Source organism: Meleagris gallopavo, chromosome 9 (genome assembly GCF_905368555.1).
Source record: "Meleagris gallopavo chromosome 9, MGAL_WU_HG_1.1, whole genome shotgun sequence".
NCBI classification, from domain to species: Eukaryota; Metazoa; Chordata; class Aves; order Galliformes; family Phasianidae; genus Meleagris; species Meleagris gallopavo.
The window spans coordinates 10,292,506-10,364,594 of NC_139412.1; positions in this window are offsets into that span (position 1 = coordinate 10,292,506).

The following is a 72,089-nucleotide window of genomic DNA, read 5'->3' on the forward strand; positions in this document are numbered from 1 at the left end:
TGTGTTTTTCCATTTTGTTTGAGCAATTAATTTTTAGAAAAGGAAACAAAAGAGTCATGGGTTATCGGGCTATCATAATCAGTTAAGAAAAGCATTACTACAGACACACATAAGGAAACTATTGAGAATGAATTCCAAATCTCTCTCCCTTTCCAGATACTCTACTAGTTTGTGTACATTTTCGAAGTCAAGCAACCAGCTAAGAATGTGCTGAGATCTGTCGTATTGCAGTTTCATACATTATGTGGCCACGCATGCACACTCGGTTTCTGCACAATACAGGTAATTCCCAGGGAGGTCAAAGGGAGTTATTTAGTTCAGGCCTTTGGCATATGATCAGCTTTCCAGAACGATGTCTAAAATGTAGTCTGAGATGGGACAGTCATCACATGCCATCAGTGCCACCTTGTGGTGCACAGCTTACCACACTGTCGCTGCCCGACCAAAATTCACCTTGAAAACATATTGACAAGTAAAATTATGTTGTTCAAATGTTTTCTCTTCAAAGCAACTGAGTTTACTTTAAGCATTTCAAGATTTATATCATGCTAGGAGTGTGAGAATGAAGGTACAGTATGTACAAGCCTCAGGAAAGAAATGTGTGTACAACATACTGCACAGCTTATTGACATAGGGGCATGAGCAAGGTAATATAAGGGTTAAAACATTTTTTATTTTTTACTGTCTGGATCCATAGGTGCAACCATGGGTTTAAATAGCTTGAGAAATGATGCAAAAAACTGTATTACTCTTTTTTCTGGACACCCACCAAGGAATACAGATCTCCAGAATATTTTTTCTTTTAATCAAACATGCAAGCCAGACCAAAAAAAAAATATATATATATACCCTGAAATCACATCTCCAACCTGTCCCCAAACACATGAATGTTTCCTCACCAACATTAGCTAATCACTTCTCTGCAGGACAAGCCTCTGACAGCTCCAGCCCCAGGTAGTCTGATGGACAAATTGTAGTTTGCTCCAGAGCCTTGCTTTGCTGCAATACTTGAATGGGTTTTCTGGCAGAATCTCTGCTCTCAACTGATCTCCCTGGAAAACCTCTGTAGATTAATTCATTCTTATAGGTGCATGTTTTCCATGTACCGGACCTTTCCAAAAGAGTTGGAAATCAAGCTCTTACAAAGTAGATAATCTGAACAAACCAAGGAAGCCAAATGTAATGTGTTATAAGTGGTCCATCTCTACCTTCTGCAAACTATTTACTCTTCACTCTGACTTCTAAGTTTTTATTTTTATTTCAATCACATGCTACTGTTGTATGAATTGGCCTGTAACAAGTTAAACTTGTTTGGACCCAGACTGAATGGCAGCAGAAATGCATCTACAACTTCATTATGCAAATTAGGTATGTAGTTAATTTCATGTTTTATCTTATGGTCTTGATGTCTTAAAGCAGATGGCATACAATGAAACAAAACCAAGTGAAATTTTGCAAGTCATTACTTTCAGCAACTTGCTACATGCCTTGCAATACAGCCTTGACATTCAGTCTGTCCTCACCTGATCAGATTGCATGTGCTGCCAGCCACCCCTTATCAGCAGTGAGCAGAAACTACACTCTGGCCTCAATAAACTGGCAGTTCTATTTGCAGCCAGATTAAGAGAAACAACTTCAAGTTCCATAATTCATGGAAACAGATGAGTCTCTCCTCCTAAATCATGATGTACAGAAGTGTTCCTCCTAAAGAATGTATTAAATATGCATATTTTTTGTCACTGCAAGAGAACGTGCTGTAATATGTTCTATAAAACTTACAATAGATAACAATGATTGTAATCTCCAAACAGTCTGTGCAATAACATTTCTCTTGGTTCATTCCTTTTGAGGAATTTTGTTTAGCCTGCTTTACTTTTATTATTATAAAAATCAGATACAGTATATCTATATGTCACATAGGTTTCCAGGAGAATATAAAAACTAGTTTTTATAGCTACATTGTATTTACAAGGAAAGCATTTCAGTGCTACGGGTTTTTGTTAAAAAAATATCAATACTGCTAATGATTAATCAAATGACCTAATCAAACCTGATTAGGTTACATGCAGAACTTTGTTTTTTTGCACAAAAACATCTACTTTCTCCAGCCATCCCCACCTGAACTTGATAGGCCACTTCCCAGTTAATAGTTCCAATTATCAGCCAGCCAAGCAAACACCAAGTTGATCTCCAAAGGATGGTATTTTCCATACATTGTATCAAAGCTCTCATCACCATATTCTTGGAAACTTCATCACCTTCAATGGGACTGCTCCAATTTTAATTCAGAATTATTCCAACTGGAGCATTTTTACTTTCATTCTCCATGGACACCCTGAGATGCCCTTATTTCTAATGCTTAAGATGTTGGGAACTCCAACATTTCTTTATGGACCTGTTTGGCACTGAGGTCTGGTAGGTTTTAAGCAGATTCTTACAGTAGAAACCAACCCAATGCTGAAGACAAATGTAGGTACAAGTAAATTTTATCTTACAGTTTCAAATTAGTTTATTTCAAAAATACATTATTTCATTCTCTCCCAAATTATTTTAGATCACCAAGATCAAGACAGCCTGGTTAAAAAATTTAATAGACCTGCTGCAACTTAAAATTACTTGTTTTAAATAGCCACCCACTGGCTATTTGTTCTCCCATTTCTAAAGATTCTTATTCTCATCCTCCACAAATGTATATACCCATTTTAAAATAGTTGTCTTAAAAAGCATCTTTTTTAATTATGGGAAGGCACAGTGAGTTGCATGCCACAACTGCATGCCATGTCACTGCACTGAGCTCTAGGTCCTGAATGACATGTCTGAGATACCACTCACTGTTTCTCTGCCCTAAGTTACCAAACAAGGAGCACACAGAACAGTCATACCTCTCACTGGCCCCAGCTGCAGCCGTAAGCATTGAGCCAGCTCTTCTGCCAAACAGCCGCAGTCAACCTACACTAAGTTTACTTAAGATTCCTCAAAGTATAAAATGAGTTGCACAGGGATTTGGAGAGTACGTCGTCAATTATATTCAACCTTAGCAAGATGGTCCCCATAGAATCACAAATGTCAAGTATTTCAAAGCTTAGCTTTGGCTGCATCAGGTAGAACAGTCATTTGGACAGGTTTGTTTGTCATTCTGACACCATGAAGAATATGCAGATACCTAGACAATTCTCTGTGAAGGAGAACAGCACGAAGAGAAACGTATATAGAAATACATCTATACTTCTTATATAGAGCATGTGTCATGTGTTTTTAATAAAATGCCAAGTTCAATGCTAACAGCTGTTAATAAGTGCCTTCTTCAATGTAATTTAAATATATTTCATTTCCTCTTTTAAAGTTCAGTACTACACAATCTTCTCAATTCAGAACCTATGTTCATCTCAGTATGAAATATTCATTATATGTTAACAGTATTAACAGCAAAATATTATTTCACAGCTTCCTTGAATTATTACTACACTGGGGAAATACACTGATTGATAAGAGGCAGATTCTTGTAGCATGGATAACTATCAGGTGGGTAATAAATCATATTTCCTATTCTTAGCAGAAACAGCAATCACACTGCACAACCAACATTCCCCAAATGCAGTTCAGCATTTCACAAGTGGATGTGGAAAAGCAAGAAAGAAACAAGGATGCTTCAGAGAAGCACTCCTGCCAACGGACAAAGAATTTACTTCCATTTGTCTATATGTTGCCAAATTTAATCAAAATGTCTGAAAACCAGCTGTTGCAATATTGTCTCCATTCCACAGTCCTCACAAGAGACTGCCTACAAAATACATTTTACATTTTATGGAGGCTGAAAATGTCAAAAATGCTTCTGAAAACCAGGCTTGCTGTGTTTGTTTGAGGCTGGTGGTTTTCTTTTTCTCTCCACACAATTCAAACTAAAAAAGGCTCCATTTCATAACCTGACATAATAAAAGTAACTGTGGAAGTTTATGGAATTGAAGAGATTACACTGAAGTCAAGTATCGATTACATCTATTTCCTCTAGTATTACCAGAAGGTTACTAGAAATAATATTGTTATCCAAAAACCAGGCCCATATCCTAAAATAAGCCAAAGTGACATTGCTCAAAAACGAAACTGGTGCCCAATCTATCTTTTCAATTATTCTGTGTTCTCACAGTTCATGAAATAAGTTCTTCTTTTTTTTTTTTTCCTTTTGGTGCCATTGTAAACAGCCTTTAAGTTCCCCAGAGAAATACCAAGGTGTAGAACCTTTAGTTAAAGAAAACATCTTAGCATGCCAAGAGTCACACAGCTGCTTTGGGGTCTCTTCAGCAAATGCAGATGTTTACCTTCAGTACTCACACAGGCTGTGAGTATTCTAGAGATCTACATGCAAGGCATTCAGTGAATTTGTTCTGACTGTTGTTCAAATATGCACACAACTAACAAGCACATTTTCTCAATCTGAAATTTGGTATTTAATATTTAATTTCTTTTTTTCAAAGGGTTGTATCTGAAAGCCACATCATCCCTTGAAGTCCAATGCAAAAGACTAAAATCCATCACCAGAGCTATCTGTAACAAGGTCTTACCATTACCTGAGCACCTACACACTAACAGACTACACAAACCCACGTGAAAAAAATATTTGGTAAAAAATGCCTTTACTACAACAAAGGTTTCTGTAGTCTGCACACCTCACGCACAGAAAGGTCTCTGCCTGCATCCACACATCTCTGTACAGATAACTAATTATAAGATAGGTATCTAGGTAAGCCTTGCAGCAAGTAGAGAGAAACAGGCACTTCTAAGGCAATACTTACATGATCCCATGTTAGAGAGCATTTCTGAATTAAACAAGTCACAGCCCGGCAATTTATCCTTTATAAATCTGAACTGGATAATGTTGCATCATACAAACAATCAACCCAAACTCAGAACCAAGCTTGAAATTATTACGATTACGATGAAATTATTATGATTACGATGCATCAATTCCAGTATTCTTTTATTATTTATGCAGTAGTTTCCCGCTTGCCCAAAATCTGATATCTAAGCTGATAGAATAAGGGTAAGCTAGTAGATTTCATTACCATAGTTGTGACAAACGTGTAGCTTCATTAGGAATAAGGCCATTCAAAACAAAGCTGTGTTGTTTTTAGGAACGTGTTTCCCATTGAGTGATGTTAATCAGAGTACTTTTAACAGCATTGCTGCTACCCTTGGTGCCATGTAAATTCTGAGTTACAGCTCTGAAGCTTATTAATTACATAAAAAGAAGCTGGATGTGCAAGTCACAGAAGATTCTTTTGTTCATATTAAATACATACTTTCTCTGACCAGAGCAAAAGTTAAATCATTTTGGAACCCTGCAGAAGAGACACGAACTCCCAAAGCTGGATTTATTGTATTAACATCTTAAGCACATTTTTGTTCATGCTGTAAGATGAGAGTCACAACAAATGTCCTGAAAAACTGTCCTTTGATAGATTAGGCCAGACAATACACTCCCAAAATACCACACGAAGGTCAGAGACCAAGTCCTACTCTGCACCATTTAAGTCATGCTTACTCTCATCATTAGTATAGTTTATTGTGCAAGAAAAAAATAGCATATTAGATAATTTACGTGATGTTAAGGACAGTATGTTGTTGTCAATTTATCCCATTCCACCCATTACACTGGAAACTGTGACTGAAACACATGAATATTGTTATCTGTGTTGTCTCTGTAAGTAAAACAAATCCTAAGTGTAAGAATACGTTGTATTAGCTCCTCATAAAGAAAGTGATCAAAATTCATACCATCCTTATTACCTGTTGTTTTCATATACAAGGTCACTGAAAGCTGATAACACAGAAATGCAAACCTTAATGATATTTTAAACTTCTAGCCTACCCTACCTACCACGTAATCAGGCATTTAATACAAATTCAAAGCTAAGGAATCGAGAAAATGCTATTGATTTGCCATAATTTCTTTTCTGTACAATATGACCTTGCAGATTTCCTACTTCTAGAGTCCCCTTGAAATAGTCCCCTTTTTGTCAAGTGACAAAAAGGACTATCATATTCATACTGATCTGAACAGTACAGTACTTTGGTATTAACCATAAGAAAGGCACAACAAAACACTTCAAATTCCAGAACATATACCCACTACTTGAGGTAAAAACAGAATAAACAGAGAGAAGTCATGGTGGCCTTCAATACTTATAAGTAACTTATAAGCAAGAGGGGGACTAACTTCTTATATTGTCTGATAGTGATAAGACAAGGGGGAAACAGCCTAAATTAAAAGAGGAGAGAGTTATGTAGTTTGTTGGGGGAAAATTTTTCACTCAGTGAATAAGGCACTGGCACTGCTCCCCAGAGAAGTGTGGATGTCTCATCCCTGGAGGTGCTCAAGGCTGGATGGGGCCCTGAGCAGCCTGAGCTGCTGCCTAATCTGTGGTTGGCAGCCCTGCCTACAGCAGGGGCATAGGAATGAGAGGATCTTTAAGGTGCTTTTCAACCTAAGCCATTTTATGTAAAACAGAGATGGGTGTTATCTCAATAAAAGGAGAGATGAGACACTTTGCTGAATGAGTGCAAATAAGGTTATAAGGAATTATTGACTGAGAAATCCTGATTATTTCCTGACAAAATTCTACTAGATAAAATATCATGTAATAAGTAGTAAATGGTCATTTTCTATATACCAACAAAGAGTACATGCCTGAAGATTACATGAAATTTTGACCACCACCCTTTTTTTGTTTTGGCATTTTGAGTTACTAATAAGAACTCGATTGTCAAGTATATATATGAAACTCTTAGCAGCCTTCAGAATCTTTAACTCTCCCAAAATCACATTAATAATAGAGGTTTCTCAAATATACTGATCAGCAAATGGAACTATTAATCTTGGTAGCTGTCAGCATACACTTCACCTTCGATTTAACGGTCAGAGAGAGGCCCACATGGACTTGCTTCCTAAGCAGCCTTGCTGCTATTCTACACTTAGCTACTTAGCTGTATGGAAATTATTTTTTTTTTCCTGAAAGTAATTCTTTAAAATAAAATGCCCCAAATTTTCCAATGAAATAATCTCATAGTAAGTAAATAGAGCAGAACAGCTTCAACAGTAGTGCACAACTGCTGTTCTCAGAACATAAGACTAATCATGAATTGGCTAAATTAGAATAGTGGTCAACTTGACACTATTAAGAAAAGGCATCTTCTACAAATGGACCCTCTCACAACAAGCAACGTGATCTAAGAGAAGTATTTAACAATTAAAATAACCCTGAGTAATGACTCAAATTCAGAAAAAGAAAGACTGAAGTTAAGCTAAGGAAAATTATTGTGTTTGACCAGGTTGAGAAATGGGAAAAATTGATATGCATATTTCTATATCCTACTATCAGCTTTTTTCTCTTCTGATAGTGACTGGTAAAAGTAGTAGCAGCCATGACTTCATAGGTCATTTGGCAAAGGATCATGGAGAAGATTTACTATCTGAAAGGATAAAACGTACAAACAATCTTAGAATGGAATTATTATGAGTGTACAGTTTACAGTTTTGATGCTTTTTCTCCCAGGAACACATTTTGTCTATTTCCTCAGGAATGGATCCATAGTTCTTCATTTTTCTTTTTTAATTATAATATCTATATTGATTTGACTATGCCTAATTTTAGTTGCACTAGTTAAACTGTAATATGAAAATTCTGATCAGCTTAAGCATTCTTCCATTCATAAAAGTTACATTTTATTAACTTGCTTGCTAATCACAAAAGTTCATTAAATAACACTTCAAAATAAGTTTGCAATATTTGTAGTTCAGTATTATTAACGATCTGTGCTGTAACTAATCATACTTTGTGGCACTACTCAGGCAACATAAAACCTGACATCAATGAGGACTCTGTAAACAATTCGACCACAATCATGCAAAATAACTGATTGATACGCTACTTCCCACAAAGAGCTTTCTTTGCACATATCGGACAATGAAGTTCTCTATTCTGCACAAATACCTGCAGGGGAAGAAAACAATACTCATCTGTTCTCTTAAGTCCAACTGCACTTTGGTAGAATGTGTGGAGATTGAAAGCTGGATAATTGTGGCAAAACATTCTCTAACAGTATCCAAAAATGTGTCTAGTAAGAACAACCCTAGTCACCTAAATAAAATTAATAAAACATACAGAGCACAAGATTTCAACATGAAAAAAATATATCCTTCACAGGATACTAGGACAAGTGTTGAGAAAAAACTGAACTAAAGTAAAAAATCTCAGGTACAGCAGATTACATGTGTGAAGTACAAAACATCTTTTGGAATTCTTCTTCATCCTAAATCAGAAAACTTTCCATTCAGTCTGCTCCAAGACTGTTGTTTACTCTCTTACACTCTTCTGAAATGACAGTGCCCACCTGAGGTTTTGCCTGCCCTGAGGACTCATTGATTTATTAACTCTGTACAGAATGATCATCATGGTCTTACTCATTCTGGTCACGCTGCCCTTTGCCTAAGATAGAGGAAGAACATGATTTTGGCTGCAGTTAAGCTCATTATTGTACAACCTATGACATTACGGTCAATGAATAGGCTAAGTTTCAGCTCACATGGTGTTCCTTCTAATTACTTTCTTGTAATAGTTTCAGGCTAACTTTTTAAACATTTTCCTATGTTTCAAGTACAAACACTGTGTTAGCAAGAGTAGGGGAAGGTCAAGTCATGTTAAGCTGTAGAAAATGAATTAATAATTCAGAGAAAAGCATCCAGAATTTACCCAGGTCCACGTCAAATATTCCACTAATGTTTTTAATACTCACTACAAAGCATTACTTGGATTTCACACAGTGCTTTTCAGTTAAAAGAGTTTTTTTTCCCTCTATCAACAGGGGCAAGGAGACTTTTAGAAAGGCTTTTTTCTAAAAAGTTTCTTCTTCCTCCTTGTTTCTGCAACTATCAACCTCATTGTTCTGATATGCAAAAGTCTCCTAGTTTCTAGCCAGCTCATATGAACACATTAGCTTCAGGGGCAATAATTTCTTTTCTAAGCTCTCTTTCATTCTCTGTTACCCTGAAGAAATACTACCTTGTCCTATTTAAATATATATATATAAATCATAGCAAAAAGTCTCCTTTCTCCTGAAATTCGTATGAACTCTGTATCCCTGCTTCATTTTCTATTCATCACTCCTCAGCATGAATGACTGGAACTTGCCCAGTACCCCAGATTAGATCAGTAATTTTCTGGTAATGCTCAGCTGTAACTCACTTTGTGCTTAAGGAATAGCAATAAATTAACACAGGAAACTTCACTATGTTTGTTCCAACTATAGGCTGAGTAGGAATCAGCACAGACTTACTATTCACACCCTATAATACAATTTATTTCTATGTTAATTACTTGTATCATAACAGGCAAACACTACACCCAGTTGGATAGAGACATTTCAAAATTGCAAGGGCTGCTCCAAAAGTAACGCCTCCTATTTTATTATGTCTGTACACAACATCAGAGATGAGTGTTGCTGGGACAGCAGCAGAAGATGAACCTTCCCACCAATATCCCATTACATTTTGTTGCCATGTGATAGACGGCAGCAGAGGGGCAGTCTGACATGGAAATGTGTGTGTATAAAGTTGTGTGACTGAATTCCTCCATTCAGAATAAAATTACAATCCTTGCCACTCATCAATGTTTTCTGAACATTTATGGAGCCCAAACATTGCACATGTGCTCAGTGAGGCACTGGGTGGAGTATTTTAGTAGTGCTGACAACAGTGGGTCATCTCCACTAGCACAGAACATTATGTGAGTGGCATACAGGTTTCTGTTCATCATTGGCAAAAAATGCATAGCTGATGGTGATGACTGTCTTGAAAAAACTATATTTTGTAGCTGATAATTTATATTAAATAATATTATTGCACTCTTTGTATCTGTTGTGGTTTCCATGGAAGTAAATAGGAGGTATTACTTTTTGAGAAACCTATATACTATGTACCAGTGAGACTACTATTAAGAGACTAATTGGGATGAAGTTTTTCCATCACTCACATGTGAATTATTAAAAATATTAAGAACAGAGTTTGATAAAATAAACCTTTCTTGAATTCTAGCTGTACAATGCTGACAGAATATTTTGTAATTAATTCAATAAATTTGTTGCCAAGATATAAAACACTTATTTATGAACAACTAGAACTAGAACTGCTGGGAATACATCAAAAAAAGTAAGGATAGTTGGCATATGGTACTCAGCTGATACTAAGACATTTTAAAAGGAAGTCATCTGTTTTATCTGATACTGGAAATGTAAAGTGGCAAAAACAAAGTCAAATTCCCACTCCAGGGCAGTGAGCAACTGCAACGGAATAATGCCCTCATTTTAGTAGTGCAAAAGACCTAACACCTAGCTTTGCCATGCTGCAGACCTATATCCTAATTAATAAGCAAAAAATAGTAAGAAAATGTTTGTTTGTTTTTTTCTAATAGAGGGAAAACACACCTTCATTTCAAAGTTTTGTCATCACAGAATCATAAACCTACAATTGCAGAGCTGCCATATTGTAAGCAGCATGAAATTTTATGCATGAATGAAAATTCTTTCTTTTTCTTCCAAGTATCTCACATCTTCAGTATTATTGAAGTCTAATGATACGTATTAGATTCGTCTAATAGATTCTCCTTATAACTTATGAACAATCAACTACATTACATAAGTTATAATTAGTAGTGTCAAAAATAACTGCACAGTAAAGACATCTTAATGGTTTACAGCACTTTAAGATGATCCTGGAAACAGTAGCAATAAGTGGTTTAAGTTTGGCATAAAGTTATCAGGGCTTAGCAAATTAAGGTTTCCTTGTGTAAGTCATCTTATAATTGATTTAGAGGTATGACATTGAGTATGAATAACATTTAAGAAGTCAATGTTAACACTGCAATTTGCTATTCATGTTTTCTGATGAATGACAACCCTCTTCAACTTAATGTTGATTCAGGGAAAATAAGAATGCATGCTTCTATGTAAAAGTTGCCACCAGGAATCTCTCTGACTTGATAAAAACATGAAGTCCTATAATACAGTACAAGTCTAGTACACTAGACATCATACAAATTGTACATCTGAAAATCAACATGCTTATAACACATTACTAATATGTGCCATTCTGAATAAAGATCTTTTAAAATACTACATCTGTATAATCAATGGATATACAGATGGTATATGTATATCCAGGAGCTTGGCTAATATAATTGTTATATTGGAGTAAGGAGAGAAAGTCATTCACCCTATCCTGGGCTCGTGAGATGGATTCCAGTGGAGCAGATCTCCAGAGAGACCCTTCCTGACTGGCAGTCAGCTCTTAAATGGGTCTAGGAGAGGTGCAGCCAGGCTCCACCCCTTCCTGCAGCACAGGTGAATTGCCTTCACCTGTGCTCCCGTGGCTGACTCATTGCTCGCCTCAGGTGATCTATCAGAGGTTCAGGCCATGATTCAGCAGCCCCATACAGCATCACAACAAGCAAGACAGCTGACAGCATTAAATATTATTAGTATGATAACTATCTTTAAAAGGTATTTCAGACTGTATTATTCTATAACTGAGGGTAAGAAGAAGAAGCTGAAGTTAATATTAGCAGACAATTAAATAAGATATCAATATAGCCATTTCCTGCATATTTGCTCCAGTTTATAAAGTAAAACTAAAAGCTGCATTAAGTAGCTTAAATGGAAGACCTCCTGCCTATGTGATATGTTATTCCAAGCATAAAGTGTTCATCTCAGAATTAAAACGTGGGTGGAGGATTAAAGCAAAGAGAATACAAAATAGACTCTTTCATAAATCAGAATAATGATGCAGTAATGATTCAGTGCAGTATATGATATTACTTTCTAAGTTTCAATTTTTCTTACCTTCACAAAGAGAAAATCCATAACTATTACAAAAACCATGGTTCCAATACTAATGTGGGAATTAGGGCATTTTGTTTTTATACAAAATAAATGTAAATGTGCTCCTGAATACCTGTTATGTTTTCTTTTTAAGTAACAATGAGAGAGAGGAATTAAGAGATGATGTGAAGTAGTGACACTAACTCTATGAACACGTTAGTTAGTTAGTGCTTACTAACGTGTTCATAGAGAGCACAAGAATAATTTCTCTACATCACTACAAAAGGAAGTCAAGGTCATATTAACATCAGAGTTTGAATGATTCACACACCATGAATAATTTATTTAATATGTAGTGTTTTTTCCTTACTTGTTACAAATGCACAAGCAAATTTGTTTCCACATGTCATATTTGCATTTGTCATACTGTTTTAAAGCACCATACACTGCCTATGATCTTCATAAAAGTTGGGTTTCTTAGCTTGTGGTTATTGGTCAAATAACATATGCTGTTATTCACAGCCAGATTAGATACATGCAGAAACACTCCCAGGATGAGCTCCTGTAGTTTTTAAGTTTTCTTTTGGCTAGCTCGTTTTTTTTTGAAACAAAAATTCACCTTACAAAACATTCAAGCTGTATGGGAACTGCTGAATCACGGCCTGAACCTCTGATTGATCACCTGAGGCAAGCAATGAGTCAGCCCTGGGAGCACAGGTGAAGGAATTCACCTGTGCTGCAGGAAGGGGTGGAGCCTGGCTGCACCTCTCCTAGACCCATTTAAGAGCTGACTGCCAGCAGGGAAGGATCTCTTCTGGAGATCCACTCTGCTAGAGTTTCATAAGCAAGCCCAGGATATGGGTAAGCTTTTTATCTATTCTCTTTTTGTTATTATAATCTCTCTTGCTTAACTCTCTTGTTTATTTTGTAATTATAACATCTTAATATTCATTGATTATACACAAGCTAATAAAACTCAGTATTTTATGTAGCCACCAAAGCAAATAAGAAAGAAATTGAGCACCACTAACTGGCAACAATTAAATAACAATTTAAAAAGTATAAGCTTTAAATAGGAATTAAGGAAACAATAACTTAAGGTACAGTATTAAATTCCCCAATATTCAGAAATACAGCATTATAAAGCCTACAACATATCAGTTAATTTGTCTGACTTTGACCCACCCCTCCCCTTTGCAGGTTGCACACTAGATTAAAAAAATGAGCCAAAAGCAGTTTGTTATCCAAGTCTAATAGCAAGTACACTAAATAGCCTGACCAGGTGTTAGTGAAATACTAGACAGCTAGGCAGTCACCAACTGCTTGAAAGTTTAACAAGAGCAAGCGCTAAATTCTGCACCTAGGACAGGACAGCCCTAGAAGTTAACACAGACTGAGGAACAAGAAGTTGAAGAGCAACCGTGTGGGAAAGGGCTAGGGGATTCTGTTCAACAACAACCTCAATACATGGCAACAGTTCATCCTAGCAGTCAGAAGGGCAAACCAAATCATCTGGCTTTATTAACTTCCTAACCCAAACTAGTGAGCCAGAGTAGCAACCACTTAGAATCATAAAGCCTAGAAAAGACTTCTACAATGATCTAGACTGAGAACTATAAATACAGCCTAATAAAAAACAGCAACAGTAAATATGGCTGCTTTAAACCAGCTTAGGATGACCCACAAAAGACTGAGATAAAAAGCTGATAATAAAGAAGGAATTACTTACCCCTCTCTGAAGGTTGGGGCTTTCCAAACACTCCAAAGGCTGCAATCTCCAAGTAAAGAACTTTTACCTACATCAGCCAGCCCTTAAATAAAGTTGGGGAGGAGTGAGTGAATTGCTTCCACCTGTGCTCCCAGGGCTGCATGTGTCCCTTCACCTGATGTTCAATCACTGGTTCAGGCTATAAATTAATAGCTCCTGTACATGCCTACTAAATCATGTCCCTGAGTACCACATCTCCTCCATAATTCTTGGATGTCTCCAGGGACAGTGACTCCATAACCTCCCTATGCAGCCTCTACTGCTTATTTCTTTGTATTCCTTATACATTCTAGTGAAACACAATGAGCAACATCTTTGTTGATGAGAATGGTGTGAGAAGGGGGACAGGCAAACCTACCTCTGTCAGGTTCCTGCTATATCCATGTTCCCATTTGCTGCTTCCCTCCTGTGACTGCAGCCTGCAGGGCCCTGAAGCACCTGCTGTTTTACACAGATGTCTCTTAAGTAACGCTCAGAGCTCTTGTCCAGGCAAATCAAAAATCTATGTTAAACTGTGCAATGGAGGGCAGGTCTTGTCCTTGGCGTGGGGAGAAGACAGAAAATAGCACTTTAGCAAGCAATAATTTCTCTTAAGGAATCTTCCTATTTCAGCAGCAAGCTAAGGAGGTTTTTTTTGTTTTCTTTTTTCTGAGGTAATATTATAGCCTTTCTGGCAGTCAGGTGGCAGCATTAGTTAATTAGAGCCCCTCCAGCAATGGAAGCTCTAATTTTTATCTGCTGAAGCTGCCCTGCCTGATATGAGCAGCTGTGTGGTGAGGTCCTTCCCTCACACAGCCTGTACTGGCAGCTGTGCCTGCTTTGGGGCCTACAGATGGTTAACCTGGAAGCAGACGGGCAAAGCCCAACCTGTGTTATTTTCTGGTAAAGTTCTCCCTTTGGATGAGCCTCAAAACTCTGTTAGGTGAGGCAAGATAGTGGGAAAAGCCAGGCTCCTGAAAACCAGAACAGGATGAGAGCGTGTGGTGATGAAATCGTGAAGCTTGAGTGCCTTCTGGCTGTACCTCTGCTAATGGTAAAGTTGATAAATATTTTATAAATCTGAGTTTCTCGCTTACTTTGATATAGCCGATGGTGGTGGCTTTGAGGAGATGCGAAGGTACTGTTAGTCTTGTTTCTGGAACTGCCTCTTAGGAATATGTAAGTGCTGTAAATTAATGAATCTATTTATTTACATTAGGTAGGTAAATTACTGTTGGACTGGATGATATTAAATGTCTCTTCCTGCCTTACGGATTCTACGAAATAAATTCTACAAGAGTATTAACATTATTATTTAATATTACCTAAATATTGTTAATTTGAGAACTGTGGCTAATTATTTTTGTGATTGCATTGATGAAAGGAAACCGTATGTAGAAACTTTCATCCTTTTTTTTTGTGTGTACAGTGTGCGGGTGGTCAGGCTGACTGTAGCCTGACCAAGTTCTTTACAGAAAAGCGGTGACCTGTCCAGAGAGGGTGTGGATGCCCCATCCCTGGAGGTGTTCAAGGCCAGATTAGATGGGGCCCAGGGCAGCCTGGTCTAGCATTAAATGGGGAGGTTGACGGCCCTGCATATGGCAGGAGGGTTGGAGATTTGTGATCCTTGAGGTCCCTTCCAACCCTGGCCATTCTGTGATTCTGTAGTGCTGTATCTGAATCTCAGGGATGGGGTGGGAAGTGTTTTGACTAGGTCTGGCTAATCTCTGTGCTTTTTTTATACTGTTTCTCTTACCCAGGGGATGGATTATATGTGTGATTTAACAAACCCAGAACTTGGACTAATATTCCTTAAAAAAAACTTATTTTTGGTAAAGAACTGATGCTTTTTTTTATACTTTCCCTCTGAGTTTCATCCATGTAAACTTCAGGTTTTCTATTTTTTTTAATTTGGTACCTTGAATCTAAAACTCACAGAGGCAAGTTATGGAAGTCCTCTGGCTTCTGGGACATAAAACTGAGCTGAAATTCATAACCCCTGTTTATGACTGGACAGCTGGTAGGGTTGTATTTGCGATTTCATGATGGTATTTTTTATTTGGTAAGTTTTACACATTACTCAAAACACCTTGACCATCTTTATCTTAAAACCTTAAGTGTTCTCCGTGTTCTTTTTGTTCCTATTTATAAGTGAATAAAGGAAATAATTAGCTCCAGAGTAGCTTTCCTTAAAAACAAATGCACTGTTGGAAAATATTCGGGTTTTTTTCTGGTGAATCTGAAAACATAAAAATACTTGTGATACTAATGGAAAGCTTATTATCCTTTTTATTGCTAATGGTAAATTCTATTGTGTAACTTGTTTGCTCTGAGATTTTTGGGCAATGCTGTCACTAGAAAAGAAGTACTAACAAAATGAATTGTAATGCTAAGAAAAGGAGAGATTTTCTGCCTTAAGGAAGAAAGTTTAGAATTATATATTAAAGACATGATTTAGCTTACCTGGTAATGTGAATAGCAAATATAGCATAACAAATTCAGATACGTCTGGAACATAATGTAGGTGCTCGTAGATTAATATATAACTATCAGACCTCTGACTCTCATTATGCTAAGCTGTTTTATGTGCCTTTTGATAGTGTGCGCAAATGACTGATTTTCTGTAAAATGAAATAGATTCTTACAGCTTGTAGACAGCAATTAATTTTGGAACAACACTAGATGTACTGAGATTCTGTGAGATAGATGGGTAGGTTTACAATCAATTAAAAATACTTGTCTTGATGTGTCCAATTACTTCCCAAAATAATAATAAATTCTTATTAATGTATATTAATATATACAAATATTATCTGTCAAACACTTCTGAAAAAAAACTGAATTTTTCACTGCAGTATTCTTGCTTTCTGTGTTTTAATAACAAATGGACATCTTCATCCTCCTGCATTTGCTTTTGTTTTCTTTCATACAGCGAAGAACTTTCTGGGTGTTAAATTGCACCGATTGTTCTACCTAGTTCTATTTAGGTCTGTAAAAACAGTGCCTTCCTCTAGTTATGATAGTTAATTCTCTGTAAATGGGTAAATAAAGGCAATGCGTTTATGAAAATGTCCAAATGAGAACATACAATAACAATGTTTGTCTCCTATTAGACATGACAGTGCTTGATTTTTGGTGGAACTGATGGTTTCATTACTAAATATTGTTGTAGCTCAGGCACAACTGCTGTAATGTATGTTGAGTGCCTGTATCTGCTGTACTGTTTTATACAGATCGCAGATCCAAACTCTAACCTCACATCAGTTGTGCTTAAATGGAAAACCTCACTTCACTCACTAGAAGTTTTTAGTATCATTGAAAAAAAGGTTTGAGGAAATTGACAAGTTATATCTCAAGACTGCTGTGGAAAACAATCACCAAGGACATAACAGTGTGAATGTGAGACCTCTGTCCTACAGTGATCCTCTTTGTATATTAATCAAATTCATCTCATTGCATGAGCAGCTACGATGCTGCCCCCAGTTTTTTTTCCTCATTTTTTTTGAGATGTAGTTCACATTGCTGATGGAGCCAAAGAACATTATTAGCAATACCAGGGTTTTTCAATGGAAACAAAAGCATTTTATAATGCAGTAAATAAGGCAGGCCAGAGAACACTTGCTGCTATTTATATGCTGATCATAACTAGGGATATAAAGAGAAGAAGAAGAGTTCAGGGCTGTGCCTTGCTCCTGAGGACAGCTTCTAGTGATTTAACCATCTGTGCATCTGGCTCAGAGTAGGTATGTGGTTGCAACACAGCAGTATGCAAGTACCAGGGCTATTGACTCCTCTGCCAAAGACACAGGACTTCTGGCCATGTAACAGGGAGTGTCTGATGTGGGGATGCACACGCTGATGTGTGTGACACTTTGTGGCAGCAAACGATGCCAGGAACCTTTCATATAAATCTTGTGTCTTCGGCAGCCTGTATGGGCCTCACAGGGAGAAATACAAGCTCAGATGACGTTACTTTTGGAATGATTTCTTCTGCATGCACCTGGTGAGGAAGTAGCTCTAGCTAACCATTTTAGTAATTTATTCACACAGTGGAGAGTTTAATTTGAAGGCACATGGAATCTTCTCATTTTACAGTCCCATGTGCAGTGGATGAAGGGAACCCAAAGGTAATGTTTTGGTGAAGAATTAAGTCTTTTTCAAATGGCAAAGATTCACAAAGTGACCGAGTGAGTCCTGATGTAGGTAGTGGAGCAAGCCTTACAGTTTTTCTAAAGGAGCTATCTAGTTTTTATTATGTTCAAAGATATGTATGTGGTGTGCTGCAAATTATAGTACTTTATTTTTAAGTGATTCAACTCTCCCAAACAAAAATCAGTGTATGTTATACACAATTTCCTTAAACATGCTCTTTGCAGTTATTATGTCGATTTCATATTCTTTGTGCACTTCCTTTTTTATATACTTTTGACATAACTTATTGAAGATACAGTTGTTTCTTTGAACAGAGAATATGAGAGAAGCAATAAACATGCTAAAAAGCAGCAGATTGCCTTTCATATAAGGAGCAAATATGTTAGATATCTTTCCTGATAGAAGGCTGAGGGGGTTGCCATGGAAGCCTATTCTAATCTGAGATCCACTACATCAACAAATACTTTACTTCTAAATTTTTTCTATTTCTAGATCTCATTAAAATGTGACAAAGATAGTCAGGAGTTCTGTGGTATGTTTCCAAAGACTGCCAACAGCTTCCTGTGGCACAGTCTCTAAGGGAGTTCCCAGTTAGCAATGCAGTTCTGATTTTTGCTACGGAAATCATGAAGTACTTTAGTGCCTTCTTATCACTGTCCAAACTGTATTACAAAAAGTCCCAAATTCTGTAGCCATCTCCAGGCCTCATTCATAGTATCTTCCATGTACACTGCTTTGCAGGAGATTGTATTTTTCTGATATTTTTTAAAATAAAATAAATAGATTTGAACATTTCTGAAGTTCATGGTAGTTCAAGTCAAGTGTTGAACTTTGTATCTATAAAGCTTGTTTTATTAAAAGAAGATTTTGTGCAATAGCAGAATGAATATCCTTTTGGCAATAAAAGCCAGTTTCTAGTCTTGTTATCCTACCATTTTGTGTAATACTGGCTTAAGAAATATATCAACATTAAGTAATTAATCTTTGATCCTGTGTTGGAAAAAGTGCCTGTCTTCACAAGCTCAGGATGTAGCTGAGAGCCACAGCTCTTATGCAGTCTGCTTTCAGAAAAAAGTTACTTAAGCATCACGATTCATGGTGACAGCAATATTGCAGATAATTTTCCATCAATTCATAGTATATTGCTTCTGTTATTCACTATACTACAATAGCAGCATCATTCTCACATCTGCAGCTGATTTAGGGTTTTCATTTTTTTTTTACCTGTGTTTATAGTTAGCTTATTTTTTTTTAAAGCCTTCTTGTCAAATTCCCCACAAGGAGGTCTTCTGCAGTGCTGTCAGCTCAAGAGAATAGATTTAATTGCAAGTTCTAGGGTTAGCTGTATTAAAGTGATTTTTTTTTTTTTTGCCTTATTTTGCTTGGTTTGTGTTTTTATAGTAGATGAAATGTCCACTTTCATTTTTAATAGGAAAAAAAAAAGCTCAATATTTCCAGTAGGGAAGGAATACTACTGAGAAAAGCATTTTAAGCCCTGATTTAAAATAGCTCAATTTCCTCCACTGTTTGTGGCTATGAGGAGAATTGATTTTTAAATAAGTAAATTCCAATTGAGGTGGAAAGCCTTTAACTTCATCGGAAAAGGCAGCGTGTTGGGACAAAAATGGCAGTGTTTGCCTTAGAGTTTAATTACAGAACTAAACATCAGCAAGAGGATTACTTGATTTTTACTGATTTATATAAGGTTTAATAAACCTTGTTCATTTTCACCATTTTTATATTTTTATGTACACAATATAAATAGAATAAAATTTTGACGGGCTTCCATTCGCATCTCACAGTCTGAGTGCATGAAACGAGGCTGAACCAAATAGTAGCATGTGTTGCTATCTCTGTTTAGGGCGTCAGTCAATATAATGCACTTAAAAAATGTTGACAGGAAGGTCCAAATGTGGCCCTTAGGTGTGTAGTGGCAGTCACTGTGCTGGCTGAGTTGAAATCCAGGATCATAAGCATTTTGGACAGTAAGTTTCTCCTTCTCCCGCTTTTCCTTTTTTGAAAAAAAAAAAAAAAAAGAAAAATGTTTAATTCTATATTCCTATTCAACATTTTTCATTAATAGGCTCTTTCAGATAACTACCTGAGCACTCGGGTACATCACAATACGTATGCATGTGTGGTTTACCAGTGCAAATTTGCCCAATGTGCAACAGAATTATCTTTCTAGCAGAATGGCAAAAAACACTACAACATTCAGAGTGAGGCTTTTGGATATTGCATTAGCTTGACAAAAAGTCTAGTATTCTTTCTGCTGTTGTAGGTAGGCTGCTCAGTCCAGATTCCTTACAGATATAGGAGAATTTCTGGGTAAGCAATGAGCATGTCTGATTGTGATGGAAAAACTTGGACTGTTCCACCTTTTGAATGAGCGGAACCTCGGAATAATCCCACTAATGGACGAGAATCCCCATTTCCCCACAGTAAGCTTTGAGCTGGCTGCTTCTTGTTAAGATGTGACTATTCTGACCTTCAGCACTGTTTGTGAGTTTTGTTTTTCTCAGTATCCTCTGACTGAATTTGCTTTGCTTTGTCCTTTTGCTAGACTAGAGCATTCTAGTCCTCTGTTCATAACTCAGTCTTTAGATGGCAAGCTTTAATGAGGCCCTTTAACTCATGCTGTAAATGAAGTGTAAGAGTAACAGGCATCGATTCCTTTAAAATTTTGTTTCTCTTCTTTCTTAACTTCCCTGAACAGAGCAGGACAGATAAAGCTTGTCCACCCAGGTTTTTCTTCTTTTACTACCTTATACACAGTGGCCATTGGTGTTAATCAGAGTCACTTCTTTCTTGTTTTGTTCATTTTCTATTAATATGTTGTCATTTACAAAGAGATAAATATCCTGTGAATATAAATCCATGGTTTTCTTTAGAACTTTTACATAAACAACCAAAGCTTCTCGTATCACTGCATTTCATTAAAATTTAATGCTTTGTAAAGTTCAGTGATCAATGTATCCATTTAGTAAACATGCCTTTTGCATGAGCTTCAGTCCTTTCTTTTTAGTATTCAGGTGGAGTCACTACAGAAGCATTCCTAATATGTATACATAAAGTGATCTTAAAATCTTCCCCTACCTTCTGAAATTATACTCTTTTAAATTACTAAAAGGTCCTTTTGTTGTGATGTTGTCTTTTGTCAATGGCTGTTTGTTTTTCTTTTGTTTTACTCCGTTATTTTGCCTTTTGAAGCAGTTAGAAATATTTTGTTAAAGTTGTCTCTAAAAGGAAAAAAATTCTTTTGTTTGGCCATAATTATAAATGTGATGCTTACGAAGAGCAAGCTGAATGCTTATACTGCTTAAGCATTTTTAATTAATGAAGATGCTGTTTTGCACAGCAATATTCTCATTAGTTCTATCTCTTATTCCAGACCAAACTACTTTCATACCCTGCAAGATCCATGGTCTTATCCCATGTGTGCTTTGTTACATAGGCAGCCTTCAGCTTACCTCTTAAAGGTATTATCTGGTTTATTCTAGAGTAGATACTTGCTTCAAAAAACAAAGTTCGAGGATGACATGGAAGCTGAAAATAATGTGAAACTGTCTATCTACATCTAATCCTTTTTCATGCTTTAAATTGAAGTAATATTGTGGTCTAGGATCAGACCATATTCTACACTGCTAGAATCTGCAGCATCAAAGTATTGCTCTATCACACTCTGAAGAGCTTTTTTTTTTTTTCTAGAATTGGTTTCTCATAGTTTTGGCACTACTAAAACAAGAACTGTTTCAGAACGGTTCTATTAAAATAAATATTCATTAATTAGACTACAAGGAGATTTAGTTTTTCACCTGTTGATATCCAAAAAAAATATTATATATATATCTAATGTTTATAGAAAACTATTTATAATTAATTGCAAGCTGAGTGGTGATCTCAATTTGAACCTCAACAGAAAAGCTTAAATAGAGAAAATGCAACTTCACAAAGACAATCTTGGTACACGAGGCACATAACTGAATGTGATTGGAGAATGAGAATTACCCTCATCACTTCAAGTCACTGCTTAAGCATATTACAATCAAATAAAGGGAAGCTGATGCTCTAATCTATTCACAGTGGAGGTGTTGGACTGGCAGCTTAGCACAGAGATTTAGTGTATCACATAAAGTCTGAGTGATGTTATGTGTGTATATTTTTATAAAGATATGCATACAGATATTCAAATGTGCATACGCATTTACAAACAACTGCTGTATGTGAAATTGATCAAAATGTATATTAGCACATATCCTTGTGTAATGGTGTCTGTTTTTAAGCACTGTAAACATTCAGTGTTCCAGTTCGTCATCAAGCTTCCAGTTCTTGCCATAAGAAATGGATGGAATCTGGCTGTCTGGCTTCCTGGCTCAATCACTTCAATCATAACAGAGAGAACGAGACAGGCTTGAGTGGTGGATCCATGAGAAACTCATAAGGTTGAACAAAGCCAAGTGCAAGGTCTTTTACACCTGGATGATGGCAACCCCCGCTATCAACACAAGCCTGTGAGGTAAAAGGATAGAGTATAGCCCTGTCAAAAAAGGCTAAAAGGCATGGTGGATGGCAGCCTGATGTGTGCCCTTACAGCCTGGAAAGCCAACCATATCCTGGTCTGCATGAAAGGCAGTATGGTCAGTAAGGCAAGGGAAGTGATCCTGCGCTCTACTTTGTGGTGTGAGACCTCACCTGGAGTACTGCATCCAGATGTGGAGTTTTAAGTAAAGGAGACACATGGACTCATGTTGGAGTTCATCCAGAAGAGGCCACAAAAAGGGGTAGAACACCTCCCTACAGGGTCAGGCTGAGAGAGCTGGGGCTGTGCAGGAGAAGAGAAGGCTCCAGGAATACCTGAGAGTGGATACTGAAAGGAGCTGTCAGGAAGATGGGGAGAGGCACCAGCAGGATCTGTAGTGATCGGACGGGGGTTTCAAACTAAAGGCGGGGAGGATTAGACTGGATATAAGGAGTTGTATTTATTTATTTTTCACAGTAAGAGTAGAGAGACATTGGCACAGGTTGCCCTGAGATGTGTTGGATGCCCCATCCCTGTAGATATCGAAGGTCAGGCTAGATGGAGTTCTGAGCACCTGATGGAGCTGTAGCTGTCCCTGTTCATTGCAGGGCAGTTGGACTAGAGGACATTTAATATTCCATTTAAACTCAAAAGATTCTGTGATTCTATAATGATTTAGAGTGAATATTAAACTTCAGGTAAAAATTAGAGGCTATTTTTCAACATTTGATTTTAAATAACTGTGATTTTTTTGTTCCTATTTTAAATGGACTTTTGCCTTTTAAGGAATCAAACTAGGTTTCTTCATTGGAAAAAAATCAATAGGAACGTGTTTGGATTTTTTTTGACTGGGATGAAATAATTATTTTTCCTCCAATCAGTTGTCTTGTTTCTGTTTGTGATGAGTAACAAGGCTTTTTTTAGCTTGTCTAAAACATACACTGAACAATGTATTTGCAGTTCTAATCTTGTACAGGAAATAAGCAAGCTCTTTGTTTTCATGTAAACTAAGTTGTTCTTGTGGGTTTTTTTGTCTTTCTCTACTTGAGGTACATACTGACTGGCGATGCCTGAAATGATGACTTCTTTTGTTGAGCAAGATTGCAACCTGATATTTGAGTTTCATCAGATTCCCTGTTTTGATGGTCAAGTTCTGCTAAGTTGAAGTTCTTTAAGTTAAAGAACTTCAGTATTTTTTTGGCTGAATTGCAGTCAGGCTATTAAAAGGTCCATGATTCAACATATCTTATTACACTACCATGCTCTAAAGAGAATGTGCTTTCCTATCCATACACTAAATCTACTATGAGTTTTAAGAGTCCTTCTGTCATCTTGCCTCCTGTTACATGTGATTTATGTTTTTGACTGGAGACAGTCTTTCCCGAAGGACTGTGAATCATATAGCAGCAAGGAACAAATATTTGCTGGTAAGAATATCCTCTGCAGAATGATCTATCATGTTGGTATCTCTTTAGGCTGTGCAAAGGCTGCTGCAGGTGTTTGCTTATTCTTTCTTCTTCTACACTTTTATTTAGGAGTCTGTTTCTACCAAGGTCTTGTTTTCTATCATATTTTGTTGGGTTTTTATTTAGCAGCTCAAAAGGGAGTGGGGATAACAGTGCCTGGAGTCACCTGAGAGCAAGATTTCTTTCTCCTCTGCTTTAGAGATAAGCAACACCTATATAGTTTTCTTTTATTGTTTCCCAGATCAAAATCTGTCTATCTGAAGGTAATAGAATTCCTTGCTATGTGAATGTGCTGTGACCTCTCAGGAATTTTTTTTGAAAAAGCTCATTAATGAAAAATGCTGAATAGAAATACAAAAGAAAGCTTTTTTTTTTCTTTTTTAAAGAAAGGGTGAGGCAAGTAGAAACTTACTGTCCAAACTCCTTATGATCCTGAGTTTCATCTCAGCTTTCATATTTGAATGTGCAGTAATTTCCTCTCACACCTGCCACTGCCTTTTTTATTTAAAAAAAAAAAAAAAAAAAAAAACTCTAAGTTTGAGGATCCAGATCATAGTAGTTTGCAATATACATACTGGACTAGAATCATCCCTCTGATTTACCAAACTCGGATATATTTTGCCAGTGGAGAATGCATGCCTCTCTCTGCTACTGTTATTATTTACCTCCCCAGGTTTTATATCGCGCATCCTTGCTCTAGCACGAAACAAACTTTATCACTTTTTAGAGTAATTGATGTACAGGCTGACACCTCAAAGAAACTGCTTTGCACTGAAGTCTAAGGGCTAGATTTCATTCCTAAGCATCTTGTGCCTAAGGCTAGTTGATGCCTTTAAAGCTGCGCTACCGGGGGAAACAGCAAGGAGAGGGATACCCCATGGGAGAAGACACAAGATCCTGTAAAAAAATTTATTTTTACATGTGATTCTTCAGTCACATTGTGTCACACTATCTGAGCATGCCCTTCTGTGCCAACAGACTCCTGTATCTTCAGTCTAAAGAGAAAGTATTTCTCACTTAGTGTGAAAATCATTCTTGTAAACAATGACTTGCTGTGTTTTGTTGCGTTTCATGTTGTTGTTCTCAAAGTTGGGGGATAGATTTTGTGGGTGAAAGGCTTTCTCTAGATTCCGTGTTGCTCTGCAGCCATGTATGACATTGCCATTCACAGTCTAAGTAAAAACTCTTATTATCTCTGATTGAGTTCAGGCTCATCTATGAGAAAAACATCAGGCTTGTCTGTCTCTGGGATTAGTAAAACCTGAAGTATTCTGAGATAATGAAATAGGACAGAATGAGCTCTCTATAAAATAAAATCTTAAGCACAAATGAATAAAGGTAATCAAAACTCTTAATTCTACCAGTCCCATTACCTTTTAGAACAACTGTTCTGAAAAATGCAATTAGGCGCAGCTCAGGGAGTTATTAGTCCCAGGATGTTTTTCAATATATTAGGGTTGATTAGCCTGTAGAACAAACTGTAGTCCTCATACATGTCTGTGGGCTTTGTCTTCATCTGCATTTAAAAATGTCTTAATGTTTTCTAGAACTCATTTAGAACATCTCACTATATTATATAACATAACATCTCTGGATATATCAAGATTTATGGGGTGTTCACGATTGGAAAATATAAATAACACTAGTTAGGATCCTAGAGTATACAGATGAGATGATAAGAGTTGCTTGGCGTGGTCTCTTCCAACTGTGATAAGCAGAACAGCATTGCTGACTGCAGTGTGTTACTTGTGGCCGTGGTTTGACACTGACACTGACAAAACATTGTGGTATGAGATGGGAACCACAGAGATACTAAAGAAATTAGGAACAATGCTGGCTTGCTGACAGTCAAATATCAGACAACTGACAACTCTGTAATGGCTGTCAAGCTGATCACAATCCAATGTTGTCAGATCTTTAATGCAGATTCAGCATTACTGTGTTCAAACGTCAAAAATAGCATTCTGTTCTGTCTGGGAAACTTCTGTAATGGTTAGTGGAGTTGTTTACAATATGCTCTTAGTAAGAAAGCCATAAGGTCTTATTTTCCAATAAACTTCAATATTAGCATGGCCCAAACAGTTTAGTTAATGGTATAGCTAAGAGAAGTCAGAGGTAATAAGAGCAGGCAGAAAATAGTTATGGATCTCAAAGTGTGTTGTCTAAACTAAAACTGGGAGTTCAATCATTCTTTTTTTTTTTCCTTTGATCCTCCTGCCTGTGTTCTTAGAGTGCATATGAGCGTAAGTATCTTAATATGAACCAGAATGAATACAACATATCATGATCCATTTGTGATGTTTTCAATAGTAAACTAGGGAGCTAATATGACTTTTCCACTTCCTATAATCCATTATATCCTTCTAAAAGTTCCACAGAGAAATTTTTTTTTACCATTTAGTAGAGAATTAAGCTTACTTTATATAAATATAAAGAGAAATCTTTTGAAATCTGGATTTAAGTGTTTGAAAATACACTTCTGAACAGTGTTCCACAGCTCTCCATACTGTTGCTTACAGAAGCAGATACTGAGGAGCAGAATGCAAGACCCAAGGCAAACAAGTTCACACTTATATACACAAAGATTTCAATTTTGATTTCTAATTGAACAAGTGACAGTACAGAAATAGAGGTTTCATTACTACTTTTTAAGGTGCTTGGATATTAAATTCAAATTCTACGAATAAATAGGCAAATTAATAGGTGAAGTTAGACTACAAGATACCTGATAAATAGTAATCTAGGGCTGACCTAAATCTTTGGTCTTTCAGAATTTTCTGTCTAACTTTCATACGGTGTTGTGCGGACTCATGAACCTGCTAAGGATTAGTTTGATTTGGGCTTATCTCTGTCTTCATTGAACTAAAAAAAAAAAAAAAAAAAAAAAAAGTGAAGTTTCTTTAAACATTTCAAATAGAAAACCATAAAGGAAATAGAGGGGGAAAAAATCTGAACAGTTTTATGCAGCAAGCTATAACAGATAGTCCTTGAGAGAGGACTGAATAAATAATAGTAGACTAAATCACTTTGTAAACTTGGTTCAAGAAACTTTAAAATGATAAAATAAATCTCATTCACTCACAGTTAATGTTCTTTTTTTTTTCCTCTTGCCCTTGCAGAGGATGTAAGTCATTTGTTAAGTACAGCAATACGGTTAGTCTGCAGGCTGCTTTACCTAAGCAGTCTTTGTTCTTACCTATCAGGTCTGCACTCCGGTAGGATAGATGTGCTTGACAGATTTTTGATAAACAAACGCATAATAAAATGTGGTTAGATTAAATTTTTTTCTACATACACTATTATATCGTGAAGAGCTTGGCAGGTACTTTAACTTTGCTGTGGCAGGTATATACATAATTATTCTTTATCCTCACAAATATAAAAAGAACAAAGAAAAAAAAAAAAACAGTTTGCTGGCCAGGATTGAGATTGCCTTGTCTTGTAACATGAATACAGAAATTAATTTTGGTGATACAAATTTCATCACCTAGCTATTTCTGCCTGGCACAAGTTGCCCAGACAGGTTGTAGATACTCCATCCTTGGAGATGCTCAAGGTCAGGTTGCACCGCTCTGAGATCTGATAGAGCTGTAGGTGTCCATATTCATTGCAGGGGAGTTGGAGTGATGGCTTTAAAGGTTCCTTCCAACTCAAATGATTCTATGATTCAATAATTTTAAATATCTTGAGAGTAAAATGGAGAGAGAAAGTGTTTTTTGAAGCCTCTATTGCTGCTGTTACCTCTGACTGATCTTACATTGATTGACACAGGATCTGCATCTCTCTCTACTTCTCTGATACTGTTTTCTGAGAGCTGTCACAAGAACTGAAACATTTACATTGTTATTTTCTTTAAGATTTATGCATAAATATCATTTAAAACTATATTGTAAGGACAAAACAAATCCCTAACAGACAAGAGAGACAGGAATTGCAAAGCTGCTAATTATGTTGGAGGGGAAGTTGCTGTTCTGCTAAAATGTTAGCAAGAAGAAAGTAGGAGGGAGACTAATCTGAAGAGGTGGTGGTCAGCAACAATAAGGGAAAAAACATAAAAAAAAAAAATTTTGCTGAAACAATAATTGTTTAAATACTGAATAGTTAAATCTCTGGTGAGCAAAAGCCTTGATTCAAAGTTGAGAATCTAGTGTAAGATGTCAGGAGAGGGAAGATGAATTTGATCGCTGATATCCCACAGTGGAAGCTGTATGATGAATAGGAGAAAAGTACAAGTTAAAGACTAAACGAGAAAAAAAGAAATGGGTTGTGAACGGATGGGTGGGAAAGTTTGGTAACTTGAGAAAAGAGGCAAATCTCTTAAGTTAGTGCAAGAGTTAAAAGAAGCTGGACAAAAGGTCATAGGAATCCAGTAACAAAAAATAAATAAATAAAATACACATATATTTTATATGTGTGTATATATATATTAACCAAGAAGGTTGTAAGCTTGTTTACAGAGAAGAAATTGCAAACAGTCTTTGGCCACAGTGATTCTGAGGATTCCAAAGCAAGTATGCATGAGATAAGCAGAGAGAACTAGAGGAGACTTCCAGGATAGATATTTTGTGATCCATATGTCTTAGTATTGTATAGAACGTGAGATTCAATAGCTTGATTCACGTTACTTCACTTTTGTCCTTCATTTTGGAAGCTACAGTTCCTAACTGCATTCTGTTTTTCGAATAGCTACTTTGCACAATTTCATTTTGTGATTGTTTTCCTTTCTATTGCAGAAAGAATTAGCGTTGGCTTTTTACCCAGTAACAGTGAAATCCTTAACTTAGTATAAATCAAAGCAGTTATAAATACACTGGAGGGATACAGAAGCTGCTGTTAGTAAATACGAAAATCCAGAGTTTAATTTTAAAGTAAGTTTTTGCTGGCAAATTTAACTATTAAGTATTGGAAGATTTCTTCTATTAAAAATAAATGAGAGTATCCTTTTAATAAATAAATTGCTGCTGATGTGCACTTAATCTAGTAATTACGTAGTTTGCTTTAGTTCAGAGATTTTATCTTTTATGATAAATTATCTTTATACAAGACCAAAGCTATTTCATTAACTTCCCAAAATAAGGCAATAATTAATTAGATAAATCACTTTTCCTTACTGATAAATAATCTATTTTGTGTTTTGTTGCAGTGAATTATTAGTTATGCTAGCTTCGAGCTCTCACTTCAAAAACAGCTTTTATAGGAAAAGTAATCTGGGAAACTTCTGAGCAATTGTGACCTCTTCTGGAAGCATTCAGATTGATTCCAATAGATAGCAACCACAGGAAATCATTATTGCTACTTTAGGAACTTATCTGCATGTGCTAGGAGTTGTAAAAATGGTATGTAAAAATGAGATATTGTACCTACCCTGGGGAGTTTACTTGTAAATACAGCATAAATAAAAAGTACAAAAGAAAGCAAACAGGTAATCAATGGTTGGACTAGATAGAATCTCAGTTTGCATCTTAGATTGCTTGTGCCACCTCTGAAGCAATATGAGCTATTTCTTTGAGCAACCATCGTGCTTAGGCACGTAGGTATACATGTGAAAAGGCAAGAAATCCAGAGTCATAGTTAATGTAAACAATACAGAATATAAATAATTTCTAAAACAAAAAGTGAAACAGGAGCAAAGCTTTGTTCAGCAAGGGCTTCAGTACTGAGTTTCTGCTGGAAATAATAGGACAGTCATAACTGCATGACAAAAGGAACCTTTAATGGAATTACCAAGAACTAAATCACTCATCTGCAAATTCCTTGTCATCCGTTCACAATTCCAGCCCAGAGAATCTTGAAATGCTCTTACCCTTAATGTTTGAAGTGATGCTACTCTGAGGCTCTCCTTCAGCATGAAATGTACAGTAAGTCACAAATTTGATTTATATTCTTGGAAAGAGATGTTTACATTTTATTGTCAGCTCATGCTTCATTCCAAATTGTTGACTTTTTGAAAAATGTAAATGAATTTGCCACTTTCCTTAGTGGAACATTTGCTATCCTGAGCATATGGTTCATTAAGGCTTCAGCAACTGTTTACTGCAGTTTAAAAAAAAAAAAAGTCTGTAGGAATTCTAAGTAGCAGTACAGTAAGATCTGAGCTCTTGAAGTCAGAAGGCCCTGAAGCCAAGGCCAGCTCCTTCTTTCTGGTGCATCCCTGCCTTCTTTGATGATATGTATAATGCTTCATATGTTATTTTTGAAATATATATTGCAATTGTCAAGATCCAGGCATGCTAGTTTGACTTTTATGTACAACTGTTGTATGTGATGAACACATGTTATTTGAAATTAATTGGGAACTAGTATTAGTCTATTTCTTTTTTGTATGCTCAGATCTGGTCATTATCCAAATTAAATCTCTGTTGAGGCACTGTTTAAGATAAAAGGGAAAGCTTGCACCGATTTTTGTAAGCTGATGATGTTAACCCTAGATAGATTCTAATCTACTAATAACTTTTTTAGGAGAAGGGGAAAAGAGAGGGAAAGCTCAAGAGACAGGAAGAAGATAAATCAAAAATTGCTCTGTGAACTCTGCTTATTCCTTATCCTTTTCACAAAGCGATTGGGAATTGCACTGTCATTTCTTTAAATTCCTGGAGAGTATAAAAATTTCAAAGACTTATTGAAAGTATTATTTACTGATGACAGAAATAAACTGGATATATTTCTGCCTTTCTCGGGACAATAAGCATTCAGCCAGCGTTTGTGGTGAGTTTAAGTGGAATAAAAACCAAACCACAAAATAATCACATTTTTCATTTCCAACAGAAGTTGATCAGAGAATCATAGAATTGCTTAGGTTGGAAAAGACCTTCAATATCATGAAGTCCAACTGCAACCTAACCATACCACATTAACAACCCATATGTCAATTCAACCCATCCTGAATTTTCCAGTTCTTCAGGGTGCTTTTGTGTTGTATCCTTAATAGCAATACTTCAGCAGTCTGCTCGGAGTTATTCCTGGTCCCCTCAGTACAACAATTTCATAGAATGGCCTGAGTTGAAAGGAACCTCAAAGATCACCTAGCCTCAACAGCCCTTTTATGTGCAGGGATGCCAAACACTAGACCAGGCTACCCAGATCCACATCCAGCCTGGCCTGGAATGCCTCCAGGGATGGGGCATCCACAACCTCCTTGGGCAGGTTGTTCCAGTCTGTGTGAGAAATTTCCTCCTAATACCTAACCTAAATCTCCTGTCTCCGTTTAAAGCCATTCCCCCTTGTCCTATCATTGACCACCCTCATAAACAGCTGTTCTCCCTCCTATGTATATGCTCCCATCAAGTACTGGAAGGCCACAGTGAGGTCTCCCTGGAGCCTTGTCTCCAAGCTAAACAAGCCCAGTTCCCTCAACCTTCCTTCATAGGAGAGGTGCTCCAGCCCTCTGATCATCTTAGTGGCCCTCCTCTGGATCTGCTCCAAGAGCTCCAGGTCCTTCCTGTACTGGGGGCCCCAGGCCTAGATACAGTACTCCAACAGCTGATATAAATTGGGTGGCAAAACTGTAAATAATAATGAAATTAGATTATATTCTTACTTGTTCTTTTGCAGATTCTAGGATAAATTAAATTATATATTTTTTTAAATTGATTCTTAGCGTTTCTGGGATTTAATGTTGTAAAAGTAACTTCCTTCATGTCATGGCAGAATACTTGGAGCAAAATTCACGAGCTTGCAGGCAAACGAGGGTAGTTTTTTTCATAAACATTTAGTGAAGATTGCTTTAATCCATTACTGTTACAGTTAGCTTTAAATCACTTTGGGCCAACTAGAAGTTATGGTTTGGCATAGAGCTTATTGCATGTAATTGTAGGGTTTTCCAGTGTAGAACAAATAGGATCTGTATATTCTCTTGGCTTTTCAAAAATTATTTATGATTACCATGGAGTGCATAAGAAGGACTATAACCAGAGAAGGTAGTTATGGATTGGATTACCACTGTCCACAACACATTTTCAAATGTATTTTTTATATTTTTAATGCAAGCTTGCACTTTCTTGACACAAACATAAGTTATGAAGGTATATAAAAATGGCTTTTATTCCATCCTGCTTCCTCCCCTGCCTCCCACTATTCTCTTTCAGAATATTTCTCCATCTAGAACAGATTGATTTTTTTTTTTAATAAGGCTTTTCAGGGTGTTCCTGTGGTATTTTAAAAGTCTTGGTAACTTTTTCCAGAATATATGGTAAAATGTGAACATAGATATCTCTTGGCCTGCCGTCTTTTAATCCAGTTATTTCATTTGATAATATGCAGATTTGTTTTCCTTCCTGAAGGGAAGCAATTCACACAACCATTTTACACAGTACGATGTCATTATTTTCTTCCACTGTCTCTTAGAAATAATTTGCTTTTATGAATAGAGTCCATATTTTGACACAGTATACATGATATGTAGGATGTTCTTTCTGACTGGCTGTTTCAAATACATTGTGTCTTTAGATAGCACTGCTTTTTGTGCCCCTCTTCTGTATTGTCCTCTAAATTCTGACAGAATTGACTTGCTTATGCATGTACTTGAACTGAAGGTTATCTGTGTGTATAAAAGTACTTAATTTTGAATACCCAATTATCCAATGAGAAACTAAGCCACCAAAATGACCTAATGAATGATCCTAAACACTACTTAAGGACCTTCAAGTCTGTAGGAGATACTTTTACTCAAATAGCATGTGGAATGTAGGAAGATAGGTTTGTTTCTAGGCAAACAAGTAAGTAGCTTGTAAAAAATACAATATACCAGGTTAAACTCCAATTTCATCTCATCCCACACTTTTCTAATAGCCAGGAAAGTATGATGTCATAAGAGTTACAATACACAGAGCAGGTCAGAAAACTTCTTGAGTAGTTCTTCCTTCCCTTCATCAATGGGAAGGAAGGGGACTCTGATATCTAGAAGATGTTGATGAAACTTAAAGTTTAATAGAAATTGAGGGATATTCTTTCATTAATTTATCTTCTATTAGTACATTGGTGCCCTTAGTCTTCTGTAACATTCACAATTTATTCTCAGTATGGAAAATGTTTTTAGTTACAACCTGTAGTTGTTTTAAAATCTAATGTCAAATCTAATGTAATTTTTCTGGCTAGCTGAGAAGCTCCCTGCTCACATTTTCCCCACTATTTATAGATTTCCTGGGCCACCTCTTTTCACAGCAAAGAATTTTAGGCGCTGCCTCAATCTAAGAAAAGCTTATCAATACTTACTAAGAGCAGCATGTGTCATTTCCCCAAACCCTAATGGAACTGTGCCTTGTCCGAACTGAAAATGTGTTCTCTAAAGACAATAAAAAAGAAAGTGTGTTGGTATGGATAACACTGAATTAGTGCACAACGTGACAGAGGAGACTAATGCAGTATAAACATGTAGCTTTCTAGCTGAATCTTTGGCCACTTGTAAGGACATCTTTAAGATAGTGACACTTTTCTTATAGATCACAGGTTTCAACCTCATGATTTTGCCTAACTTCTAGGTCGACTAGAATTTCTTCATTATCCAGATGCTGTGTACTCCTTGCTTCCTATTCTGAAGCATTTATCTGTAGGGAGGAGCACAATTAACATGCTAGAATTCTGAGGCAACAGAATTGATGGCTGCAGGAATTCCACCATGTAGTCAATAAAACACTCTTTCATTTGGGGGACTATGGGGGAGGCGAGGATGTTGTTTGGTTTTTTGTTGTTTTTTTTTAGATAAAAATGAATGTTGTTGTTTTTGTTGCTCTTGAATGAGATTCTCATAAAAGGAATCAGGCTGCCATCAAGATATACTAAATAATGAATCAATAGATCGGTGTTTTAATAATTAACTTCATTCCAGACTGTGTAAAATTAGTTGAAATATGGCATAAAAGGTATTCCAAACAATTATTAGTTCTTCTTACAGGTGCGCTGTTCCTTGAAACTTGAAAATCTTTTTTTTGTACCTGTTTCAGTGACAGATGACCTTTCCACAAAAAATTGGGAGATAGAAATTAAAATAATCGTTGTGATCATAATTAGATCTTTGTCAATAGATTGATTAAAAAGATTAATCAGTAAAATAAAACTTAAAAGCCTCCTCCAAACTCATTTAATAAATGTCTGTATGCCAAACTAATGAATAAGCTTCTCAATTCTGATGAGAATTCCTGGTGTTTTTAGTGAGGTGAGGGTTATCTGCTTGCTAATCTTTATTTTGTAGCCAAAGAAAGACATCACACATCATACATGTTTTACAGGGATATAAACAACAAATGTTTTACTTTGTGAAATGGCAATGAGAACTCATTCTTGTCTTTCCAAGAAAATAAATCATATCAAAAGGAAACCCATCATTTCCAAGTGTACACTGAGATAAAATCCTGATATTTTTGAAATTACGCTGGTGCTCTACTATGGGCCTGAGTGATGCCAGGCATATTCAACCTTTCTTCAAGCCTGGATTTTTTATTTATTTATTTATTTTTAAGTCTTTTAGAGTTTTTTCAGTAATTTGTTGGATCTAGCTTTTAATATGGAATTCTCCCAAATCAGAGACTTCTGATTTTACCTTGAACTTGGATGTTGAGCAGACAAGTGGCATGAAATTGATGAAACCTGGTAAAAATAATAAAATGGATGAATGGTCATGCCAGGCTTCCTTTGGAATTACTGGAGAGAAAAGAAGTCTGTCATTGAGAGGAGCTCATCTGCCACAGAGCCAAATGTGACTGTGTGCCCAACCAGTAGCTGATGTGCCTGAATTAATGGGAATCTGAGTCAGTTCATAGATAGAAAATATACTTGGAGACTTCAGGGAGGACAGTGCTTATGTTTTATTGGGACTATGAATAATTAAAACACTTGGTAACAGACCTTCTGCTTGAGTGTTTATGGCCCAAGAGGGATCACTGGTGAGATTTTGCCACAAACAGTAAAGTCATTACGGATGAGCAGCCGAAAATGTAGCTTTCTTATAAAGATATACTCTCAATTCTTGACCAGCAGTGTTCACTTAGATCTGAGAAACTACAATGTCTGTCTGGAAAATCTTAGTGAAGAGCTAAGTGTTCAAAGTGTGTACTGTGCCTGTGCCAACCTTTCTCAAAGGTAGTGGGGCAAAATATGTGAAATTGAGGTATGCAGGACAAATACTGACTGACAAACACCAGCAGTATTAAGTGCTCAACTGGTGAGAAAGGGGATGGAGGGAAATGCATTTCTCAGCTTATGGTACATTGCATGAAGCAGAAAGATAAAAATAGTAAGTTTTCAGACATAATATTTCACACAAATGCTATTGTTTCTATTTGTGTTGTATTCTTTACTATATTAGCATTCTGAGTCCTCTGCACTTTCTTTGTGGAAGAAGTGCATCCTAACTTTGGCAACCTCAATTTTCTAAGGCTAATACAAAAGGAATGCAAGAGAAAACCCTTTATTTCCTCTATTTTCTATTGCTGAAAAGCCAGTAGATGGAGCTTAAGTAACAAACTCTTTTCCCAGAGCATATTAATAATACAAAGGTACATAAGCAAATAAACCAAACATTGCCATGATAGTCTATTCCCGATAGGAAACAGAGGAGGAAGAAAATCAGTAGCTATTGAAAAGGATGAAACTTGTAGGGAAAGGAATTCTTCCTTCTAGTAGATGAGTGCACTGAAATTAACAGCAAAAAATAATAATCTTAAAATCTAGGCATCTGCAAGGTTTGTTGAGGAAAATTATAGTATTGCTTTGTTTTTAAGCTTTTCTGCATAGCTAAGAAACATACTGAGTTTGTTGGCTTTAGTTTTTTTAATGATTGTTAAAATTTTTGAAAAGTATTGACTGACTTCTCTCTCGCTGAGTGTTCCTCTGACTTACGGGTGCTGCTGGGACTGAGGAAAAATACTCAGAATATGTTTGCATTGAGCTTTCTGATGCAGTACAAGGAAATCCTAAGCCGCCTTACCTCTTCACTTACCTCAGCATGGCAATCAACTCTGCAGGAAGTAAGAGGTTAACAATAGGAAAGCATTATTTATCTCTTTTGTTCAAGGAGCTACATGAGGAAAAACTCAGATACTGAGTGATCAGCTAAGACAAGCAAATGCTCTGCTCCCAGATTTCTTCTTCATAGATGATTTGCTGTGCCAAGCTGGGGACACTCTTGCACTTGTTTCAAATATAGGTATAGCATCTTATAACTTCAGGGGTCTAAGTTGTTACCTATTACTGGCATCCTTGGGTAAAATAACTTTGGGAAAGGATTCAAAGACCTGGAAAGAGGTGAAATCATAGGAGTGATTTCAGGTGATTGTTTTAACCTGCTCAATATTTATGGGAATATTTCTGATGTGGGAAGGTTGGATTTTTACTCAAATTTTGTTAATGATTTATTTAAGACTTGATAGATTTCTAAGAAGTCTGAGTATCAAATAAGAATTTTCTAATACCAAACTCTGCTGTTAGAGCCCAATACTGATTGTAGAGCTTGCTGTAAAGCTGTCCAATGAGCATACTGTAGTTCATAATTTGATGCTTCAAGTAAAAAAATAAAAAACACTTACCAAAACAAGTGTCAGTGTTTTACAGACTTGTTGAATGTATGGTTTATTTCCAGCTCCACAAATAGGTTTATTTCACATTGCCTCTCCTAGGTATCTGGTTTGAAAGTGTTCTCCTTGCAAATGAAATCTTTTCTTTTTATGCACGCTGCAGTTGTTTTTCATCTCTATAAATAAATTTATTTTATGGCTTTTAACAGAAGTCTAGAGCCTTCAATAAAAATTTCCTTTCCTTCTCAATGGGTCAATACAGCACTTGGCTGGCTGCCTCACAGCAGATGTACAATCAATTTCCTTCAGAAAAGACTGAGACTAAATTCCAGCTTGCTCTATACCTAATAATTGGCCCAGTTTATTCCATTGTTAAAATGATTTTATTTTGCTGAGATAAAAATCTCCTTCCAGTGGTCCTAAAGTGTCATCTTGTGGTTAGTATGGGTATGATTTTAGATGATCAAAAGAAAAATGTATCTAAACAACAGATACAAAAAATCTGTAAGCTTTCCTCTGATATTAATAAGATCAATTTGGAAAGTCAAGATTATTTTAAAGATTGACTCATTGGGGTTTACTTTGGAAATAATTGATTATAGGTACTAACAAAAACTTACTAATCAGTTCATAATCCGTTTGGAAGATATTGATAGTCTTCCTGTGGTTAAATGGCTTCATATGCCATAAAAAAGTGTGGGGAAAAAAAGTCATAATAAATATTAGATCTTTGAATCTCCTCTGATTGCTATATTATGTGTTTAATTTTCAAACTTTAATGAAACACTCAGAATCAAATCAGATTGCAGAATCATCAGAATTGAAATAACTATCACACTTGTCCCAGGATAACAGTGCTCACATATAAGCTCTCTGAAATTAGCACACAGCATCTTATCTTGCTCAGATACACAGTCAATCTGATGTTCCTTTGGAGGGTATAAAAAGCCAGTCTGAGTATTTTGAGACTGAATAGCCTGCAGCATCTTGCATCAAGCAAAGGAATCCAAGTCTTCTAGAGGGATTTCCTCTGGGAGATTTGAAGGATGAGGTGAGGAGGAGCTTTAACTGCTCCAACATTTTTATCTCGACATTTAAATTATTTTATTTGTAGTAAATGTTTATTTAGAAACAGAAACAGTTTTAGCACTAAACTGTTACAGTTCTTAATTCCTTTTTTTCTGGGAAATCTAAAGTTATGTCATAATCCCAAATCAAATTTGTGCCAAACTCTAGAGTTTTCTGTTTATAATCCTTTAGATAGCAACCATCTGTTCTCTATGCTTGCATATAAATCATTTGCTGATATATATTACCTAGATCATGGGGCTTTGCTGTATATTTGAAATCCTCTTGGCAAAAAGACATTTATGCTTGCTGCAAAATTGTATGAGATCCAAAAGTATTTACAAACAAGCAATATGAAATTTCATCTCATTTCAATATGTAACAGTCAATGTGACCTCAAATGTAGCATTCTACTTCCAGGCACTTGTGTTTTTTTGTGTTGGTTTTTTTTTCTTTTTTTCTTTTTTTAAAGGCAAAGAATAAATAATTTATTCATTGGAATACAACCTAACATTTTTAGCTTTACTGTGCCTGCACCAAATGAGAGCAATCCAAGTTCAATTTTTTTTTTCTTGAGGATTTGAACAACTCCCCTTTTTCCAGTGTAGTTCTCAGGTTATGAGTATTTTGGACTTTAGGGATTATGGTAGCTTTGTGCTCACTCTCTCCTAGTGGTAATGTGCCACTTGCTCTGGTCACAATAATGGGTACAGATCTGTTTCCCACCCGCTGTGTAACCGTTCTAGATGTTAGGACGTAGAACCATTCTCTATCCCTTCAACATGGCCTTGATGCTGCTTGAAATGTTCACAAAACATAGGATGTCACAGCACGTGTCCTGATGGATGGAACACTCCCCTGCGAGTCCTAGGTTCAGCTGAGCTGTACAATTCATGTATTTGTTTACTACAAAGACTATTCTGTTGCCTTGTGTTCTCCCCTTCCGTGGTTATACAAGCACTGTATAATAATCTCTATGGAGATATCTCACATGGGCACAACTGCTTGGGAGGATAGCACAGAACAGCCTGTCTGCAGTGTCTTGTGCTATCAATACAGATCGTAATCTCATTCCTGAAGACTTGTGTCAGTGTTAGCAATGTGCCTTTGGAAAGTGGAAAAGTTCATAGTAATTTGCAGTATATTCAAAAGTAATTCTTACAGTGAGAAGATGGTTGATTCGTTCAATTACTTTATGGATTGAAGTTAGAGCAGTGGCTGAATCTGTTTGGCATATGCTGCATGAAAACATAAAGCTTTTCTGTGTCACTGGTCTTTTGTTTTAAAGTGTGCATCTCTCAAGAGGTAGGAAAACTGAAGATTCCCTGCAATTTCTAGCACCAAGGAGTTTGAAAATTCATGCAAGTTCTTGGGTGTGTCTTTAATAAAGATGCTATCCCACACTTATTTATACCATAGTGAGATACTGCAGTTGCTAAATTATCTCCTTTTAAAAAAAATTCATGCATTCTCTATCCCAGAGCACATGAAATCTAAATTCAGTTGCACAATAGGCAGCGCATAGACAAGATGATCCTCTTGAAGTGAGAGTTGCTAAAGAAAATAAATATTCCTGTTTTAAAGAAAGTATTGGGTGTTCTTAACAAACCCATTTGTGTGTAATATTTTCGACTTCAGAATCTCTCTCTGAAGTAGATTTTAGGCTTGCAAGCCAGGAATTTACTAGCACATAGATCCACTAAGGTGATAATTTTCAGTGAATTCTGCTTCTGAAGTACTGCAATGGTAAATAGATATTGATTAAAGGTATTGATTTCTGACAAAATAGGAGACTCGACTCATTGCTGGATTTTGAACTTAGGCTTTAAATAAGAAGACTTTGATAGGTGATGCTAAAATCTATTGTCTGTATTGGAAAGGTATGCAGAGTCCCAAACTGGAAGGTTCCACTTTACAGAATGCGAGTAGAAGGATAAAAACAGCCAGCAGAAGTAAGAGAGATTGGGGTGAAATCTAAAACTACCTGTCTGGTGGATCAATCCTACCCTCTTATTTGTGAGAAAGTTTGGGTCTTTGTTTCCAAAAACTACCTGAGTCAAATCTTCTACACCTGATCGTGCAGGAGCCAATAAAAAGATGTATTTGGGTTTCCCTGGAGATGATCGTTCAAATATTTAGCCAAATCTTGCCTACTTTAATATTCCTTTGTGATTTCATCCAAGATGCTCTATCTTCTTTAAATGTGATCAATATTAAAATGTGTATTTATATCATCTTTCCTGTTCTGGCCAGTGAAACAGTGTGAAGTCAATACATAATAACGCGCATTGTTTTATTTAATCAATTTAAGTCTTCAGAGAAGAGACTTTGTTGTTTGTGGTTTTTTAATCAAGATACAGGAAGATACAATCTCATATCACAATGCAAGGAATTTGCAAATCCCTCAGGCACAGTTGCTTTCTCACAGACTTCCATAGTCCTGACACTCTTTTACAGTTTCCACAAAGAACACAGAATATTCTTCCTGGAATATTTTACTCTTGTATTACTATGTTATCATATTTGTTTCTCACCTGGAAAATATTTTTTTAACATTCATATCGTGTTGCACATAGTATTCATTTTCAGATTCCTGATGCTGTGCACAAATTTCATGTCTTCTTTCTTTATGCTTGAATATGCATTGTTACAGCTATTGGAGCACTTTTCCCTACCATCCCTAAGTATAACTCTTGTTTATGTGTGTTGCTGTATGATCTTACGCTCTGTGTTACAAATGTGATTAGATGTCAGGTCTGTGCTCACTAAAGCCAATGAGAAGATGTACACTGACTAATTTCCATTCTTATAACTTGGTTATATATATATATCTGATGCAGACAGGCATTAATGCAATTTTAACACTGCTATATTCCTTAAGGAGTTTGTCAATGGTTTATGGGCTGGTTTGAAATGCAGGTATGTACGTATGTTCATTCACCTTCTCAGGGAGCATGAGGATGTGTGACACAATTGCCTGACAACAACAGTTATTCATATTTCTCTGCATAGCCAAGAAGGGTGAACTGTGTGCTTGACCTGCAGTAGTGAGTCTCCAGTGAACACAATTCATCTGTGAAATTATTTCATTAGAATTTCATCAAAATGATGAGATATAAAATGTGTCAAACCTTATCTGTATGTTTGGCTGCTTCCCTCTGGGGGTCTCAGCTGGATGCAAATATCTTCAGTTTTATTGTCCCTGTACTCTGCAGGTGTCCAGTACTGTCTCTGCTTGTATTATAATCTCTCATGACTTTGACTGAATAGCTCTGCCATCAAGTCCAGTTCTGCCTTATAAGATTTTACTTAACATGGTTCCTTTGAAAATAAGGCCTATATATTTATATCTATAAATATAGATGAAATCCAGCCTACTACTTCATTTAGGATGCCCTGTTATCATTTAGCATCAGTATATTGTTAAAAACTGACTATTTGTTTTGGTTCTAACAAATAGTGTTTTCTTAGCTTTCTTAACATATTGTGTAAAATAAATCATGAAATTGATCTCTTTTGAAGTAATTCTTGTATCTGACTGGGATCAAGATCTGTTTTGTAAATAAAACCTTTTCACTTGTAGAAAAATATGTAAAACTGTACCTCTACAAATACTCACTAGGTCTTCTCCAAAAGCAAATTATGATACCCTCTCTGTTTCAAATTATGTAAGATAGGAGCAATTGAAGGAATTTTATTAAGTAAATTTTAATACAAATGGGGATTGAAATGCATTACTATGTCTAAGAAAATGTAAAGGTAAGTTTAAGTATTTAATTTGAGTCTGCAGTTCAAAAGGAGGAAGGGAAGGCCATATTATATTCTGAAAATATACTTGAAGTTTTATTTTTCTTTCCTATTTAGTTAAATCTGTTAGCAGGTGTATGTAGCAGAAATGCTAAGTCACAGCTTGAAGCAGTGATTGAGCACCTGGTGGGAAGGCAGGGCCAACCCAGGGGAGCTTAGGTGCATGCAGTGTACCTGAGTGACCAGAAAGGGTGCAGCCAGGATCCATTCCTTCCCAGATCTCATTTTGGGGGTTGGCAGTACAGGTGAGGTTATCTTGCTTGAGATTCCTGCCTGCCTCGGGCATTTGGAGGGTAAGTAGATTTTTTTCCTTTGTTTCTGTGTCTACTGCTGCTGAGTTTGGGCTTATTCTCCTTTGCTGCAGACTGGGACTTTGCTACCTTTCTACCCATTACACTGTAACTTTACACTGTTAAACTGGAGCTTTTTTCAGGATGCTTATTTACACAAATTACAATCCAAATAAAATAGGACTACTTTCAAATGCCTATCACAGTACGCTCAATTCCATTTCTCCAGATGTAGGTCCTGGTTGTCTGAAGATTTATGGAGTCTGTTCTTTGCATGGGATTAAAAAGATATGTGAAGCAAATGTTCTGAGTGGACAGCTAAAAGTAGGAAGAAATTTAATCTGCCCTGTGCTGCTTCACTGTGTGTCAGTCTAATGGAATCCAGTCCTTAGAAATCTTCACTAGGCCTTTGAAAATGCTTGATATGAATGGGAAAGTGTGTAATTAACACATTGCTCTGGAATGGGTACTGCATGTAGGCTGCAGCCATTAGAAATGAGTGATCTCAGAACTTTATTTATTCATTTCAAGAAAATCTTAAGACTTTCTTTCAGAAACAAGCGAATCACAGTGATCGTTTCTGATAGGTATTCCTAGACTCAAAACATATAGGAGGTCTCCGCATCTATCTTTGTGCAACAATAATATTTTCTGGTGTTTTTTTTTTCTTTTCTTCACCTCAATCCATGAGAAAATGTTGGACCTAAATGTAAGCTCAATTCCCACCTCGCTTCTCCCTACCTAGCTTTCCTTGCTGCAGTGTCAGCAGCCGTGCTTGTAGCTTTGCTGTGGGAGCAGTCTGTTTTCAGCATGAGGTGATCACAGTACAGTAAGGCAGTGCTGCACGCGTTGTGCCTTGCAGTGGTGTGCTGCATTTGATGATACTCATCCAAGAGGCAAATTACCTGAACTGACATTTGGTGACTCTTATACTTTCTCAGTGGATACTTCAGTTTGGCTGTCATAATAAACTTTCTATTCCCATGGTGCTGTGCTGATGCCTTGTATCAGTATGGAGGTAAGATGAGTGTTGTTTGTATTTTCTCTCACATCCTGTTTTACTTCTGTTTGACTTTTTTGAAAATACAGAAGTTTATTCCTTGACTTGTTTTTCTTCAGAAGGCATCTCGAATAGGCCATAATTCCCCAGATGAGAAAAGCCTAGTAAAGTCATTATCAAAACCTTTGATAATGTATGAAAAATTTCTAGGTAGATACAAAAGTACATTTCAGGACTGAACAATGAAGTAGGAATGAAAATCATGTGAGGTTTGCATTGAGATAGGGCTTTCTTTACAGGTCACTCAACAATTTTAAACTCTCACTTTTCTATTTTAGCTCCACCCCTTAACATCTACAATAACAGTCACAGTACCCAAGTATCTGGAGGGCTTTCTATTCTTCTGCACATTACTGGATGACTTGCTTTTACAGTGTGGTGCAAGTATTTTTAAATGAAGTAAGTCCCAAGAGCTAGGAAAGACAATAAAAGTCCAATTTAAACTTCAAGAAAATGTGATGCCAAGCATTAATAAAGCATTAGTTGGATATTACAGGGCCTTGATTTTATTCCCTCCTGGAAGTTCTGCCTGCCTAGGCATGAATATGTTATTGCTTCTGACTCTGAAATGCCACTGTAAGCACCTGCATCATCAAGCTGCACTGTAACAACCACCAAACTCTTTGAATGTGATAATTCTCCTCCCACGGTTTTAGTCTTTTGTGAAATGACATGTAAATTATGCCTGTGGACATGAAGGTGATGGTTACATTATATGTTCCTAAAAGGGGTAGCCAGCTCAATTTCCTTTTGTACTTGATTGACGCCATTTAGAAACTACCATTAGATCACTGTTAATTGGGTTTATTATATTTCCATTATCGGAGAAAGATCAGAGCTATCATAGATAGATAGAACAAGCTCTATTTCTATAGAGCTATATTTAATGAAATCTTTCTCAACTTCTATAAAGAAGTTCTAGAAAGAAAGTGTGTATACCAATCACTTCAAAGCCTGAAATGCGAAGTTTGATTAGCTTGAAGGCTTGACTAGTCATGCTTTATTCCCTTAAGCAAAAACATATCAGAGTAACAGGTGCTATGATAGCTTTTATATGAAGAATAGTTTATAGATATGTAAAGACAAAAAATCTTACAGGAATCAGCTCTTAGAAAATGAAGAATCTTCATCGTGTAGCTGAGTGAGGCCTCTAAACTTTTCCTTGGTTCAAATTTTCTTTTTGCCAAACAATTTTGTTAGGGCACAAGGTTATTTCTGATATGTGAAGAAAGTTAATAACAGCCATGGCAGCACTGTCTGATTCTAGTGTTTGGAGGACATCTGTAAGCAGTAATCAATCTTGGGAATTACAAATGCTGAGGAAACATTTCCAGGCTATTCCCAACAAGTAGATTTGGCATCTTCTTCATTTTTTCTTAAGAACCTCAGGTAGATTACTAACTAGATATGTGGTTCATGTAGTGCATGTTTGACTGAAAAGTGGCATGTTCAGAAATTGTCATTAAATGTCTGTTATTTGCAAATTTGTGCAAAATCAAGAGATACTGCTAAATCAAGAATTCCAGGTAAACAGTCACTGATAGTTTAAGATGAACGATTTAAAAATGAATTATGTAGCAAAAAATAACTCTTCTTCTCTGTTTTGCATTTAACATTTTAATATTTAAGTTATAAACCCTGTGTGGAAATATGTGATAAGATTTTGCAGAATGTCATTAGTAATAGCATAACAATACTAAAATTATTTACATGAAGCAACACAAAATTGAATGAGCTAGACCCTGAGTTCAAAGAGAATAGGCAGCTTTAATGTAAATTAAAACAGATTCTTGCTGCCCGCTAATCAAGTGTTTACCTGTTTCTACTAAAACTACATTAAATTTAATCAGCATGCCTTCTAATGCATGCATTCCTCCCTAAATAAGAAGCACATTTGTCATGAATATTTAAATTGGATTTTAAATCCATGAAAGTTTAATTTAAATAAAAAAGTGAGGTGTTTTTTCAGTGTTGAAAGTTTAGTGCTTCCAAACAAGTTTAGTGCCCACATATTCAAATTCTAAAGTTAGTGGTCTTGAGGGAATTAATCTTGGGATTAAATGTCTTTTAATTACAAAAAGCTTAAATGTAATGACACATTATTTATTGTCTGTAGATAAAACTTGAATATTTTTCTAAATAAATAAAATTACTAATGACTAATTTAGAAATTAGAAGAGCGCTGAGTATCGTGTATGTTTAAAAAAAAAAAAAAAAAAGTATGTATGGCAGTAAATTCTGAGACATGTTTTGCTCTTTTCATTCTAACCACCAAGTAGGATCTGGGAGTGATTTTCTTCATATGTTATTTCCAAAATATTTTGTTTTTGCAAAATGAGTTATTCTATGAAGTGCTATGTGTATGGGCTAATCAACACATACCATAAGTTTCTATTTTACTGAAAAAGAAGGAAATGCTGTTGACTAAAAAAAAAAAAAAGATGTCACGGTTACTTATTATAGCTATATTAACTGACCACTATGAATCCTTCCCCAAAACTGGGCATGCATAGAGTCCCAGTCTGCATGTAGTTTACATATCATTTTTATTGATAAGTAATTCTATTGTTCCTGGATTCTTCTTTTTGTTAAGGATAGCAGTGTTCCAGTTATTTTGGATATTTTTGCAATTAATAATTTGGACATTCCTATTTCATACATAGGCAAATTTTTCTATGAAAGATATATTATTTTAAAGCAAACAGATAATTGAAACTCCAACTGTGTATTTGATTTGAATGACACGATCAGTGCTGAAAGCTATCAAATTTTTGGTATAGCAATCACTGAATAAATGCCACATCTTAAAACAGAACTGTAATAAATGCATCCACAAAACACACACAAATCTTCTTAGACAACTCAAGTCCTACACAAAGTCTAGCGGAAAATGGGTCAGCTTATTTGGAAGAGGTTTATCCTTAGTGATGACAACAGTGAAAATGGCAAAAACCTGAATCAAGTCTGTAATTATGGGGTTAGAATTTCTCATTTTTGACAGCAATGCAGCTGCTGTCAAGTTTTCAAATAAACTCAATTTATTAGAGAGAATGCCCCTGATAAACTGTAGTGTTGGAAGAGCACTCCGTAGGTAACTTTAATTCCCCTTTGGTCCTGGTTTTCCCCAATGTTCTTACAGTCATCAGAATGAGAGTTGGTTCTGGTATATGTTGGAGTATAGTGTATGAGCAGAGAGAAGTGCTTAAGTAAACCTATCTGCATCTTATATCTTAACAGCAGGACAAGGGAAAATGGTTTTAAGTTGAAGGAGGGAAGATTTAGGTTGGAGTTAGGGGGAAGTTCTTTACAGAGAGAGTGGTGAGATGCCAGAATAGGCTGCCCAGAGGGGTTGTGGATGCCCTGTCCCTGGAGGTGTTCAAGGCCAGATTGAATGGGGCCCTGGGCAGCCTGGTCTAGTATTAAATGTGGAGGTTGGTGGCTCTGTACGTGGCAGGAGCATTAGAAATTCATGATCCTTGAGGTCCCTTCCAACCCTGGCCATTCTGTGAAAACAAAAGTAGCTTCCCTATGGTAATTTCTGTGTAAATATATTATAAATTCATACACTCAGCACTTCATGTTCTAGGTAGAAACCAAAATTCAAGGAAGCGAGGGATTAGCAAAGCGTGAATAAGTTAATAATTGTATCTTCTTTAGCAATTTAGAACACCTACTCTGTGAAACTTATCAGTCCAACCTCTGACGACTCAACTTCCTGTGAGAAGTTGATGCTTTCAGACAGCTGAAGTGAAGCACTTACCAAAAATCCTGGATCTGTTGACATTGAATTGATATTTACAATGGTTTTGAATGAAGCCAGGTGAGCACCACCATTTTTCCAAAACAAAGACTACATCCCTGTGAGGCTGTGCTGAATTACTTCTATTTGGCCGGCTATCTGACAGCAATGGGGTTCTTCTCAGGAGCGGTGTCATTCATGCTGTTCTGTAATCTAGCACAGAAGTGCCCTCAGCAAGGGCTCTCAGCAGGCAGGGTATCGCTGCTCGTCCCTGTCACAGAGGGCTTGTGTTACCCTTCTGTCACCGAGTCACATAACTGTTGCCGCAAGAAGGAAGGTTGGATATAAACAATCTAAATATCCTTGAACAGATGCGCTGTACCATGATACTGTCTGTCACTCAAATTCACCAGGTGCAGGAAATGTTCTTCCTTGCTAGAGGAATATGGCTTGAGCAGTTTGAAGGGTTTTCTCACCGTTACAAATTAATGCGTCGTGATGGACTTGATATGACCCATAGAAGTCACTTGCAGATGTAGCAGATATGAGCAGGGATAAACTTTGAGAAGGGGTTGTTTACACTATGGGCAAACACAATCCTGAAAGCCTTGTAGCTGATAGCAGTATTCCCTTAATCTTTAATGCAACTGGGGTTTCATTCTTCATTCCTAGATTCCACGTATGCACGTTATGTATGTCCTCTCTCCTTCCTTGCCTTTCTTTTCAGTAGAGGGATTTGAGACTTTTGGATAAAACAGTATAGCCTCTTCTGTCCCATGGGTGAAGGATTTGCCACCAGAACCCATGAAAGTCTCAGAACAAAGCCATGAATGCATTTTTTCAGGTACTAATTATCGTCTCCATAACTGGACTGCACTTCATCCTATGCTACCAGCATTTCTCTTTTAGTGGCTTGGCCCTGCATTAACTGATAACTGACCGTGAAATTCAGGTTCTGTTGTAGGAATTTGATGTTGTTTTTAATAAGTTCTTGAATAGTTAGAAACCAAAATGAACCTTTCAGACTTAGAAGCATTGGAGCATATTGGAGTTATGTTGAGCTATCTGAATCTGAGAGAAATTTCAGTTTCTCAGCCAAAATATGTTTGTATCTTCCATCCGTTATTTACTTATTATATATATAGTAATTTCCTTGGATTTTTTTTTAAGTACAGTTTGGTACCTCACTGTGGTATCATTAACAGCCAATGAAGTAAATAGAAGTTAAATACTATTCTCTATTACTACTAAGTTCTCTGGACTTGCCTGGAAAATGATACATATATTCATGCTTCACTACAGTTTTATTCACTTATCTGTAAAGACTGTGCCTGCATGTGAAGCTCCTCGCTTTCATCCATTCCAGCATGCCTAATCATGAAATTTTATTTGCTTAAATTGTTCATCCTTAAATTTTGCAGGCATCTTGTCTTAACTTTGCTGACTTCATTGTTGAGTTTTTATCAAATACAAATCTGTCCTGCTTGATTTGTAGTCTTGTTATTTGTGGATTGGCTTCACTGTTGAATGTTATTCATTTAATTTGTGCATCCCTTCCATATACATGCCTTTTTAACACACACAGCTATTTTTCATATGTTACTACAGAGCAATGTGGTCTATGCTCCGTGGCTCGTAGCTTTCAGAGTTGAGTCTCAAACAGCTGTGCCATTTTCTGCAAAGCGTAGTAGCTCCAGTACTTAAGCAGATCATCCCTATGCATTAAATAATTTCTGCATGTTTCTTTGTACAGTAAAATTTGGTTAACTTTTTGGAGGATTCATAATATCTGTAAATAAAGAGAAACATGGTTTTGTTAACTTAGCTATATTTAATCCTAGTGATAAATAGACAGTCAAACTGTCGGTGTGCAAATCAGTTTACTGAAGTTTTCAGAAATATCACAGCAGGAAGAAAAACTTTACATTCTCTGAAAGTGATCAACAACATAGATGGTAATGTTCTGCCATCTGGGATCAATGAAGATGTCAGACTGTACAGAAATCTGAGGTAAAAGAGATGAAGAGCAATGTGTTTTATGCCTACAAACACAGTAGGTGAGAAATGTGTGGAGGTGATTTCTGCTTTAGAGCTGCTTGTACAAGTCATATGTTCTGAATCTGACCATCACCTCACTGTAAATATCGAATAACACCATGATTAGATAATCCTGAGTTGGGAGCATTGCTTGTCTCTTGCTACAGATAAGCATGGCTACATGTGATTCTGTAAAGCAGACATTTGTTTAGTACTGATTTTAACAACCAAGTAGTAGAGAAGCATTTAATATAGATTTGTTTTATTCAGGAAACCTACTGGTTGACTTAATTATGCCTCTCTGTATCCATCTTCCTGATTTCCACTTCAATACTTTTCTTCTAAACATCTTCAAAGAGGCAAGTAAAGTTTTAAAATAAGAAATGAAAATCATTCTTTTATTTTTCTGTTTTTGGTGTTGAAATATTAGTTCAATCAAACTAGAAAAAAAAAAATCAGTAATTATATTACTTCATAGTTTTATAGTACATTTCTCTTAAATTCTTAAGCATTTTACCCAGTGGATCACGTCAATAATAGCCAAAACTGAACAGATTACTTTCACTGGCAATAGTGATGCAATACAGATGGTATAAGAATCAGTTTCTTGCCAGACAAGGGGCAGCAATAGGGAAGTATTCTTGTGTTCCTACTCTTGCATGCAGTTGTTAGTCTCTAGACTTTGACTCATGGGTTCTTCCATAGAAAGAAAGAAAGGCACATTAATTACATTCTAATTAATTTCCAAACTACGGACAATATATTTAAGAAATGGAAGGAACACTCAATTTTATTTACTTTGGTCCTTTAAACAATCTCCTGAGGAAGATGGACTTTGTGTGTCAGAGCGCTCTACCAAGATTGAAAGCAGAGAAAGAAAATGATTTTAAAACTATTTTCAGTCTCGACAAAAGAACAGTGGCTTTCATAAATGGCTCTTGAAAATGCTCCTTTCCCATCGCAGTGATTGTAAATTGATTGTTCCTACCGACTGCCTTGCAACCACTGTGAGTACAAGGTGCCTAATGTAATCATAACTTGCCATCTAGTGGCACACCTGTGAATTATCACACTTAGCAGCAATATCACATATTACTATCACTTTAAATTAAAAATTAAATTTTATTTAGTTATGTCTTTTGCCATCATGTAGAGGATATTCTTATGCCTTTAAAGGAATGCCTCTCTTCTCATACACCTGCAACAGTCAGTTCCTGTGTTACTCCTTTATTTTTTATTCCTGTGACAACATTCGTGTAATCTAGCTTGCAAACAGGAGGATGAAGGGTACTTTAAAGAACTGTTCTAAAACGGCTCGCCGCCTGGGGCATATCTTAAGCAAAATGTTTGAGTGTATGAGTAATACCTAAGAGCAATGTGATCTTTGGCCAAAATAATTAGAATCCGGGAATTAGAAAAATATTTCTACAGTAGGCAGTGCTAAATATTGTTATCCTTTCAAACTGAAATGTGTACTCGTTTGCCCCACGCCTATAATAACAACTCATTCCCATGATTTGAATCATCTAACTAAACTGTGTGATATGGAAACCAAACATTAGGTGTTGTTGTTGTTCAAACAGAAATAAGGTAGTAAAAATAAAGTATAATCTCTAGCAAAAATGCTATGCCATGTCAAGGAAGATATGGGTAATATCAACTTCTGTGCTAGTTAGAAAATGCAGCTTCTGTCTCTGCTGCTAATCGGTGCATATGCAATGTGCTCCTTATGATATATAAAGGTAAATCACTCTGTAGAATCTTGCTGTTCTTATTACAGAGAATGGAAAATAGCTGATCTCTGGAACACTAGAAATACTCAAGATCTGTGTTGCAGTTGTTTGAAAGAAAATCATTTTTAAATTGCATACAATCAGTTGAGTCTAATGTAATGTGAACAGCAAGCTTTTAAAATGCTTTTTAAAAAGCTTTTATAATGTAACTGACTTTTATAAGGTCAAAAATACATAACTCTCTACGGGTTTGTAACTGGCTATTTACTAATACATCTGTATATTCAGTTTTTAAAGGCAGTAAGTATTACTGAAAGACTGATCCAGCAGTGCATGTTTGGAGTCATGCCATTTATGGGCTCTTAATAGCAACTTCAGATTAAGAAAAGTTTCGTCAGCGTTGTTGTTCTACTCATTGTTTGGGAGGACAGATGAGTGGGAAGCTTGCTTGTAATTTTCTCAGCTGATCAGTTGTATCCAGCACAGACTCTACCTTTTTTTCCTGCTTTCATACCCATGTTGTAGAAGTAGCATTTAAAAGCGTGCAGTTTGGATCACCTTTGACCTGAGATCTCCGCTACAGCCAAACTTTCTGAGCTGTGGTGATCAAATATGTAGCTCCACAGGGGTTTAACAGGGTGCAAGTGTGGCTTCATAAGCAGAGAGGGGGAAAAAAATCAATTCTCCTTAGCAGGAGCTTCCAAAATTTCTCACTGGAATCGCTTCTTATGGTCAGAGAAAGGCATAGGTAACCCAGAAAAAACACCGTAAGAGACTAAACCATCTAACATGGGGTGTTAGAAAAAGCCAAAGTATATTCGATATATATCTAAGGCTTTTTTCCCTTTTTTTCTTCCATTTCTATTTTAGTATGGGAATTTCATTTCTGATTATGAAGAAAATAATTTTCCTGTGCCTGGCTTTAATGTATTGTGTTATTCAGAAAATATATTAACCAGATTTAGTGCTTGTACATTTTGGATCACCAGCTACAAAAAGTCTAGGGTAACATACATACATGTGATGGCCTAAACCCAGCAGCAACCCTCATAGAATCAAAGCACATCTCAGATATCTGTACCTGGGTGATTTGAAATCAAAATTACCCTGAATAGGCTCCTGTTCAAGTAAAACACTGTGTTACATTCTGGGGCTGGGGAAATGGAATATAAGGAGATATTCATTATTTGAAATGAAGATGAAGGAAAATAAATTAAAACTAGCTAGTAAGAAAACAAGAGTTGAAAGTTATGGTTGTGTACAACGCATTTACTGCTGACAGCCTAGAGAAGTCCAGGATTTGTACTGTTCTTGTACATAAAGTCCTTAACTGGCTGCAATTTACATGCACCCAGAGGAGCCACTGTTCATCAATCAGTGAGAAGCTGAGAAAGCAGAAACTTTAATACAGTATGTATTTAATCTATTGTCATCCTTTAGGTCTTCTGGATTTCTTATACATTTGTGAATTTGTGAGATATTGTGTATTTAATCCTGCCCTGGAAGTACTAAAGCTTATTTTTAAATGGAGGAAAATGGATGGGAAGTACAACTGTTAACTGACCGGAGCCATCCTTCCTGGCTAAAGCAGACTTTTCAAGGATGAATTTCCATGTTAAAAACTAGAGGAGGAATCATTTGTCATGTTTTGCCCTCTAAGAATTCAAAATTTTAAAACAGAATCCAATTGAAACAGTCTAATTTTCTTATGTTCTTGTAATATAGTGAATCACAGAATATAGAATTATATTCTAGAAGTAATCATTTAGGTTGAAAAAGACCCATACAACCATGAAGTCCAAACACCACCCAGTCCTCTGCCTAAGTGCCACAGCCTCACATCTCTTAAACACTTCCAGGGATGGTAACTCTACCACCTCCCTGGCAGCCTGTTCCAGTGCCTCACCACCTTTTTCATGAAGAAATTCTTCATGATATCAAATACAGAATCACTTCATTAGAAAAATAACTGTAGACAAGAGGCAGCAACTGTCAACATTGTTTCTAGCACACATAGGATAGTCTGTAGACTTCAAGAAAAATCTACAGGAAGTCACTTCAAAAAAAAGAGGGAAATGAATTTAAGTGTCCTGCAATGAAAATGTTTCACTGAAAGATTGCGGGGAATGCTGTAGCAAGTGAATATCACAGGCGTGTTCTGATCTCTTTAGAATTTCAGGAGTGAGAGATGTCCCATAGTTTACGAGTGGGTAATTCTGATTGTCATTGTGACTTCTTCTAATGGGCTTTTACTGTAGAATTTGCAGGCAGTGACAGCTCCCAGGCTGACAGAATCTTCATGCAGAACTTAGTCTCATATCTTCTTCACAACATCAGTCCGCTGGAGCAGAGGTTCCCAATTTTTTATGTTACCTATCATGAAATGAAGTCAAATTTCCCAAATAAGCTTTCAGCAAAGGTGGCATACAATCAATCTCAGACTGTCATTGAGGTGCTGTTAGAGGAGATGGATAAAAAGCAATTGCAGATCATGTTGAACTTAGCTACTGCTTCTTCTGGGAGAAAGTGGAGAAAGAGTATTTGGATGATTCAGATGAGTTTGAATATTTTAAGCACAAGATGTGCGAATTAATTTGCTAATTGATCAATAATTAAAAATTCTCCTTGGAATTAATCAGACCTGGAGATGTGATGTAGCGGCTTGGAGTATTACTTGAAATCTTCAGTAAACCTGTCCTTGTGTTTGTTGCATAATGGTTGGAGAACCCAGAGTTGCAGAGGTGAAGATGTGACTTGAAGTCTGCAAGTTGAACAGAGTCGTACAGGAAGTGGCCTTAAAGAGGGTAGATGTATAAGTAGCCTTAGCTTAAGTACTCATGTAATAAATCTGTGGTCAATAGGATACGAAGGGAATAATTGAATGCTCTTATGTATGGCATAATTCCAACTAGAACACCCTAATCCAAAGTTGTGGAAAAATGAGGTTTGTTGCGTCAATTAAAAAGAAGAGCAATCAACATGTGTTCCTCTTCAAGGACACTGTGATTAAATCTTCAAGTAGCGAAATGACCTTGCTGGTAGCATTTTGAGTGATCATTAGCTGAGAAGTTAGAGCTTGTAGAGCTCCCAGAGTAAATGATTTCTTATTAACAGCTTCTTGTGGTTATCTTCCCTTTGGAGAAGCTGAGTTCACCAGCACTGAAAATAATTCGTTCCTTTCTCCTGTTATTTCTCATCTTCTTTCTCTCCCCTTTCCCCTTCAGAACAAAAAGCTGAGCCTCACAAGCTTTGTTTCAAGAAATTAACAAGTTCAAACATAATAATGACAGCTAATGGGAAGTAAATAATTATCTGTTTGCCATTTTGGAAGGGTGAAGACAGATATGTAAATAAGGTAATACAATAGAACTTGACTCAGGCTGCTGAAATCAGTGGATCACTATTGGTTTCTCTGCTCCAAATTAGACCTTGGGCCAAGTAATTACATCCCACATCACTGACTGTCTCTTCTACTGCTAATTGCTACTTCCTGGCTTGCTGAATTATTTAATAGGGAAGCAGAGCATCTTGTTCTATTGATTGTGTTCCTTTTGAATTTTATTGTTTGTTGTTATTTACATTTTTGGAAAGAAAACAAAAACAAAAGACCTGGCTGGCAGCAGTGGGGTTTTTAACATCAGCTTGAACCTGGCATAGCTGCGCTTTCGCATGGTGTAGGAAACCATGTGATAAAACAGTATCAGCAAACATGAAAATTGATCTAATGTGAATACATGCTGACAAACAGTGCTTTTCTACAGCTTCACAGATATAATTCAGGAAAGGAGTACACATACACCAGAGATTTTCTATTTGTATGCACTGCATCCCCACGAGAGGGCTCTCAGTGTGGTTGTGCTGACAGCAGTGTCCTGTAGGCACAGAACTCTCATACTTAGCTGAGTTCACGTATAAACCTGAGCACTGGATTACACGTGTGGATGCAGAAGCAGGAAATCGCTTTCGTCACTACAATATATGCGTTCATGAAGTCTTACCTGTAGATGTGAGATACCAGCTCTCAGCAAAGCAAGGACTTGTCCTGCCTCACCTATCTGTGCATCTATTCCCTGTCACCTGCCTTCTCCCATCCCATCTGGGAATCTCATTAAGAGATGTCCCTGGTTGCAAAAAGGACTTGTTTTGTGTTTATTCCTCTTTATTTTCAAACAAATGTTAAAGGCAGACAAACGGATCCAAAAGTTTGGGAACCACTACACTCGATACGCTGTTCTGAATTTCTCCTGACCCAACAACTTTGCTCTGGACAGTCGATCCGTTTTTAACACTGAACTGCTTAAACCATTTTAATTACACTTGTCAAGTCTTTATAATTTAACTTCCAGTGTCATGCAGCAGAATTAAGGCTGGTTGTGTCGCTGTGATTTCGTTGCTGAGCTGCTCTTGCGTGCAATCATCCAATGTGACCAGCAGAGGTCAACAGCGAAACGCCGTGCCGCAGTGGCGGCTGCCTGGGGGTTGCTGAAATGCTGTGAAACAGGAAAATATCTGACTGGATTTTTTGGTTAATTTAGGCTGGTTGTTTGTTGTTTTTTTTTCCCCCATATCTTACGAATTATGATGACACAATTCTTAATCTCTTTTCCCGTGCGTTTGAATGCTGTGTTCTAGAATGCTAGATAAACGCATTTGCATTTGCATTTAAAACAACTTTTCAAAAACTATTTAAGTGAATTATCTAGAAATGTGTGCTTTCCCAAATGATATGATCAGCATTATTGACGTGATAACACAATAGGCCTGCATTCATTGTGTGAAATACAACAGTAGTGTACCATTCAAGAGGTGTGTTTTCTTCTTCTAAGTTGTATCTGTCAGAGCCAAGTCTTGCCGAGTGCTCATCGGATGGCAGCATTCACTGTAGCTCTTGGTATCAGTGTAAAGGAAGCATGTACAGGTATCTGACATTTGATTGGCAATCAGCCTTCAGTCAATCACTGTCCATGAAATTGAAGACCACACACGTTTTCCTCACAACATTTTTGTTTATTATTCTACATATCAGAACCAGCTTGTCCTTTACAAATGGGTTTGGGACCTCAGAATTAACTTCTGAATGGAGAAAAGGTTCGCTATGGTCACTTGTGAAGAAGGGAAGCAGAGGTCAGCAAAGAGCAGCACTCTCTAATCTAAAATAAATAATATCTAAAAAACGTGTAAAATAGGTCCCAGCCTACTGCAGATTGCCTTCTCGTTAACAATCAGAATTTATCTGGATGAGAATATACCAAACTTATGGTAATATCCCAAATTTTTAGTGGGGACTAGTTATGCTCACAGTAATATTATTGAACTAAAATTACAGCACTGGTTTCTTTTTTTTTTTTTTTTCCTTCTGTATTTCTTTCATGTTTAATTATCTGCCATAGGGATAAAATATAGTCATGATCAAATTTCTCTATATCTGTAATGCTTTCAAATAGGGTAAGAAGGAAAGAGGGGAAGCCCCAAACATAATGGGCAAAGTTGGAGGCCGTGCATATGTCCCACTGAAGATAGATAGGCATGGATCTGAATTAATTTTCCAAAGAAATATGGCAAAACATGAGCTCGTGGTGCAGCAACCTACTTCGAAAAATACTTAACAATAACAGATTAAAGCAAGTGAAGAGAAAGGAGGAGTTTCCCTAAATATCCTTACATTGATTTACATATGGATAAACCCAGCATAAAGCAATTGTTGCAGCTGTTTCAACCCAAACAGCACTAACCTGATATTTACTACTGTAACTAGGAGCTATTGTTGCTTATTTGCTCCAGCTAAGCGCACAGGTGATACAGAAAGTTACTTTTTGGTTTTCAAATGGAATAGGTTTGCAGGTATAGCTTTCAGCAGCTTAAAAAACAGAAGATCCTCCGAATAAAGAGAGTTCAATTAAAGGAAGTCATTTCAAAATATAATTGATAATTTTTAAGTAAATGTGGCCTTGTAACAGAATGCAGATGGCAAGCTCACTATCCAGCTGACCCCAGTGTGTGATCGAGAAACAAACAGGAGGTGCAATACATTCTATTAATTATTTTCACTGCTACAGTTGTTTGCTATATAATACAGGTCAACGGGGGTTAGCCTGAAGCTTCTCCTAATATATTAGTAAATAAATTTGAACAGATTTTAATTTGCTAATGGAAAGGTCTGAGCCAGTTGCAAATAAGAGTGGAGCTACTTTGTCTTGCTCATTAGTATGCAACATGGCTGCTGCAGCCATTCATACAAAATGTTACATTTCCATAAAGCACGGTGTAATTTGTCACAGTGGAGGGGGGAAAAAAAAAAAAAAGGGGGGGGGGGGCGGAAACAACTCTGTAAACTATATTAGATTGAAGATAAATGTGTATCATGGAGCAATCATTCTTATGGAGTCTGTAAGATAATTACATGTTGAACACCTGCCTCTGTAGGCTTGCCAAGTAATCCAGCATGGGCAGTTCTTGGGAGGAAATACTTGGGAGGAGAAAAAGTCTGTGTTATTTGCAAAGGGTGAAAACAAGAATGGGGAATCACAAACTTAGTCTCATCTGGTTTTGATTTAAAGACTACATAAAACATCAGTATGCACTTTTATTTCCTAACTTGTTCTTCATTAGATTTTCTCAAAGAGTTGATGATTTCCACATTTTTCTCAGTATCAGGAGTTTCCAAAAAGGAAACCAAACCATATTACTGCATGGTGCAGCCTACGTACCCCACAGCCTTGAAATGCTCACATGGCATCTGCACCTGCACAGAGGTTGCATAAAGTGCCACAAAGAATACCCTCCCGTTAAATACCAAGTCGGTTATGGGAAACCATGTTTCACGTGCTTTCTAATGATTTCTCACCTGTAAGATTTGCCGTGTTCCAGTTCACACAGAATTGTGAGAATTCTGTGCTCACAGAGGTGTAACAGCACCAGATGCCATGGGTTGTTTGACTCTCGTTCTTCTCCCTATACTAGTAATAATTCCCTAGGTGTTACTGAACTACTTTGCAAACATTTGTAAACGTTCTCATTCTACAGATGCAGAAACAGAGGCATTCTTGCCCAGCACTGTGATTGTTAGCAGCAAAATTGCAGGTCTGAGCCCAGTAAGCACCGTTTCGGTTTTCCTGCCTTGTTCTTTACCTCGCTTAGAAAACCACTCAGAGCAGAGAGAATGACTGCCCTTTTCAAATAATGGTAGATGAAGAAGGGATACAAGCTGTACACTGCTGAAGGGTGATTTAACCCAGCAGTGCTAGCTTGTTGCATCGTGTTACTGCCATACGCGCTCCTTGGCTGTAGCATCTCTCGAATCTCAACCTTTTTCAAATGGATCATGAAGCTTCATTGGTGTGCATCGCTACCTGAGTGACTTTAACACCTCCCTCCTTCTTGAACTGTAAAACACACGGGCCTGCTCCTTACTTCTGTTTGTCCGCTTAATTCTTTCCCCGTTAAAAAGATAAATAAGGCTCTACAAATGCTGGTGTTTAGAAAATCCTCTGTCACTGATGGTTTCTTAAGGAGGAATTCTAAAGAGGAGAATGATGCTTTCTTGTCCGGGAAGGTTTGTGCAGACAGGTGTGTGGGGATCAATGCAAAGACAACCCACAAACTGGCAGCTTAGTCTTTATGTCCTCGCGTTGTATTTGCCTTACCTGTATACAGAACTTTTCTTATAATCAACTATTTTCTCCACGTTTAAAATCTCTCGTGCTTTCCGCTGGTTTCTTTGCGAGGGCAGGATTTCTGTGGGTTTTCTTTTTAAATAGCTTTCTGCTTTTAAATATTCCACCTGTCTGTGTTGCTCAGTTGCATGAGCCGACAGGAAGAGCCGTTAATGTTTAAACCTTTGCCATTTTCACCTCCTTTTCTTCCTTTTGTGATGTAAGAAGCGGCACTCGATTTTAAAATGGGCACAAATTAAGAAGCATCTAAGGATTTACTCCCTTAATTACAATAATCCCTAAAGGATTATTCAGAGATTGGCCCTAACTAAAGTTTTAAACTTTGCCATGCATTTTAAATCAGGAGCAGGCTGATCTCTGCTCCGGCAGCAGAAGGCGATGCTCAGGTTTGGGAATTCTCTGGTTAAAGGTTGAGGTTGAGAAAACAGTCTGCTTCCGACGATGCAACCACTGATTGCGTTGTTTTTATTGGTAAACTGCTTGCCCCGCCATCTCATAGCATTTTTTAATGACTTTTCAATATTCAGTGTCTCGGTGATGTAGAAAAGGCTCAGGTAAGCAAAGAGAAGGAGGGGAGGAGGGCAGGGGGGAGTTGCTGGCTGCAGGGTGAGGGGAGTGAGATTTCCAGGCAGATTTCTTAGCACCATCCCACCTTGGATGTGAGAAGTAGGTAAAGTTCTGCTGTTGTTTTCAGCTGAGGGGACTCCTACCATCTGCCACTGATTTTAGTAAAGTATCGATTAAAATAAAAGGTTGTTGTCCAAACTGTATGAATTGCAGGGCTCGTCTGGTCGGCCCTGCTTGTTTGATGGCAGCGAGAAGAAACTTCCATAAGCAGTGCTCAGAATTGCACTCCCTGTGTGTCTTCTCATGGTGTGGCCCAAATCAACTCCCACCTGACTGTTCCACAGAGAGGGAGAGCAGGAAAGAAGGAAGGGCAGAAAATGTGTACGTGTGTCACCATCAGCATTCAGCTTGTCTCCTTCCAAAGCAGACAGAACTCCTCCTGTCAAATGGCTGAGCAGTTAAGCCAAATGAAGGATGTTTGTACGTAATTCCACCCGGTTTGGCTCAAGGCATGAATAGTAAAATATTTAACAGCAGTATTTAACTCCCCTGCCCTTCTTAACATCCTTCCTTATTCTAATCTACATCTTCTGTCCGAATCTTGTTCTAGTTGCTCACTTTTCTTTTTACTTTCTTTTTCTTTTCTTAGTTGACGTAGAAAACCTCTTTTCCCTGATGTTCCCATCAAGAAATGAAATCCCAATGTTGAAGTGTACCAAAAAGTGTGACAGAAGGGTTTGAATGATTCATTTGCCCTATTTAATGAACTTCTGTATGTTTCTGGTACATACGTATACATATTTGATATTTTTCTGATAGTTGTCATTAGTTTCTAATACTAAGAATAAAGGCAGTCATAAAATTGGCTGCTTTATGGCTCGTGCTTTTCTGTTGTTGGGAAGGGCAAGGATTCTAGGACTAAATATTTGGTGAGAAATACATCAGCAGCACGTTGCACTCAAACGTGGTATTGCAGATGACACTCCTAAAGGTTAATGTTTGGAGGAAAAGTGTTTTATTATTCTTTCAGTCAGACCACAGTGCTGTTTGCTCTGTCCTGCCATAACTGTTGTAGTTCTTTCAATCTGTAGAACTGCCTGGTTGCCAGAAAACTATTCAGTCTGCGTTGTCCTTCACAGAATGCTATTCCCAACCAAAATAGGGGAGCAAAGAATAATGGTAAATATCCTCAAGTATTAAACTAATTTTCCTTCTCAGATTAATGTTCTGCTAGGATTCTCTTCATATGCTGCCCTACGTTATGCCGGAGAATTTTTCTGCATTCGTTTCCACCCAGGAATGTCTTTTACCTCCGAAAGAAATTATACTGTCCCTTTGTAGCTGCTGAATACAGCTACAGTTATTATAGAGCTTAAGCTGAGGGCTGTGTATCTACAATTTTAATAACTTCATTGTACAGGAGCAGTTTGTATTTTAGAGGACTTTCTATTTGCATTTCTCTGCAATATTGACGGGTAAAGCAGTGCAGAGGAAGGCAGCCAGCTTAAAGTTTCTAAAGTGTCATTGTTGTATCTCAGTTCAATAAAACAGTCATGTGAAAATTAAACACCAGCACAAACTGAAGGGAATAAAATTAATTTCAACACTGTGTTAAATATTATGCTTATAAATAATTGTGTTCAGAAAACTATCCTGAGGGCTGTATCTCCAGTGGAAACAAATCATTGTTTGATCACAACTTTTTAATCACTAAGCTTGCTACATTCTAAACGCTGTGCCTATACACTTGTTCTGCTGCAATCTTGATTAGTTTTCTGCTGCTTTGATTATCTCCTTTGAATGCTTGCACGAAGAGGTTAGAAGCCAAGGATAGCAATACAAATTAAAAACAAAATCTACACAGCTAAAGCTCAAGAATTTAGGTTTGTAACTACAATAAATATTTTATTACAGGCTAGAGAGCACGTGAATTATTTTTCTGAGAATAGAAAAGATGAATATGACTGTATCTGATGGTAGATATAACACATTGGAAACTCTTCCTTATATTATTGTACAGTAAATACCAATTAGAAATATGTTGTTAAAACAGTAAAGCATTTTTTGTGAATGTACTGAAAGTTACGTGCATTTTTGGCTTCTATGCAGGTTAGTAATAGAATTGCTTTGCTTATATTACTCAAATCTTAAGAATGAAAGCAATTACTTTGGTAATAAGCTTGGAGGAAGTTATTTTGAAAATGAATTACACATCAGTTACTTTTTTGGGGTAAGATTTCAGCCCTTGATACTCGAAACTAAGGAAGAATAATTCTAGAGAGCATTTCCCCAACATGAAGCAGAAGTGTAGAAGAGAAGAGAAGTAAGTGGAAAAAGCAATAGGCTCCTAAAAGCAAAAGGAATTGAATTTCCTTGAGGGTTTTGAATTTCCTTGAAAGCTAAACAATAATATTATAAGACCTTTAGTTCATTATTGTATGCATGTAAAAAAATTAGTTGCGTGCATCTCTCCCTTATGTAGTAAATGAAAAATGCAGTCTGCTTTCAGAATCAGTTTATATTTCTATCTCTTACTGCAGAGTTTTCTAGTTTCAACACATAAATATTAAAACAAAGTTAAGTGATATTAACGGAAAAAAAAAACCAACTGCATTTTAGAACAATGAAAATAGTTCAGCCTTTTCTAATCATGCTCTTGCATGCAGTAGGGCATTTTACACTAAAGGTACATTTACAGGCACAGTATTGAGAGCTTTTCTGCACTACCCAGATTTCATTTCTCTGTTACAAATGGTTGTTGGTTTTATTTGTCTGTCCAGTGTTTCTGCAACACCAATGGAATGGGGGAAAAAAAAAAAAAAGTGAATTAAAACATTTCTAAACAGATAGAAATGAAATGTGGATTTAAGCTTTTGGAACTTCCTTGTGAGGGTTACAGCACTGTTTAGGAAACCTGACTGTGTTACGCATCCCAGCTGCTCTACCTGGTAGGATGCTCAGAGGCTCTTCAGTGCATTGAAGTTGCACCAGTTTTCATTCAGAAGCAGTCAGTGGTTCTTTACTTGAACATACCATACTGAATAGCACGAAGGGCCTATGGTGATTTTAGGACAGGCTCAGCTCTTTGTATCTGGCTGGAAGAATAGAGAATATTATGACTGCAGCTGCTTCTCCACTGCATGCTGCCCTCGTGACCTTAAATGGAGACACTGATTTAAAGCTCATCTGTAAGTAGTGTTTCCTTATCAGCAGCTGTATCTGCACTTATGCTGCAATGGTTGTTCTAAACAAGAAGTAGTTATAGCAGCAGTCTGTTTATATTTATAGTGTGGGATACTGTGGAATATCTTCAATGTCTGAAAAAGAGGATAATGATGACTGATCTCTTAATGGGAAAGAGAGTATCATCTGTTTTCACTGTGTTTTCATCAGTAAACATTTAGAAATGTAGAACATCTGAAATTCTGTCACTGTATCAGATTTGTCTGAATTTCAGGAGCACAAAGGGAGCTGACTCGTTGCTTTTCTCTACCTTTTTCCCTTTCACTTGAAACTCCAAAGACACATCATAGACCTTAAGACTTATTACTTGAGAAAAGCTGGCTAAAAATCCGGTAGCAGGAAGTGGGCAAGATGAGAAATTTCCATTTCCCAAACAATTAAAGACATATCAATTATAGTCGTTTTGAGACACTAGAGAAAAATGCAAAATGTTGCGACTGTTATATTCATATGTGGTTCTTGGATATGGCACTGGTCTGGGACATGGAGACAGACTTTCTTTCCTGTTTCACTACATGACTGCCAACAAACCCTTCCCCTCCTCATGTTGGTGCCCTATTTTGCCTGCCCTGTGCAACCCATAGGCTCTTCCATGACAGTCTTTCTCCTATTGTTCAGTTGTATGGCATCGTTTGCAGTAGGATTTGGGTTTTGGTTGGAGAACCTTTAGAAAAACAAACAACAACAAAACAAATCTATTGTAATACCACTAAGAAGAAGAAATAATATGAAATATGCTAGTCCCTGGAACTAAAATAAGAGGTTGCTACAAATTCACTCCATTCAGTTGTGTGTCCTTTGCAAATTGACAGAATACAAATAACATTTTTCCTGCTCTCTCTGACCTATTTTCTAATCTGCTTTTGCTTTCAGAAAAGACATAATAACTGTCTTATTTTTACTCACCTTTCTGACCTTGCTTCATCTGTGCTATGTCTTTTGTCCTCAACAGTCAGCTTTCATATTGAGAATGAGTCCTTAAAGAGAGGACATGTCCTGTATGTGTTGCTTTTTCATTCCAGGCTGTCTATTCTATAGGTTATTCTGTGTATGAGTGTATGCCTCCATCACCTTGTCTGTTAGAACAATTAATTACTATTTTTTGTCAGCTGACATCAGAAATGCCAGTGTCAGGATTTATAGGACTTATATCATTTAATGCTTCCCATAATTTTCACGATAGCTGTTAATTGTCACCAGACTACTCATCTTTTTGAAGACCATTTACTTTGATGAAAACATCATTATTTTATGGCACTGTCCTAAGTGCCGTGTGTCAATTTCCTCTAAAATTTAACTTGTGATCCAAGAATGACAGTAAAATAAATAGGATGATGATGGGTGAAAAAACTCTGAGATGATTCATGAGGTGAACATCAGTGGTAAGACTTGGTCTGCCTTTGTGCAAAGGGAGGATGTGCCTTCGTACTCTGTTATTCCTATCTGACTTATAACTTCTGGATAAAAAAGGATTTTTTTTCCAGTTTTCTTTCTGCAATTAATTTTCTTAATTTTTATTATTAGTATTGAATTCTAGAAAGTTACTAAGGATGTAGCAATGGATTCCTTGCTTTGGAGCCAGAGCAAAAGGCCAGAAAAGATTCTAACTTGAATTTTCTTATGAAAGTTAGATCCCAAAGTACTCCAAGCCTGCTGGCTGCAGGTTGCTTCCCATGGGGCTCTGAAGTGAAAATAAGTAAAAGACAGAAATGTAGTAACAGCATAGAGTGCAAAAGATGGAAGAGATATTAAGATAATACTTATCTTTGTGACTATCAGAGCTTCGGGGGGGGCAGGGAGGGAGATATTTTTAAGAAATTTAAACATGGGGGTCACTGCTTCTAAGGCTTTTCTGGTTACTGATTGTCTTTTGAAGTCATGGTTTTATTCCTCTAGAAAGCACATATGAGTTTATCTCTGGTCAGGTGTAAAAATGTGAATGTGGCCTCCAAATGGGTGGAGCACAAGTCAGATGCTTACACATCCATAATCCTATATCCCACATTTTGTGCACAAACTAAGCTTTTTTTGAACTGTATCAAGTAAGAGATCAGATATGTAAATGCTTTGGTAGTGGTGTTTCTGGTCAAAGATTAAAACCACTGGAGGGCAGTTTAAGAGGAGATACCCTAGTTTTCACAGGAGACTTGAGGAAAACTGAAGAAACGTCACCAAAGTGAATTAATAGGTGCCTCATCAGATGCGATACCATGTATTATGCTTAGGAGAGGCATGTTACTGCAGGTGACACTTGGAATTATTTATTTGTAGGCAAAACTTAGGGGTTTTGGTGCTGTTCAGTCCTCACCAGCCCTGACACACTGCCTGTGCTATCTTCAAACGGAAAGTTAATGGAACGAACGCATAATCCATGAAACCTTTGTACATCATTTCAGAAAGCAAGGCCATCAAGAAGTTCATGCTAAGTAGACTGCTCCATTCAACAACGAAGTCACGTAAAGCAGCAACTATTCATTCAATATAAACAATTAAAACAGAGGTCAAAAGAGCTACAGAAGTACATGTTTTGCTACAAGCAACTATAGCCGCATTTTTCATCTTTCACCCAAACCTTTATCATCAGTGTGAGTACTATTTAACTGTTATAGGAGATTGGCTCTTTCCTGATAATGTTTTTTCAGCCTCTTTGCTGATATCAAGAACACTAAGCTGCAATATCTCTCTATTGCACCTTGGAGGAGGTGAAAGACAATAAAGGCTTGGAGTCAACTTCTTCTGGTGAAAAAGAAAAAAGCCGAAAACATACACATTTAAATAACCCTTTATTTTAAAATGATCCATACTGTATTAATCACCGTAGGTGTTTCAATTTAACTTTCCATTTTTTTACGATAGGATTTTAATTTGACTTTCCTGCAGTAGATCAAGTAAAAGAAAGAACTTACAAAAGGGCTAGGTTACTCAAAGTTTCAGGGAGGTTTTGTTTCTAGGATAGAAAACCTACGTCTGAGTAGAATAAAAAGCAATTATCTGAAATGCTGCTGTGAATTGAATACCTTAGGTTCTCAGAGCACGTATCATTATGGGAAACCCAGTGTTCCTACACAGAAGCTAAGCCATATTCTACTCTTCACCCACAACACCCCGTCAAGTAAACAGCTTGGTCATTTGAAATGTTCTGTTCAGCAACAGTCCCATCCCTTTGCTCCATTTTTCACATGGAGTCTGGTACCTTTCCCAACAATTTAATTGCAGAGAGAAATGAAGGGGATGCAGGCACTCCCACGCTACAGATTTACGGAATGATTACTCAACATTAATTGCTTTTTTGAATTAGTTATCAGATTCTTTGTTTTTTTGCCTTGAGTCATTCGTGTTTTCTTAAAATAGTTCAGCAGGTATGAAAGAAGGCCCATTTCAAAGGCAGAAGTCAAGAAGGAAGTCAACTGCCTAGAAAGGGAATCATCAAAGTAGTTGGGTGGACGTCATCTTTGAAAAATTATTTTTCCTATTACTCTCTTATTAACAATAATAGTTGAATAAAATATTTTGCAGTCCTTAAGCTGCCATTCCCAACACATTACCTAAGCTCTGGCCCTAGGTCAGTAATGCTTGAAAAGTCCTCACTTGTTAGAGTCTGTGCTGTGCCCCGTATAAAAAATGCTGGTGTTCCCAGTTCAGTTCTTAATGGACAGGTGTTCGCAGCACAAAACCCTCCATAACAATTGGCCCTAATTAGCACCTTTATCAGCAGCCTCCCCAGAGAGGCCAGAGAATGAACAGACTCGGAAACTGAGCCGCCAGCCTGGCTCATCGCTAGAGGTGAGCCCTGCAGGTCAAGGTTGAGGGGCAGTGTGAGGAAGATTTGCTGCTACAGCCCGGGCCTAGCTGCTCCATGAATAGAGGACTTCAGCCTCAGAACTGTCAATCTGGCACCTTTCAAAAGCACTACATTCACTTAATTAACAGACAGGAAAAAAATAGCCTTCCCTAGCAACTCTTGCATCAAATAGTACTTATGTTACCTTATATTCTGAGCACCTAACCCTATTAGCATTGCATTGTGTGTTTCTGTTGGAGTGCCTTTATGTAGACACCAATCTTAACATACACACGAATGTATACTGGGAGATTTAACAACATTTTAAATTAAACCGGCATCATCAAGCACAATTTATGTCTTTTTAAAATTTTATTTTCCATTAGCTGTTACTTAACATACCCTAACATACTGTAATAGTTCCACAGAGGATATTTTCCCCCATATTAAGATGATTTTTAATTGCAATTAAAATACCTTCTCTTTTGCATTTCATGCTTTCCATTAATTTTTTTCCTTTTTTTCCTTATTTTTTTTCTTGTCTTGACCCAAGGCAGTGTTTTGCATTCCTGTTCATGATTTGTCAGTCTATTGCACATTAACACAGCACAAAAAGCTTATGCCTTTTTTTACCTTATTTTCAAGAGATACAGGATATGCTGATTTGTACAATTATGTAAAATAGAGATAGCAATGAACAGTTTTTACCCATACCCTGTATGTAACTGAGCATAGTTGTGCCACTCTTAGAGAAATTACAGGGTTACCTTTATGGAAGTAGGGAGTTTGCACTTCAGGAATATATCAGCCCTCTGTAGATAAATTGAGTTTTCCTGGTACAAAACTCTGATTTTTTCTTCTTGGTAGATTTTTAAGTTCCTAAGTTTACTCAAGTAGATTAGGAAAATGGTTACCATGTGATGGTTTTCCCTCCACTGTAGGACAGATGATTATGCTCTATGTTAGTTCTCAGCTAGCCCAGCTGTACTCAGAAATTTTGATTTTTCATGTTAGAACATCCTTTCACATCTCCATTTTTGTTTCATTTCTTAAAGCTCTCCATGGATGATCAAGACCATTCCAGGCATCCCAGAAACAACTAATGAGGTCGTTCTCTGCTCTCTGTGGCCTTTATTATGTCACTTCTTTAATCTGTGTCTCTTTCTCTACACAAAAAAAAAAAACGGTACCACTCAGCTCTGAAAGTTTTAGGTGAAAACTATTGGGAGTACACAAAGTATTTTTATGAGGCTGAATGGTCCAGACAATAGGCATTCTATGAGGTAAGATTTACTGTGTAACTATGTATCTTTGGCTTTTCCTTCTCTGAAGTCTCTTTTTATAGGTTATTTTCTATTGGAAGTTCCATGGAGGAGAAACTCCCTTGCTATCTCTCTGTAGAGGCAGCCACAATGGAGCCTGGGGTCAGTGGACCCTTGGTGTTTTATAACCCAAATTCATCCAGTGGAACAACTCAGTACATCAGATGAGATGTAACAGATTAGTTACCCATCTTTCTTTCTGTAAGGAATCCAAACTGGCAGCTTATGAGTATCTTGTACCAACAACTCAGATATACTTTTCTGATTTGTGACAGATGAAGGGTTTCCTCCAAAAAAGCAAGGTTATCTCCCAGATACGTGTGATAGTTTATCTTAAAGATTACAAAGTAATTCATTCTCAGTGAAATTTTTGCTGTTACAGCCAAAAAGCAATGTATTTTTTGCACTACTGTCTTTGATCTGGCAAAAGTTATGTGAAGATACTTGGGATAGGTAGCGAGATATTTAAAAACCTGAGCTAGATTTGAACTCAAATTAGAGCAGTCCTCAATCAGAAACAGTAAAAAAGGAGGAAGAGGAAACATGTAAGATGGCTAACAGACCTGCATGAAAGTTTTCTATACTTACAACTGCCTTTCAGCAAATAGCTCGTGTGTTTTCTGTTTCTGACACTATATGTCATCACAAATCAAGCAACCTACTGGCTAAAGTCAGTGGATTAACATTAATACCCTGCATTCATCTGAAGTATTAGTACATAATTTTAGATATGTCTACACATGTGCCAGCTGCATTTATTAATAACACCATAGCTGCTGTTCAGAGGGGACTTGTCAAGTGACAGCAATCTTTCTTGTTCACAGTAGTTGCCTGCATTGCAGCTAGAAATCCAACGTGTATTCCTGACCAAACTGCTCTGGCTCAGGAGCAGCACAAGTGGCTAACAAGAAACTTAGAGAAGTGAATGAAAAGCAGCTGGGCCAGGGGCTGCACATCGGTGCTCCCCTTGTTCCCAAGATTTCTTGTTTTTACCTTGTAATACTTAGCAAATACCTGATTTGGGCAGGTAGAAGACAAAATAAGGCACACTCATCTCTGTGAAACAAACCCAGATATACCAGCTAGACTGCCAATGAGTCAACTCTGGGACTTACCTTGACCTAATTAGTCCCTCATCTTATTCTCCTTAATGAACTATCTTCATTTTTTCCCCTCAAAAACATTGCATTAACTGATATATTTATTACTTTGTTTATTTTGAACCAACGAAGAACAGCTTCAAACCATAGCACTACACTGCCGCTGTTGTCACCTGGGATTTCAACACTGGAGACGTTACAATACTAAGAACAAGATTGTTTGAATTATACTGCACAATACCACTTAGTGAGTTTTGGTGTATAATTCCTGAGATGATTCCTATGCCTCGGAGTTTCAGTTGATGTTTCAGTAAATGGCTATCACAAGCTCGCTCTGAAATTTGGCCTTGTTACCCGTTTATGTTCCAATTTTGTAGCTGATCATGTCATCAATATGTCTTTTGTGGCAGAACGGGGTGACAGCAACGTTTACATTTGCAAGAGAATGGTCTATGAACTCTGAGTGGCATGCCGCAGTTTCCCCGCATCTCCCCATCGCAGGCACATTTCCAGGGGAGGCAGCCAGTCTACCTGCCTTCCCCAGCAGCAGCAAGAGGTATGCATGCCCTGCAGCAACGAGAGATTTCCTGCTGAGTCCGAGGACTTGTTCCCTTCAGGCACAGCAGGATTCCTCTGTTAAGGTCACAGGCAGGACTTCAGGAAGGTGTAGCTCTGCTTTCTAAGATCGGTCTTTTCTCAGCGAACCCTTTACGTTATCTTCAGGTTCTCAGAGACTGTTTCTCTTATTCCTCGTTGTTTCTATTATTTGCTATTTAAGTTGTGTTCAAATGGGGCATGGTCCAAATCTCTATTGCACTGTTTCCTTGCCTCCGTTCTTTATTCCCTTTACTTGCCTTTCTCAGTTTTCTTTCTCTTCAGTTCATGTTAGTGAATGACAGTCCTTGGAGCAAAGGAGATAAATTAAGGCATGCAACTAAAAACATAGCTACTGTGAGTTTAAAACATAATGGCTATAAAACAGACTAAAATTTGCTGAAGACATGACGTAATATCATTAAAAATCTCAAAATGAGTAATTAGGCAAAGAACGGAAAAAGCATTTTTGTGAGATATACGGAGGGAAGATTATGAACACAACAAAGTAAAAGCAATGGTGATAAGGCATAGTGTTCCTTACCAGTATCTGAACCAAAAATATATTAATAGGAAAACTGGAGAATTACCTAATGAATATTTTTAATGCACTACCTATTATCTAAGTAGCTGCAAAAAGAAAGTCATAAATGTGCAGCAACCACATTAGAGATACTATGTACTTTTGTTTTAGGTTCTTCTCTAAATCGTGTTTCTGTGGACTAATTGAGAGCATTCTGGACTCAATACCATCCATCACTTCAAGCACTTGAATTTTGGTTAATAGTTTTCTTTGTTTTTAATTTGTACTTGATGTGAAGATTCTAAATCTAGGTAATGTAATAGTTAAACAATAATGTATAAATAAGTTGCTTATTACTAACATAAAATTCATATGAGTGACATAATTGTAGTGAACTGATCCCTTGTATAAAACTGGAACGGTGAGGAAACACTCTTCTAGCTAAAAGCACAGTTTGAGTGCTGCAGATCTTGAGAGTCAATCTTTGCTTGCTTGCTACATTTACTTGGTAAAGTCTAAGCTCATAGACGTTTAAAAGGAGATATATAAATGGTTAACCCAGGGCATGCTTTTATATCAAAATGAACTGTGGCTGGTTATCTGTATCAAAAGCTGACTGATTCCTCTGTGTATTAGCTCTCCTAACTGTCAAAGACGGGTTGCCTTCTAAGTCTGTTGCTTCATTCAGTACTGCAACTTTCAGTAAATTGGGAATGCAGTTGATAGCACAGGATATGTGCATGTTTAATCGTATCTGTATGCTGCAACTTACAGAAAAAGGGGTTCTGATTTATCTCTTGTAGAAGGATTAGCAGAATTCAACAGACCTGCATGTTGCTTTCAAGTGCAGCTCTCTTTTTCTTTAGAGCAGAGCAGAAAGTGAATGCAGTAACTGAATTTTATAACTCTGGAAATTATTAGAACTTTTCTTTAAGCAGGAAAGTCTAAGAGTGACCAATAAAAGATTTTGGAAAACGTCTGATCAGCTGAAATTACTTACAACTTTTGTACCGTAGAAACCCAAGAAATGAGATTTGATGCCTGCTGTGGTCTTCTCCAGGGATGAAATTGGATGCATTCTCTGATTAAATGGGCCCAAAAAGAAGAAAATATGTACGCAATTTTGATAAACAGCTTATTCTTAAGTCAGATTTATGAATCTGAATTCACAACTGAAAACAAGGCCGAGCTGTGGGTCTGAAGATGAATATTTAACACAAAGTCAAAAAAGGCTTTCTGAAAATAAGAGGTTGTTGAAGTTGTGATGAACTTGTTCAAATTGCAAAATATCAGCAAGTCTTCCCTGCTGCAAAGTGATCGAAAGAAGCTTTCCTGTTTCCCCAGCAACCTTAAGTAATGCTAACTTGTTTCTTTGGAAGTAAATTAAATGTGACTTTCAAGTAGTTCATTATTTCAGTAGCTACAATGCCTTTCGGAAGTACGGACATTCAATAAATCACGTTAGGATTTGCTGTACTCCTGAAGGGAGGCAGATAAAGGATTTCTGCAAAAACTTGTTTTCAAATCTAGTAAATTTTTTTAGAAATTACAAAAAAAAAAAAAAAAGGTTTTCTTGATTCAGGAAGAAATAATAAAACATGTTTCATATGTGTAAGTAAAGATAAATGTTGTCTGGTGCTGCAATATAATACAGCATGACCTAAGATTTACATGCATACGGCTGGTGCATGCTGGTGCGTGGCTCCTAAATACAGATCCATCTGATAGTTGAAACCTCTGCAAAAATGCTTTAACAGATGCAGTGTCCACACTCAGCCCCAGCTGTACTTTGTCAATATATTCAGAAATTCCCAGCGTCTTTCTTGCCCCAGCCTGTATACGCATTTCTGAACCACAGCACTGTACTCTTCAAATGATCCATATTGTGCACAAAAATGGATGTAAGACTTGCGTTTACTCGTGGTTTGCTCCTGAATGCTGTGCTAGAGACAATATGTACAAAATACGAAGTATGCAGATGGTGCAACCATGCCCCATCCAGTTCTCTGCAACAGGCAAACAATCTCCCAGTGACTTTCAGATGGGAAGGCACAAGCCTCTCCATTTGTTGACTACTCATTTTTTAATCTGTTCAAAAAGACTGCTTTGCATCTCTGCTTAAATTTCCTTATTAGTTGCCACCAATCTGTAATTGCTGAAAGTCAAGCTGATGCATTTTTCAGTTTATTTCAGATTTGAATGTGACGTTGTTTTGGTTCAGCCCTGAGTTCAACAGAACTTGAAGACATTGCTTCAGATTCAGGTTTAGGTTGGAAAAAAAGGGTTCAAACTGGGTCCTGCTTGGTTTTATTGGTTCACTTTTGCATTGATGTTCAGGAAGCTAGCAGAATCATCATGGTAGAAAGAACTATCAACCTCTGCTTTGGTGCCTGGTTTTAGTGCAATAGGAGACTGTTAGAAACTAAACAGGCTTTTTGGTTTTGTTTTTGTCCTCAACAAATGTTTGTGCTTTGTCTTGGTTGTGCACATTTGAAGCTAAGATACCAGGTAAAATCAAGTCTCATTCTGACACACGGTAGCTGAAGAGGCTGTGTTGCCAGTGCACTTGACTGGTAAAATTCGGTCACGGAAATGTCAATGGAAACAGGTTCTCTCTGAATGACACTGACAGGTAGATGGCAGTGGAGCTGCCCTACTCCCTCCCTCACTCCTACAGAAACCCCAAGTCTAGCAATGTTCCAGAGTATGAATGTTTTTTCATAGTGTTCTTATAAGTGATTGCTTGTGGCATCTTATAGTCTTATCTCAGCTTGTGCAGCTCCTCATGAATATTCTGTACATATGGAGGAGTTTTCTATATCATTGCCCATTAACAAGGAGGATAATCACTCATTCAGTTATCAAGAAGTCAGAGAAGGCCTTTCCTTGAGCCCTCAGTGCAAAGAATCATGGGAGATCAAAGGAGGTTGAGTGTGGCTGACATTCGGATCATTACTTTCTTCTGTATAATTATTGTATTATAATAAAGATGGTTTAAGATAAGGAAAAGGCGTATTGAAGCCTTTTAGAGCTAAAAACCATATTAGTGACTCTTTACCTTTATTTGCAATGGGACAAAATGCATATTTTGGCTGATGCAAGTAAATGAGCATTCTTTCACTGAAGGTACAGTAAGGTTATAAGTGTACATATAAGCGATATATTTTTACAGAATTGGTTTTAAGGGAAATTAATCCAAAAGGGAAATGGAAGGTGTAATGATACATCGTTAGTAAAAACAGCAATACTGAACTTTAAGTTCAAGCTGAAAAGTAGCTTTCTCGATCTTTAGAG